Source organism: Nylanderia fulva, unplaced genomic scaffold, assembly GCF_048542155.1.
Source record: "Nylanderia fulva isolate GAGA-0341 unplaced genomic scaffold, ASM4854215v1 Scaffold359, whole genome shotgun sequence".
Classification (NCBI taxonomy): Eukaryota; Metazoa; Arthropoda; class Insecta; order Hymenoptera; family Formicidae; genus Nylanderia; species Nylanderia fulva.
The window spans coordinates 20,969-93,057 of NW_028190432.1; the positions used below are offsets into that span (position 1 = coordinate 20,969).

At 35.6% G+C, this 72,089-nt stretch overlaps 1 protein-coding gene, 2 long non-coding RNA genes and 1 pseudogene across 7 annotated transcripts; 3 read left to right on the forward strand and 1 right to left on the reverse strand.

The window, feature by feature from the left end:
* Positions 1-26,614: 26,614 nt before the first annotated feature.
* On the forward strand, positions 26,615-27,826 carry LOC146722171 (uncharacterized). 2 transcript variants are annotated; one of them, XR_014925293.1, is made up of 4 exons: positions 27,001-27,019; positions 27,104-27,303; positions 27,456-27,572; positions 27,650-27,826. It is a non-coding gene; the product is annotated as an uncharacterized LOC146722171 (long non-coding RNA). The 2 variants fall into 2 exon arrangements; XR_014925292.1 differs by having other exon boundaries at positions 26,615-27,303.
* Positions 27,827-31,854: 4,028 nt separating this feature from the next.
* On the forward strand, positions 31,855-35,922 carry LOC114943186 (uncharacterized). Of its 3 annotated transcripts, none has more exons than XR_014925290.1 (4): positions 31,855-32,223; positions 32,794-32,900; positions 34,048-35,067; positions 35,870-35,922. It is a non-coding gene; the product is annotated as an uncharacterized LOC114943186 (long non-coding RNA). The 3 variants fall into 3 exon arrangements; XR_014925291.1 differs by lacking the exon at positions 35,870-35,922 and having other exon boundaries at positions 31,856-32,223; positions 34,048-34,277; positions 34,647-35,217; XR_003821968.2 differs by lacking the exon at positions 35,870-35,922 and having other exon boundaries at positions 31,865-32,223; positions 34,048-35,217.
* A 20-nt stretch (positions 35,923-35,942) lies between these two features.
* On the forward strand, positions 35,943-38,073 carry LOC114943184 (uncharacterized; annotated as a pseudogene). The gene is made up of 5 exons (XR_014925289.1): positions 35,943-36,131; positions 36,204-37,277; positions 37,368-37,428; positions 37,533-37,841; positions 37,965-38,073. The product of XR_014925289.1 is annotated as an uncharacterized LOC114943184 (transcript).
* Positions 38,074-40,779: 2,706 nt separating this feature from the next.
* Positions 40,780-42,206, reverse strand: LOC146722172 (acyl-CoA Delta-9 desaturase-like). Its single transcript, XM_085485274.1, has 4 exons — positions 42,198-42,206; positions 41,540-41,745; positions 41,246-41,428; positions 40,780-41,050 (listed from the first exon to the last, which is right to left on the reverse strand). The coding sequence occupies exons 1-4, from the start codon at positions 42,204-42,206 to the stop codon at positions 40,813-40,815; spliced, it is 636 nt and encodes a 211-aa protein (XP_085341400.1). The 3' UTR covers positions 40,780-40,812.
* Between the last annotated feature and the right edge of the window lie 29,883 nt (positions 42,207-72,089).

Below are 72,089 nucleotides of genomic sequence, written 5' to 3' on the forward strand. Positions count from 1 at the left end.
ACACCTTTTCCTATTTACTATTAGAAAATTCCTGTCAAAGGTAATTGTTAAATAGATTTGAGATGCACGTTTTAGTAAAGTGAACAGGGGATTGCCCCTTTTTGGACCAGAATTCCCCAAGGGGAACCGTATTTTTTTTTAAACCCTTCCCTGCACTTTTTTCTTGTCTTTAATCCAAAGAATTACTTTTTCCAACCCCAAGGGGGAAGGGTTTGAATAATTATAAGAAATTATTTCTCGATTTAAGACATTTAAACTTTGATGCGAAAGTACAAGATTAATTTCTTATGATTTAAAACACGACCAAAAACCCTTTCATATTGAAAATTTAAATCATTTTGATTGTATATCCCACCCCCCCCGTTAATACAATTTAAAATAATATCCCGTCAAAGGGACATTTGCAAGTCATCCTGAGGTGCACGTTTTGTAAAGGGAAGTGCATTTGCTATAAGACAAGGACCCGGGAAACCCCGGGCCCAGCCCGGGGAACACCTATCCTCATCGTTTTTGCTTTTTTTACCTTGCATTTTCCCCAAAAGTGCGAATCTTTACCCCAAAACCCACTGGCAGTGACTTGACGAATCTTTAGAATTATTTATTTCTAAAAACCCGAAAAAACTTCGACATATGGGTTTAAATTAGAAAATTGAATTTAAACTTAAATTTAAATCCTCACCCCCTCCCCGATCACTATCTCTCTTCTTTAAAGCAAAATATTTTAAAAAAATTTTTTAGTGTTTAAAACGTTTAACCCCAAAGTTTTAAAAATAAATATTAATATTTTTTACTTTTCCATTTTAAAGAAAAATAGAAATCCTCCTTCACTAGAGATACTTTTTCCAAAATAAAGATAAAAAGAAAACCACTTTTCCACTTAGGTACTTTTCAAAATGATGTAAAATGAAATTTACTTTACCCCCTTAGAGAACTTTTTTATCCGATAAAATAAAACTTTTATTTCCCCCTTGATAGTATCAATACTCTTTAAACCCCTTTTTTTCTTTACCCCCCATTTTTACCAATTTTTTTTCAGTATCTTAATTTAATATAATTTTATACAAGTTTAACTAAAAAGGGGAAAGGGCAGTCTCACATGATTAACCTTTATCTCCGTTCCCCATATTTAAAAAGTAGATCACGATTTAAAAGTAGTATACTGATTTTCTTTTGACTATTTTAAATTTTCTCATTCTATAAAAAGACTTTCATATAAATTTTTAACGTTAGATGGGGCCCCCCCTCGAAAGGAAAATCAAATGACCGGACGAGAAGTTCCATGATACGCGAACGTAGAAAAAGAAGAGTCCCAAAATTCATGTCCAAATCTTCCTAACGAGTAATCGTTTGACCCCCTCTTTTGACGTCTATTCACCTATAAAAACCTTTCCCCCCACATTGATTTTTCTCACCCGCAATTCCGGGTCCCCTCGCATTCAAACCAAAAGTTAGAATAACTCAAATAAAATTTCTTCCCGACCCTGAATATTATATCCCCGATCAAAGCCAAACGAATTTTTCGAGAATACGCTTTTTACAATTTAACACGAAAAAACTTAATATTCTTTACGAGGACACCGCAAAACCCACTCCCACGACCGTAAAATTGTCCTTTAAAAAGCCAGGACACTTTTGCTTTTTTATACTACCTTAATAGTCAATTTTGAAAAGGAACTAGTAATTGTAAACTCATCTAACCCCCACGAAACACGTCGGGCAAAAAACTTAATCGACGTAAAGGTTTATAAGAATAAATGAATTATATTTTTTAAAAATCTTTTTTATCGACCCCAACCCTCAGTTTCCTTTTCCCCTCCCATACCTCATCGAATCTCAACTTCGGCCCCTGGGTAAGCCGCCTAGTAGGTTTCCCCTAAAACAAATAGAGGCGCTTCTTAAGTCCCCCGAGGTGACGCAGAGAAGCCGATTTTGAAAAAAGGAAATTTTCCGCCGGTGAATTTTTTGGGAGTAACCTCATTTGAAATTAGGCAAATTTTAAAACTTGATTGGGTTTGGGAAATTTTAGGAGTCGGGAAAAACAGAACCCGTTTTTCGGGAAAACCTAACCAAACACAACGGATAGTACGTGTTTGGTAAAAGGACTGCGGGTAATCGAGATTTGAAAACAATTTGTGAACGGCGAATTTGTGATAGACGAATCCGTATACCTTTAGCAGCTTGCGAAGGCGAATATCTGATGTGTGGGGGCTTGTAGTTTTATGGATAAATGGGGCGATGCCCAAAAATTGAAACCCAAAAAAGAAAAAACTGTTTTTTCAACCGGTTCTTTTGTGCTAATTTTTAACTATCGATAGGGGCAATCCGCGGTTTATGGTCGTTGGGATTTTGGCGTTGGGGAAAGGGTGGGATCTCTTTATTCGTGGGGGCCTACAAATGTGTGAAAATTTTCCTTTTCTTGGGTTCCCTTTTAGTAAAAAAACAGTCTCCTATTTTAAACTTCGAAATTACACTTGATCGTAATAGATTTGCTTCTTTTTTTGGGGCTCTAAATAGATTTTGTCGCGTTTCTTCCGGATTCATATAATTTGTTGAATAAGTGTTTTTATTTTTGATAGTAGGTTCTAGGGGTTTCTTCGATAGGTTGATACGCGAGGGCTTTGGCTATCGTGAATATTATTTCTTGGGCGAAATTTTGTTCCTTCGTGACGCTTGTATTATAAAACACATGGCGAGTTTAAATGTTTTTGCCAATTTCTTCTTTACGATTTGTGTCTTTAAGATTCTACTATACTATGTGACCGTTCATAGATCCATTTTTTGAGGAGGGGTAAGCAGGGTTTTTTAAAATGTTAATTTTTATTTTTTATTTGGGGCGTTTTAAAAGTTATAAAAAATTTGGGTACCCTTGATGGGAAAGGAAGTTTTGGGATTCCAAAATGAAAATAATTCTTTGTAAAGCGCCCGGCTATCGTTATGGGTGGCTTCTTTTAATGTCTGCAAAGATCTTTGTTAATAATCTTGCAGGGTTTAAAAAATATTTTATTTCCTTACGGATAGGAAATGGGTCCATATTCTAGTAAAACTTTGTCAAAAGCTGTACCGGGGGTATCCGTAATTCTTTGGTTGCTTGGTTTGACGCGCGTTAATTTTTTTAAAAACGGGCACTCGCGGCATTTTCTAAAAATTTTAAATATCTTGTTTCATTGTACCCCAAAAAGAAATAGGTCAAAGTTTTTAAAATTTTTCGTAACTCCTTTAGGGCCACCCATGCTGATGCAGGGTTTTTTCTGAAATTAATTTTAGCGTTCGTAGGGTAGGGTGATCGACAAAATTTTACAATTTTATTTATACGGGTATCGTGGAAAATTTTTTTAAATTTGGGTTAACAACGTATACCAGGAAATCAAAAAATTTTTTGCGTTTTGCTGATGCAAAAGGAGGTTAGTTGTAATTCGTTAACGCTCAAAAAAAAGAGCGATCATTTTTAAACAGTTTGGGGTTCAACGACATCGATTGTTTGTTCTTTGGGGATTGAATAAATTTTTTAATTTTTATTTTTTTTTTCTTTCATTAACTCTTTAAAAATTGAGATTTTCGTATGTGAAAAAAGATTTGAAATGGAATAAGTTGGGCTCCCTTGCGAAAGGGACCTCAACTTAAAAAATTCGATTTTTTTGGGGGTTAAAAAGTTATCTCTTATTTCGCGTATTTTTACTTTACTGGGAAATTTGGGGAGAGGGTTTAAAATTTGGGGTAGGGTTTCTGAAATTACTGGTCACGTAATCGTATTCAAATTTAAATTTTTGAAAATTTTTTCATAGTCGTGTTTTCGTTATTAGGAATTAAATTTTCGTCATCTAAATCAAATCTTTTTCGGTTATTTTAACAGTAATTAGGATTATCAATTGTTACTGCGGAAAGGGGTTAAAAGCTTGTTTCAATGATCTGACGGAAGGTCCTGGTCTTTTAAAATATGGTTCGTCGGAGACCATCATTTCTGAAGCGAATAGGAAACTAATCAGGGGGTGGTTTTCGCGTTAAAGCACGGCATTATTATTTAGTTATCCTTTTTTGATTTAATTTGAATTTGTATTCTGCTAGTTTGGGTTTTTCCACTTCCAGAGCCTGGGGGTTGCACTTTTAGGGAAGTACCAAAATTAAAAGGTTTTGATCCGTTATTTAAAAAAATTTTCCCGTATAATAAGGTCAAAAATGGCAAAATACAATAATGAGGCGGGCTTTTCTTTTTAAATGTTGAAAAATTTTTTGTTCCGCAGTTTTAAAAAATTTCAGAAGTATATAACGGAAGATTTTTTCCTACCGGTCCCTGATTTAAAATTTCCCCTTCGATACCCTGATGCGTCGGTATTAGATAAAGGTCTATAAATCAGAATTGGAGAAGGGGTTTTAAACATAACGAGTGTTTCAAAATTTAAAAAGTTTCTACTTGTTTTAATTGCCAATTGAATATCTATCCTTTTTCAAAAAATCGTTAAGGTTTCGCGATTTTAAAAAATTTTGTAAAAAATCTTCGGTAATACCCGGGCTAAACCGGAAATTTTTTTTACGTTTTTGGGATTTTTGGATTGGAAAGTCATTTTGTTTTTTTTTGCCCGGGTTGGTTGACTCCTTTCGCGCCATTATATGGCCAAAATAACTACTTCGTGCCTTGAATTCGAACTTGTCTGGTTTTTGTAACGCGTCCTAATCGGGGCATTAATCTTTCGCATTTGATTTCGTGTTCTCTTAATGATCGGCGAAAATGACAATGTCGTCCATATAGACAAATATTCGTTTCCTTGTAGCCCCGATAGACATTACCCAAAAGTTTTTTGAAAAGTGCAGGGCTTTTTTTAAAAACCGAATGGCATCGCTTGAATTGGTAATCCCCTATGGCGGGGAAAATGTTTTTTTTTGAGCGTCTTTAAAAGTGAAAAATGAATTTGATAAAATCCGGAAGCTAAATAAAATTAAAAAAAGTTTTTGGGCTGATCCAACTGGTAAAGAATTCTGTTATGTTGGAAAAGAGGAAAACGTCTCCTATTTTTTTTTCGTTTAACCCTAATATCATAACCATACGCCCAACGTTTTTTTCCCTTGGGAATTTTTGGTTTTTTTTCGGTACTACCAATTGGTGAGATACGGCGATGAGAAACTCGCAAAATAATTTTTTAAAAATTCGCCGACTTTTTTATCGTTTTCTTCTTTAGACGGGAAAAACCTGTATTTTTTTTATTGTGTATAGGAATTTCGTTAATATTTGGAATGTAGTGTTGCGCGTTTATAGTTCCTAAAGGTTCGTTGGGAAAAGGGAAATCTTCAGAAGCTTGTAAAATTGACCTGACAGTCAACTTCTTCAGGTTTTAAATGTTCGAGTCCAAATTTTTTTTCACGGCGGTGGTCGATAAGAATTAGTAAATTGTCGTTGGTCGAAAAAGCCCTAGGGTTCTCGCCAACGAGGGAATTAAAAAATTTCACTCCCTTCCCGGGGGGTCCCCCCGACTCTGGTAAAATATTTTCCTTCATTGCAAGACTTTAAATCCCCTAAGGTTTTCAATGTATCTAGTAGATTTGTCTCCCACTCTTCTCTTTTTGGAACAAAACTAAATGCCTAAGGTTCCGGTGATTAGTAAAATCTCCCATCTTCGTCTTTTCGTTTAGGTAATGTACGCCGTGCCCTAAGGTCTTCGTACAATATAGGGATTTGTCTCCCATTCTTTTCAAAAGGGTACCGAATCCCAAAGGGTTTTCGGTCCTTAATGTATTCCCCCCCCCTTTCTCGTTTTCAAAAGTACTTCGAGCCAAGGTCTTGGTACTCCTTAAATAATTCGCGAGATTAAAAACCAAAAATTTCTATGGACGGAAAATGTAAATTTTTAAATCCTCCTTGGGGGTATTAAATCCCCGGTAAGTATTCTTCCTTTGAATAGTAATGAGTACGCACCCGAAGAACACCTTGGGGGGCGGGGGTTGAAAGGGGTGTACCCATATGTATTTCTGGATTAAAAATATAAATCAAAAAGGAGTAACTGCCTTTTCCCTTTGAATGAAATTTTCCATTTCATAGGTGATGAAGGAAGATAATAGTGTCGTGATAGGAAATCTATCCTTAAAATTAGGAAAATGCTTTTTTCTTTCAAAAAGTTTTTCCTAGGACCCGTGTTGGGGAAATGAAAATGGAGTTGATTTACATGGCGGGGTGGGTTTGTCTAACAAGGGATGTTATAAAACCCAAAAAGTTCTTTTTGTTCAGAGGAAAAGCCTCAAATGGTTTAAAAATTTTTTCTTTATCAAATTTGACGGGGGGGTATAAAAATTGTTGTTTGATAAGGTTTATCCCAGAGCCTGAATCAATCAAAAATTGCTTTCAGGTGAATGTGGGGATAAGTTTGATAAGGTAGTCATTTATTTATCTCGTTTCTACATGCAAATTCGAGTGATGTTCTGAATTGATTACTTTGAAAGGGCTTGTTTGGGGTTTGGTTTTGCGTCCTTTTGGGGGCTTCGTTCCGGCGGACGTCGGATTTTCCGGAACGCTTTTGGGGATTTCCGAATTAGCAAAAAAAGTACTGTTAGCCTGTTTTGTTCGAGTGATCTTTTGAAAGGGGTTCCCGCATTCGCCTAAAGTGCCCGGGAACTTTTGCGAAACAAGATTTAGTGGCGGATAATTTGGCCCGGGTTCCGGTATAAAAGGGGTTAATGAAAGGAGCTTTTGGAAAATATTATTTTTGCGCGAATTTTAATATTGGAGGGTTATTCACCATTGTTCACGGTTTTGTCTTGCCTCGTGTTTACATCGCACGGGAAAATGAAGCGCGATTAAAACATACTTTTTTTTCAAAATTTTGGGCTTCTAGGGTCTTGGATAATTGAATAGCTGGACAATCTTTGTTCAAAGTATTGGTCGTTCAAATTTTCAGCGGATTAAAAAAATCGGAAGGTAATCCTTATAAAACTGTTATACCTTTTTTTTTTTCATTTATCTCTAATTTGGGCGTCGAGATTTCCACAAACATCGGTTCTCCACTAAAATTGCCGTTTTTAATTCTGACTCGCGCGATTAATAAAAAATGTTCTCGTTCGTTTCAAAAAGTTTGCTAACTCCCTCGGTATTGATCGAGGGGTTTGTTTGGTCCAAAATAAGTTTTAAACGCGTGTTAATCTCGTAGCTATTAAATTAAACTCCCTCGATCGCGGCGTACCATGCCCTTTAAATTTTTAGTTTATTTGAACTAAAGTTTTCTGATATCCGGGAATTATTGAAGTCTCTTTTCGAAAATTTTCGTGAAAGGAGGACAGACTTTTATGTCCATAAATTTTAGGATTGTGTCTATACTCTTTCCAAGAATAGAAAATTTAGTTGTAAAGGAGGGGGGGGTTTTTTGTTTTTTCTATTTTATCATAATGTTCCTGCATATTGTTGAATTTTCGCCCTTTTATCTCTATAACGGTTACTTGTTCTGAAATTTTTCCCAAAAGGGTTTAAATTTGGGGTTAGCTATTGTTCTAAAATTTCCCGGTTACCGACCGCCCCTCCATTTTTCTTCTTGTTCAAATTTCTTAAAATGAAGAATATTAAAGTTTTGTTCGTGATTAAATTGTAAAGTGGAATCGTACTCTGGCGATGTAATTGGTTGGTTTTGATCCAGGATATAATATTCAGGATCGGGTAAGAATTGATGATTAGGGTTCGTTATTAACGTATTTGATTCTAACGGTGAAGGCTCCGGAAATTGCGGATGAGAATAATCAATGTAAGGGGGGATATTGTTAATTGGCGAGTAAACGTCTGTAGAAGGGGATCGTACGACTATTCGTGTTGGATAAATTTGGACATTAAGATTTAAGGGTCTTCTTGTTCTACGTTCGCGTAGTCTATGGAGACGTTGCTCGTCACGATCAATTTGATTCTTCCTTCGGAAGGGAGAGACCATCTAATGGTTAAATAAATTTATATGAATAATGTTTTATAGAACTAAGATAAATAATCAAAGGTAATTGAGTGTGACTCACGTTTAAGTCGTGATTTACGCGTAAAGAGTTAGAGACGAGATGAAAGGTTAATCTGTGCGAGAATGCCCTTCACCTGTTAATTAAGCGTTGTGTCAATTATAACTGTAATTAAACGATACTGAAAGAGAATTGGTAATAATGTGGAATAGGAAAGGAATCTTAATACGTGTATTAATGTCTATATCAAGAATATTAATACTTGTACTTTCAAGCATCAAAGATTTAAGTTTTAAATATTGAAGTAATAATTCTTAGTAATTATCAAGACCTCTGTCATTCGGTTTAGTAAAGTATTCGCAACTATTGGAAAATGCAAGGTAATAAAAGCGTAAAAGAGATAGAGAGATAGGTGTTCATCCGGCTAGGCCGGGTTCTCTGGTCCTTGTCTTAATAGGCTAATGCGACGTTCACTTTACTAAACGTGCACCTCAGAGATGACTTGCGAATGTACCTTCTGACAGGATATAGTTTCTAATGTGTACAGAAGAATTAGCGGCATTCAATTCGCTAATATGTGGTAGGATACAGGGTTACATACATATATAAGTAAGCAGTAATACAATAAAATACATAAGTATATTTATTATAATAGATCAAATAAGTATGCGAAATTGATTAAATAGTATTGAATAGTATTGGATAAAATATTGAATAGATCGACGATTGTAACGCAGACGTGTGCAGATGCAAATCGTAGATTGAAATAACATCGGAAACGCAGAGTAATATATGGCTTATGTCTATGTTCAAAATTCAGAGTTCGAAATGTAATGTAAGATTGAGTTAATATTGGATAATTAAATATAATGATTAAATATAATGAGTGCCCGTCGCGCTTTACTATTTAGGGATATGTGAACTGGCTTAAATACTCACAAGGTTAGACAATGTCTAATGTGCCTTGCTATGGTACACTTTGCTACTGTGTTCTTCCCTCTGAGTCTGAAGATCTGAGGAGCCTCGGTACCTCGGTCCAAAATGGCGGCTATGTCTCACCAAAGTGGCGGCTATGTCTCGTTGTCTTCAGGACCTCCGTAGTAATAGCTGGTTGATTGCTGGATTAGAACTGATTGACTGGAACAACTTTCGGCGGATCACTGCCGTTCCGTGCCGGGTGCAGGGTTTATATACCGTAAAATGTGGCTCGCTCCTCCCATCGGGCGATGCGGCTTAGCCAATGGCAAGAGAGGTATGCCGGGGAAGTACCGGACACAATCTGTTCCTGGTAGAGATTGCGACGGTTAAGTCCCGGAGAGATGGCTTCTTAGTAGCGATAGCGGCGTTCCTTTGATGACTCATCGCCGGGCGCTCCGACTTTCCTTATCCTATTCTCGGTAGCGATAGCGGTATGCCTTTGTTGGCTATGCGCTCCGACTTATCTTATCTTCTTCTTGGTAGCGATAGCGGTGCTTCTTTGGTGACTCACCGCTACGCGGCTTGCAACGGGCCTTGCAGGTTGCAACGTGTTTCAGCGTTGCATCATGCTTTGCGTCATGCTTCAGGAATGTAACGGTTCTCAACCGTCTTTCTAGAAACTTCTAGAATCTTTTAGATGCTTCTTGAGAGTAAAGCCGAGTTCACATAATAAAGCGGGCTTCATACCTAATTACTACTTTACGAACGATAGATATCTATATATTTTAGGTATTATTCTTTAGAATATGTCGACTCCTTTTGCGATTTAAATTCTTATGCATTACTTTGTAAATTTTGTTATAGATTAAAATAATCTTATTTGCTTTAATTTATATTCATATTTGCATGTAAATGGTAGATAAGCTTAATTGTAACTTCTATTGTTATTTTATAGTTAGAGTTTAATAATCATGATAGACAGGTAAAATTTATCAATTTACATTTACATTTCGTGGTTATATGTAAATTGATAGGTAACTTGCATCAGGAACGAATTTCTAATAGTAGGTATACTATGGGGGTTCTAACTCAGGGGCAATGAGGGGGGGGGTGAGGGGCGGGCCGAAATCATGTTTTTAACTTATGAGCGATTATATGCGAAACTAAATATTTGTTAATACCGGTCTTTCATGTAGGTTAGCGATTGTCATGACTAATATGTTAAAGAATTAATTTTTGAAAAAGATTGAAATTTTGAAATTTGTCTGGACGTTACACTGGATAGGATTGCGGAGAAAACGGAGGAATACCAACAAGCTCCTATAGCGGACCTCGAGGCAATGGTCTCGGAAAAAACAATGGGAATATATAAGGTGGCGGTGAAATCGGGAAACCTAAAGGGCACGGTTGCCAGGCATGCCAAAGAATCGGCAGCAGACTTGTGCGCAGCGGCGATCGTGCTGGCGCTTAAGGCGCAGAACCCCAGAGCTGAATCAATTGATAGTCAGCTCCAGGAGCTCCGAAAGCAAATACGCGCCCTAAGGGTGGAAAATGAGCATCTGAGGAAGACGGTCCAAAAATTACAGATGCCCAAGAGCAAGGCCACAGCTGCCTGGTACAACGCAAACCAAGAGGAGGAAACGAAAGACACAAAAACGCTCCGGAGAAGTTAAAGGACTACCAGGAAGGAGAAATGGACCGCCGAAAACCCACTTTCACTTGAGAGTGGGGAAGCCTCAGGGGCCACATACGAAGTGGCCCCGGAAACTCCGCTTCCACGGACAAGTGGGGGATTCTCGCCGACCCAAAGGGAGGAAATAATGGAAAAGATGGAAGTGGTGGAGGAAACACCCATCTTCAGGAAAGAGGATTTCCCACCTCTAGGATCAAATAAGAGCAGAAGGAGGTGGGAGGCGCCAAAGGAGGTGAAATTGCCGGAGAAACAGAGCAAAATACCGATTGCTCACAGACCTCAGGCAAAGGAGGACAGCGACAACGAGGAAAGAAGGAGACAAGAAAATCTCATAGCCCTCATAGAGGGAGTAATAACTAGAGAAATGGACAAGCGCCTGGGGAACACAGTCCCCATCTATGCGCAGAAGAAAGAGGAGGAAAGAAAAAAAAGAATGGAACAGGAGAGGGCCAGGCGACAAACCCTGAAAGAGGGGAAAGTGGCAGCCAAGACACCATCCCCTGCAGAAAACACGAAAGGGGCGAAAGAGTCAAAACAAAAGGCCAAACCCATCATCAAGTCTGTAACGACCCTCAACCCCCCGGCCAGGCTGGCCAAGGTAAGGAATGGAACGGCACTGGTTGTCCCTAAAAACAACAAGGGACAATAACAGAAAGCACCCAGACAGGATACCGAAGCACCTCGAGAAGACCAGAAATGGACAGAGGTAGTGAAGAAAAAGGGAAAGGGAAAGAAAAGTCAAAACCCCAATCCTAACGAGAAGGAAACACCGCTCAAGCCGCCGCCAACACCAACACCCAGGCAGCAACTCCCCCGAAAAAGGAGAGAGCCCAAAACGGCGGCGATCACAGTAACGTGCCCTCCCGGTCAGTACGAAAGCGTAATGCGGGAGGCGCGTCAAAAGATAGACCTCGAGGATATTGGCATCAAAGAGGGTGTCAATATCAAAAGGGCAATCACAGGAGCCCTTATGTATAAGGTGCCGGGGGCAAGAAGCCAGGAACTAGCCGACAGTCTGGCAAGGAGACTGAAGGCAGCCCTAGCGGGCAGAGAGGGGGTCAGGGTACAGCGCCCTACTAAGTCGGCGGAAATCCGAATAAAAGGATTAGATGACTCGGTGACCCCCGCTGACGTGAAGAACGCAATAGCCAATGAAGGAGGCTGCGAATGGGAGGAGGTGAATGTGGGCAACATTAAGAAGACCCCCAACGGTATGGGAATAGTCTGGGTTCGTTGCCCAATCCCAGCGGCTAACACCTTGGCCAAAAAAGGCCAAATAAAGATAGGCTGGGCACGAACCCGTATAGAGTTGTTGAAGGCGCGCCCCCTCCAATGCTACAAATGCTTGGAGGGGGGACACGTTAGGGCCTGATGCCCTAATAAGATAGACCGCAGCGATACTTGTTATCGCTGTGGTCAGGCGGGGCACATGGCCCAAAATTGTGACGCACCGGCGCACTGCGCAGTCTGCAGTAGCAAAAACCTCCCTGCCAATCACCGGACGGGAGGTAAGGCATGCGCGCCGGTGCAAAAGGGCAAAAAAGGAATTCCCCTCAGCAGGCTGACAAGGTCAGGAGAGGAGAAAACCTAAGGGGCTCAGAGGAGCCCCCCAAAGAACAGAGGGTTCTTAGAAGCACCAGAAGGACAAGGACGGACACTAATGCAATGGAGATAGCTTCAGAGCATGAGGAAGAAAAAGTGGTTCGGGATGGCTTGGACTAAAATAATCCAGGCCAACCTGAACCACGCGAAGGACGCCCAGGATCTCTTCGTCCACACTATGGCGGAGAGATCCTGTGGCCTAGGAATTGTCGCGGAGCCCTACAAGGTGCCAAATAGGCCCAATTGGGTACAAAGCACCGAGGGCACCGCGGCAATAGTGAGAAGAAATATGCCCGACTCCCCTCCCCTAAACCTCATCAAGGCGGGGAGGGGATTCGTGGCGGCTTCCTGGAGGCATTGTTGTGATAGGAGTCTATCTCCCGCCGAGCCTAAAAAATAATGAATTCGGCGGGAGACTGGATATCCTAGAACGAGAGATCGCCAGACACCACCCCAAACCGGTAATGGTCGTCGTTATGTAATGGTAGTCCGGTAACCGGTAATGGTAGTCGTTTATAGAGATTTGATTTGAAATTCATACTAGCCCGTACAATGAAAAATAATTGCTCGTAATTCCAGAGTACCAATTTGTTAATGACTCAGAAAAATAACATGGCGGCCTGCTCTCAAAAAACTTTCGATGGGTAGAATAAATAATTGAAATAAGAGTTGTGAAAATTGTATAAATTAAAAACCTCCAATTTTTCTTTAGTAAAATTTCGAATGATAATTATGATAAAAAATGTTATTTTTCTGAGTCATTAACAAATTGGTACTCTGGAATTACGAGCAATTATTTTTCATTGTACGGGCTAGTATGAATTTCAAATCAAATCTCTATAAACGACTATTATATTTTGTGCACTAAGAATAACATATCGCACTTATTTTCTAGAATCAAATTGTAATCAGTTTTACTTATATGTATGTATATTCAATGTGAACTTGCACCTTGAATAAAATATCACAGTTACTTTTCATGGTAATATATTATTACTAAATTTAGATAATATACACTTTACGTATGTTCACTTTGAACTGGCACCTTGAATAACATATCAGTTACTTTTCGTGATAATTTATTATTAGATCGTTTAAATTTTGAAAGGTTTAAATTTTTGAGTACCTTCTTTTGAACATGGCCTGACCTTTTCATTTTTATGATTTTTTTAGGATATCACTTACTTTTTAAATGTACAGATATATAGAGCAGCTTTCTAGTAATTCAAGTATCACAAATATATGTATTTTTGATTCTTATCACATAACTTTGTATAAGTAACAATTTATGCAATACAGTTCAAAATAATTGAAATATATGGTATATATGTACATATATAAAATATATAATTATATTATAGTATACATATATATTTTATTTAATCATATATGTAAATGTTTGTATAATTGTAATAACGATACATTGCACATTTATTTCAATTGCAACAGAATGAATTTATATTCTTGTATGAATATTGAAAATAAAGAATGGGCCCCTCCATCGCCCATTCTTGTGAGAACGCAACCATATATTTTTCTTCGTCTCTCCGATTTTAACACGACATACATATTTCTGTCGGATAATTTTTTTCTTGATGATACTTTTTGAAATGTCATGAAGCCTAGGTCAAATTAGAAACTTATTGCACTCGTTTTAATGCAGCGCTTACAGCAGCTTTTATAAAGCGCCAGAGCAGCCGATATTTTATTTTGGCGCTTACGGCAACTTTTATACAGCGCTAGAACAGTTGATGTTTTAATGTAGCGTTTACGGCAGCCTTTATACAGCGCCATTATTTAATCTGTTCTAAGAACAATATGTATGCCCCTTGTGCTCCTTTGGGCCATTTTTTCTTGAACACTTCCATATCATTAGAGTAATACCATTCCGATTTTGTGTCAGCTCTCAACATACACGTGTAGTGACCACGATTCATTTCTTCACCTTCGTGAAATATAGCGCTTATTAGCTTGTACTTTTTTTATTAATCGTGATATTACTCGTCGGCACGGCGGTAATCCGATTGTTGATAATTTTTTTAGAAGCACCGTTTACAAAAGTATATAAATTGAGCTGTATTACTACGACGGATAAAGTTGATTCGATTACGGTTTTCTTTTTCAACACGGTGCCCTTACATTCGTTACAATTGCCGTTTATCGTTTCCCATTTAGAAAATTCTACATTAATCAAACTTTGTAGAGTGACACTTTTTTCCTTTTTAATGTCGAATGTATAGGTAATATTAACAAACTACTGCTTTCCAGCTTAGTTACATTGTAATTACATTTGACATTCGAGCAACATGTTACGTTTTAATACATCATTGATGTCGGAATACGTCGACATTAGAGCCGTAAAAAATTCCGAAACATCTTGTTGTGTTCGTTCTTCGAAGCGTTTTCCGACAGATCTTCTAACCGCTTGAATGTTGCAATATTTACGTTCACCATACGCGCAGATAGCATCAATCAATGCATTCGATGCTTTACTTTCCAGTATTTGTTGCCTAATACGTACGCAATGAAACGCACATTGTAATATTACATTAGCGTAACACGAAACAGCATCGTTATTACAAAGGCCATATATTTTCCATGTAACTATACTTTCTGGTTCCTCACAATCATAATTCTGCATATCATCAATGATATTAGGGATATTCCATCGACGATCGTACATTTTCACAACCTTTTTCTCGGACGGATTGATTTGTGGCAGTTCAGATTTGAATATAGATCTCAGTCGATTATATTCTACAATGGCTCTCGAGTTTGCTTTAACTGATGCTGGATTGAAATTTATCAAATGTAGGCCTTCCAATTTACTTTCTCGTGACAAACCTACATAGGCTTGACCATCACTGAATACAGTCGTTACTAAATCCATCATTGCATTGTTACATGTAATTCCTTCGATTATAAATAATTCGACATTCTTTAATTTGTCTCTCAAAGTTTTCAAGACCATGTCTGACAATTGCGTATATTTTGGTGTAGATTCATGACTAACCGGTAGTTGAAACATTCTATGGATTGTCAAGCCATCGATATTGAATGCTGCGATACCCGTGGGAGCAGATATGGCAGTCGTTTTTTCCAAATTTATTCTGATCCAATGTTTAATCGTTTTCAATTAGAAAACTTTTCCCTGCACCACCCTCGCCACTTACGTACAGTCGCAGAATCTGATTTTTATCTTGTAAAACTTTGCATACTCCATCAAAGACTCTTTTCTGGTCTTTGTTCAATTGCGACATCATTTGCGATAAATCAATCGGGTCGTCAATCTTACCAAAATCTTCCAGATCTTTCATCACGTCGTCAGCTTCTATCGGATTACAATCCAGTTCATCGTCATCGGATTTGTCTCTGTCTGCTGTTTTCAGATCATTTTCGCGCTTCTCGATTAATTCAGCAACGTTCTCAAAAGCTTTCTGTATTTCTTCGAGCCTTTCGTGATATTTCATTGCCTTCGTTAAAACAGACTCTGAATTCTTAAAGGCATCCGTGTAAGTCTCGAATGTACCTTTGAGTTCACTCAAATCTCTCCATGGTTTGAACAGAAGAAGCAGCGAGTAAAAGTATTTTTCGGGCTCAGTTTTTATATTAAATCGATAATGGTTAATTAAATAACCCTTTTTTCGTTTTTTTAAAAATAAACCCGATGCCAGTTTGTAACACTTGACTTCGTCATTATTTGACATCTGTTTCGTAATTTCCCAGAATCTGGCAAAATCGTACAAATTCAATGATTCTAATTCCTGAGGTCTATTTGGATAGTAATCATCGATGAGTGACGAACAGTAAACATTCGTAGAATTTTCATCGAGAGCTTAAATTTCATTAAATGTTTTAACTTTTCTATTTCTCACCTCATTAACATCGATCCATTTGACCATGGTATCATTATCCGTACCGTACAAGGGATTCCCTAATAGTGTATCCGCAGCTTCTAAAGCACCGCATTCTCTGTTATTTAATGAATGCATTGCAAAATTCCACAGTTTCGATGCCAAGGACTTATTCGAATCTATCACTTCAAAGTCTGTATTGCATTTTTCCGACTTTGTCGTGTATTTTGTTAAATATGAGTTTAAAAACTCTGATTTTTCTCTAATAAATTGTATGTCCATATTTCCCTCCCAGGCTAATTTATAGCCGGATTATAATCATTTATAAACCTTTCCGACTCCTTGCGAGGAAGATCGTACAATCTGCTCTTACTGCGTAAATTTTTTCTACCGACTATCAAAGTGATAACGTCTCTTAAAACGAAATTCTCAGTAACTGGCCGAGGAAAATCGAACCGACACTTTCTGTATATATTAGTTTCCGTTTTTTACATTTATTTTATTTACATACTTTTAGATATTTATTTTTACATACTTTTAGAATTTATATTTACATTCTTTTAGAAAGCATATTTTCTCTCTCTCAAATCACTCGCATACAATTATGAACAAGCAATTTGAAAGAGAGAGAGAGAGAAAGAGAGAGAGAGAGAGTGTCAGAAGCACGGTCGTATACACACCGTGGTCAGAAGACAGGACAGCATGAGAGAGACGAAGATAATATGACTGTCTGTCCTTGTCTAACTGCACGATTGCAGCTCCATCTATCGCGACATCGCGCAACTAATTTTCTGCTCTGTATTATTCCCAAATGTCATTTCGCACATACACATGTGAATGAAATATTCCAACACCAAGATCTTTTTTATTAGACTTCTAAACTTATTTCTGCAAGCTTACTAATATTCCTTTATGCAATCTTTCGGACGAAGCGGTCTTATTTTGTACGTATAAATTGTAAAACTTTTATACAAGCAAATATTGTTATGACGTGACGCGAGAAGCTAGAAAAAAAACTCGTATTTAAAAATTTTTTGTCTTTTTATCACAAATTGAGACAGCTGCGTACTTTATTATTGTATTAACTTTAATCGTGGAAAAGCATTTGTTATTCTATTAACGCAATAAAAACTTCTTGGTGTTGGAAAAATATAAGTTCGGCTGGTAAAAGTAGACCTCCGGCATCCCCTTAATAATGCACTGATCCTGAGAATGGTCTCATTGAGGGAAACACCGTGAAAACAAAATGTGCGAACAAACACACTCGATGCGCATCAATCAAGATGGCCACCAATCCTTTCTCTCGACTCGACATGACTCGACTCGACAAAGGAGAGCCCTCGAGCGCGAGAAGAAGCGCTAACAGCGCTACTCGTTGAGAGATTCAGGAAACAAAAGTAGAGGTGCTCATGCGCTCTGTAAAGCTGCCGGTTCTAATTTGCAACGACTGGCATTATTTCTTAACAGGCTTTGTTTGCCTTTTGATGCGCTTTTTTATAAGTGTCTTCAAAATAATAATTATTTAAATTAGTATTAATTAAAATTAAAGTAACAACTAAATATATAAATATATAAGTCAATTAAAATTTGATTAAAGAAGTGAAAAATAAATACGTAGTTGTATTTTTAATTAAAAAGTAAATTATCTTAATAAATAATATAGATATGACTATTACTTATGTAATATAATTGCTATACATATATAAATATATACAATAGATTTATAAAATATATATTTGTTACACAAATACACAATATAGTGTGCGTGCGTGCGTGCGTGCGTGTGAGACAATTTATATGTATACTTTACCATAAGTATCTAAACTACTCGCTCTATAAAGCATCCAATCTGTCGTAGGAAGATGTTTCTTCTTTATTAGATCTATTATGACATGTTGTACAGTGCCTTCAGGTGGCCAATAACATTGTGAATTTTTATACCATGTATTCGGAACAGCTTCTACTGTTTCTTCATCATCAAATTTTACAACGAGCCAGGTCATCTTGTCATTATATTGTTGTTGAATATTTTGTAACAAAAGAAACATAAATTTACAGAAGATAAAATATCAAGTTTATAAGATTCAGCTAATCTCATACTTTGAATTATTTGTAATACAAAAAACAATTTTTATGATTAATAATATTTATATATTATATGAAGAAAAGAATATTATAAATTTTGACAATAAAAATTATACATTTTTTAATAAATTCAATTAACAGTAATTTACATATGTAACAATGGAAATGAAACAAGCTTGTTTTTGTAAGGTAACACTACTAATTTTCTTTTGACGAAGTCAATATTTCATACTTCAAGTGAGTTATTTTCTTTCTTTATATATTGAACATTAAATAAAGATGATAAATACGGTTTTGAGTAAAAATTATCATGCTTATTATACAGGATAAGTCATTTTAGTCTATGGACCCGAATATATTCCAAATTACGGTATCTACAAAAAAATGGTTTAGATAAAAGTTGACCAGGACAGAGGGGGTCATTCAATTGTACCATTGGTTTTGACCTTGAAGTCAATTTTGAAGGTTATTTCAAGGTCACGATGGTTTTTTTAAATGGGATACCCTATTTTTGACTGCGGATTTCAAAAAAGCGGAAAATTTTACATCAAATTTGTCTTATAAAAAAATTGTTTTTGCGACCTTGGAAAGATCAAAAATAAAGGTGAAATGCATGAAAAACGATCTGGTGTACTTTTTCTGAAATGACGTGGTTTTCTGGGTAACACAAATGTGCTTAATGCTTAAACAAAGTCAATGAATTGTAAAAGTGTAAATCACTTTGACTAGCTTGACCTTGAGGTCAATTTTCAAGGTTGTTTAAGGCTCATAACGCATTTTTTTATTAGTAAACCCTATTTTTGATCGCAGAACCCGTTTCTTAACAATGGACTCTTAAACAATGGCACTTTTTACATGAGCATAGAGATGTTTTAGTTTTTTGACCTGACCTTTTGAAGGTCATATTAAGGTCAAAAACACTTTCATCTTACTTTTAGCGTTACCCGGAAACATCGACGTGGACGTAGTAAGTTCTGTTTCCTTTAGGGTGCTTGATTATCGTGAATCCCCTTGCCTCTCACGTCGGGGTGCTTGATTATCGTGAGTCCCTTTGCCTCTCACGTCGGGGTGCTTGATTATCGTGGGTCCCCTTGCCTCTCACGTCGGGGTGCTTGATTATCGTGAGTCCCCTTGCCTCTCACGTCGGGGTGCTTGGTTATCGTGAGTCCCCTTGCCTCTCACTGACACTGTAATTTAAATGAATTACCCACGGAGTAATTGTTCAAAATTACCTCTGTTGGCTTCGAGGCATAACTGCAATCTGTTTTGAAAACTATCCACAGTTCTAAGCAGGGTAGCTCTAGGAATGGCTGCACAAGCTCTACGAATGCGGTCCATAAAATCATCTCTTGTGGTTGGTCGTTCAGCAAAAACAACATTTTTCAAGTATCCCCATAAAAAGAAATCAGGCGACGTCAGATCTGGTGAGCAAGGAGGCCATTCAACTGGACCCCTTCGTCCAATCCATCTGTCATTGTAACTGGCATTTAAAAAGGCACGTACAATGAGTGCATAATGCGGTGCAGCACCATCTTGTTGAAGTCACATTCTTGCTCTTGTTGCTAAGTCAACATCTTCTAATAAGCCTGGTAAGTGATCTCTTAGCAACGATAAGTAACTGTGTCTATCAACGTTCTCTTTAAAAAATAAGGTCCAATCAAATAACCATTTACAATGCCGCACCACACCATAATTACTAACATGCCATTACATTATATGTAATATAACATGCCTTGTAATGCATCAGTTACATTGTTAAGTAGGAAATTATAACATCAATGTTATTTTATTGTTACTTAGTGTTGATTAGTGAGTAATACCTCTTACTATATTAATTATTTTACTTTTTTCAATTACTCATGTCATTGTAAAATTGTGTGCAATAACCTTTATATGCACTCAGTGCGCACTAGTGCATACAACTGAATTCGCTATTACATACTTAAAGGCACGATATTGTATTATGTATGTATATTATATGTATGTTATGTATAGGTATGTATTCTGCATCATAAGATAAAAATCTTATAATATTTTGTTATTAAATCAATTAATCAAATGTACATTAATTTGGACTCTGTATTTAAATTCGGACTTAAGACGATCTTATGTTTAAGATCGTCTTTAGGCCCATAGCACACGGTTTCCATAAAACATAGCCATAATACATAACATAAGCTCAAGAACCAATTAGATAGTCGTTTTAGATTTAATATGTTAATAAAACGGAAAAAAATTTATTCAGGCCTAACGTAAACATAAGATTCTTTAATGTTATTTATAGATTGAATTGCAACGATTGTGACGCCACATATGTCGGACAGACAAAAAGACAGTTAGGAACGAGACTTAAAGAACATAAAAATAATATTAAATTAGACTCTGCTAAACATTCGGTTGTCACATTCTAAACGAACAACATACATTTGACTGGGACAACACTAAAATTATGGATCATGAAAAGAATTACCATAAAAGGCTAATATCTGAAATGATCCACATTAAAGAACAGAAAAATGGAATTAATTTAAATAAAGACACCGAATTGTTAGACAGTAGTTATTTCGACATACTCAAAAAACTTTGCTGAATCATAGTTTAGAAAAAACATTGGCAATAAATAAATACATCACGCTCTCTACTTTGACATTTGTTATTCAGACTTCGCAACACACACTTGAAATATCGGGAAGAAGGACTTGTTAAAACGATAATGTAAGTTGAAAGATTTTTTAATTTTCTCTGACATTGATTTAATTCGCGTAATATTTCCGCAGCATGATTAAATGTCGTATAACTTGGCATCTCAGACCAATCGTCTTGCACATCTATTGGTCAACAGCGAAGAATCGTTTTAATTTTATATTTTAACATTTAACTAACTTTGTATTTTTAACATTTAACTTTGTATTTTAATATTTAACTTTTATGTATTGAAAAAGACTGTAGTGCAGTCGAAACGTTTACGATTTATATTGTTTCTGTAACGGAATGATAATTTAATTATTTAACTATTAATAAATTTTTACATCTTATTTATTTGCTCGTTCAGTTGGCCTACTATATTTGGTTTGTTTAATTTTGTTAATTTATACGAGCTTTTCATTAATTAATTTGAATACATTCATTTACAAAATCTTTAAAAAAATCATTAGCAGATTTTGGTTTTTCCGAACCATGAAATAAAGCAACTAAAAATATGTGGTTTATAAGAACTTTTATTGATTTGATTGAGCATAAAATAGGCCAAAACAAACTATTCGAACTTTTGCTTAACAGTAAACCATCAGTATTGACAGCTAATAAAAACTCTTCACCTCGTTCTAAGTTGATTTTATGATTTATACAAAATAAATTTATCGTTTTTTCTATACCAAAATAAAAATATGTCTCGGAACCTAAAGGTGTTACAATTATTTTACTAGGTGTTTTTAGTACTGTTCTTGCATCTTTTGAAATATTGCTACATCCCGGTATTTCTCGTATTATAGGAAGTAAATTTCCTAACGCCGATAACGTTATATTATCTTTTACAGCCCATACAGCTAATTTTGAGGTTAACGATATATTATTTTCATTATTATTGCACTCAATATTATTCGGTAATTTTTCGACATCATTATTAAGGGGATGCCGGAGCGTTGGCCGAGCTCCGACGGGTTAGCGCCCTCATTTGAGAGGAACTAAAATTGTCGGTAATTATCGACAATTTTAGTTCCGCTATTATCGACAGTAATATATATATATGTCAAAAAGCCATTTTAGTGTGTCCAACATATTGAAATCAGACAACATAATATATTTTTACTGTCAAATTATCTCGCACACGCATCTAAGCGTGTCAATGACAATAAAACATACATATATAAATGTGTCTCTTTATGACATAGTTGAACACAATTTTAATATTGCTCTTTTATATATTTTGATGATATATGCATATTTTCATGTATTTTTCAAAGGAAATATACAATCTACCATATATATATATATATATACAAGGTGGTTCAAAAGTCCGGCAACGGTCAATTATGTTCAAGAAATAGTGGTCTTATAAATAAAATATAAAAATTGCAGGGTTCAACCCGGGAAAAATTTTTTATACATAATTATATCTAAATAATTATATAATTATACATAACTATATGTAAAATATGTTCATTTTATATATAATTAAATTTATTTATATATAAATTATGAAGTTCATGTATAATCTCATGTCAAGTTATATATGAAACATTATATATATTAAATGATAATCCTTAAGAGTCGCCAGTAATAAATAATGAAAATCTCTCCTCTAATTTTAAAGTCGACCAGACTGGCAATAATTTATTTAAAAAATTATTAGTTAAATTACAACGTTTCGGCTGTCATTGCAGCCCTTTTCAAGTAATCTATGAACAATTATATACATATAAATATACTCTTAATGCGCTTAATCATACAAATAATTATAAATTTACAAAAATATATATGTTTACATACCAGATTAATACAATAAATCAAATTTACAGCAAACCCCCGACAAAATTAACCATTGTTTTGATGAACAATGTATAACTGACAGATGCGTTATAAAATTAGTGTGATTACAAGCCTCGTGGACAGGGCTATTTTACTCGCGGACCCTATGTTTCACGAAAAAAACATCATCTTAGTCAAACGAATTCTTCGTAACAACTGTTACCCGTCAACAGTCATAAACAAAATTATTAACAGGAGACTTAGGGCGATTAAATTTGGCGGTAATTTTGGTGCGTCTAATCGAGATAAATTTGATACACGAAATGCTATAGTGTTGCCGTATATTAGAGATTTGAGCAAAAATATTACTCGTTGCATAAACAAAAATGGAATCGGTGTATTATATACCGTTCCTAAAAAATTAGACACATTGATAAAAAGAGGAAAAGATAGTATTGACAACTTAAAAAGAACCGATGTCGTTTATAAGATCGAATGTGCGAATTGTGACTCTACATATATTGGACAAACAAAGCGACATTTAGAAACACGTATTAAGGAACATAAAAATAACATCAAAAAAGACACGACATCACACTCAGTTGTTAGTTTGCATCGGACTTGCAACGATCATGAGTTCCGCTGGGATTCTCCTGTGATTCTGCATCAAGAAAAACAAACAAGAAAAAGAGAAATAGCAGAAATGTTCTATATAAAATACCAAAGAAAGAGCATTAATTTACAAAAAGATACGGAGAATTTCAGTGGGATTTATGATCGCGTTCTTGAAGCTATTTAATATATTATATTGTCATATGTTACATATTTATTTATTTATTTATTTATTTATTTGACTTTGTATTGACGTTTTAAAAATTGCGAAAGACACAGTACTCTGGTTTTCTATTATTTTCTCAACGCGTTAGTGACTAAGTTTCCTGCTAACAGTCAACATCTATTTTTCTTCGTGCTCACTTCTGTCAGTTATACATTGTTCATCAAAACAATGGTTAATTTTGTCGGGGGTTTGCTGTAAATTTGATTTATTGTATTAATCTGGTATGTAAACATATATATTTTTGTAAATTTATAATTATTTGTATGATTAAGCGCATTAAGAGTATATTTATATGTATATAATTGTTCATAGATTACTTGAAAAGGGCTGCAATGACAGCCGAAACGTTGTAATTTAACTAATAATTTTTTAAATAAATTATTGCCAGTCTGGTCGACTTTAAAATTGGAGGAGAGATTTTCAAAAAAAAATATGTTTTTTTTTTAAACAGTCTAATATATATATATATATATATGTATTATGTATGTATGTATATACAGGGTGTCCTGCAACTGATGTCTACAGTGAAACTTTGTATTCTTGAGATCATTCTAAAAATAAAGATGATTTTTTGAAATTTTCAATATTTTCTCCATCTATAAATTTTTTAATAATAAATTTTTTAATAATAAAGAAACTTTTGAAATATGTTTATTCATGAAAAAAAAAAAATGTTTTTTTTAAACAGTCTAATATATATATATATATATATATATTATAAAATCAATATAAAATAATAATAATATACAATAAATATAATAAAAAATTTACAATGATATTTTATAATGTCCCCATGGCAATGTTTCGGTGGTTTCAGATACGATATACCGCTTGTCATCGTGTGAACTTAGAACAATTTTTGTCTCGCAAATGATGTATATATATATATATGTAGCGACTTATAAATAAATTCACCAGATCTTTGAAAAAGTAATGTTTATTCATTGAAAGTATAAAGCGAAAGAACAAAAAGAATTAATATGTAACAAATAAATGAATGAATGTGTTGTTATGGAAATATTGATTTTTTTTCTTAAAAACATTATGTATATTAATGAATTGAAGTTATTACAAATGTATAAAGATGTAAAAAGTGTAAAAGTGCAGTGAAAAGTGTAAGGTGTAATAAAAGTGTAGAGTGTAAATGAAAGGTGTGGATGATGAATGCTACAGTACTCCCCCCCAAGTGACGATATTCGTTGCGAAATGGACTTTCTTCTTCTTTGGTGGGTAGGTGCGTAAAGCTTTTCCAACAGTAGAAGAAGAAGAAGGATTTGAAGTAGCAGAAACAGGAGCTGAAGTAGCAGGAACAGGAGCTGAAGTAGCAGGAACAGGAGTTGAAATAGCAGGAACAAAAGTTGAAATAGCAGGAACAGGAGCTGAAGATCTGGTAGAAAGTTCAGTAGAATCTGAAGTTCTAGGAATGAAGGCTGGCTTGAGACGTTCTGTCGAAATATTGACAACTCTTCCTGAAACATTAACTGCAAATAAATGATCAGAGATACGTTTCTCAATAGGAAAGGAAAAGGGCCAGAATAAGGAGGTTGTAGTGACTTCCTAACAGTATCTTCTCGAATCCAAACATGAGTACAATCAAAAAGATTCTTGTGAACAAAAGGTGATCTTTTGCAATGATGACTTGTAGGAGATGATCTGATATTCCTCATATGAATCCTGTGTTTTTCAAGAAAGATTTCGGGATCTGCAGGAAAATCTTCTTCAATGAAAAATTCTCCAGGAATACGAAGAGTGGATCCATAAAGAAGTTCTGCAGGTGAAGCTTTTAAATCTTCTTTGAAACACAAACGTAATCCCAAAAGAACTGAAGGTAAAGATTCTACCCAGTTGGTTGTTTCGTGGCACATAATCGCTGCTTTCAAAGTCCTATGCCATCTTTCCAGAATTCCATTTGAAGCAGGATGATAAGCAGAAGTTCTAATCCTTTGGCATCCAATTAGGTTTGTTAAAGCTTTGAATAAAGCTGCTTCAAACTGAGGACCTTGATCTGTTCTGTTGTAATGCTGATAGGAGAACCAAAACGTGCTACCCAATGTGAATAAAATGTTGTAGAAATAGTTTCAGCAGAAATCTCAGAAATAGGAACAGCTTCAGGCCATCTGGAAAAACGATCAATCATAGTAAGACAATAACGGTAATTTTGACAAATAGGAAGTGGTCCAACAATGTCTAAATGCACATGCTGAAAGCGTTGATCAGGAATTGCAATCTTAATTGGAGAATTCTTGGTGTGTCTTGAAATCTTCGCACGTTGACATGGAAGACAAGTTCGAGTCCATTCCTTCACATCTTTCTTCAAAGAAGGCCAAATGAATTTCAGTAGTAATTGTTTAGATGTCAATCTGCCGCTGGGGTGAGCGAGTCCATGAACAACATCAAAAATTCTCTTGCGTAAGAGTTTAGGAACATATGGACGAATTAATTCCGAAGAGCAATCACAATAAATAGGTATGGTTGATCCTGAAAGAATAAGTTTCTTCTACAGAAGTGAAGAATTTGAAGAAAGTAAAACTTGAAGTTTTTCATCTTTTTTCTGATAATTAGCAAGTTCTTCTAAAGAAACTATAATAGGCATTGAAATAGATTCAATTCTTGACAGCATCAGCAACTGAATTCATTTTTCCAGAAATATAGGTAATATTTGTAGAGAATTGAGCAATAAAGTCCAATTGTCTGATCTGTCTTGGTGACGCTTTATCCAATTTCTGACGGAAAGCAAAAATCAAAGGTTTATGATCAGTTCTGATAATCAATTGTCTTCCTTCAACAAAATGCCTGAAATGTTTAATAGCCAAATAAATGCTAAGAAGTTCTCTATCATAAGTGCTATAATTTCTTTGAGCTTTGTCTAGTTTCTTTGAGAAAAATGCTATTGGTTTGATATCGTCGTCAATAGACTGTTCAAGTGATGCACCAACAGCAAAGTCAGAAGCATCACAAGTTAAAATAAGAGGAGCATGAGGAGCAGGATGAGAAAGGGTAGTAACTTGTAAAAGTTCTTCTTTACATGACTCGAAAGCTAATTCCGCTTCTTTAGTCCAAGTAATAATTCTTCTATCCCTCTTGCGACTGTCCTTTAAATATTCTGTTAACAGAGCTTGATGATTTGCAGCATCCTTGAGACAGCGACGATAATAATTGATAATTCCTAAGAATCTGCGTAATTCATGAAGTGTCTTAGGTTTAGGATAATCAATAATTGATTTCACTTTTTCGGATGTAGGTTTAACTCCTTGGTTAGAAACTAAGTAACCAAGAAAAGAAATCTCGCTTTGACCGAAAAGACATTTAGCGACATTGATTGTCATTCCAGCTTGTTGAAGACGATCAAAAATAATGCGTAAGTGAGCAATATGTTCTTTCTCATCTTTAGAAGCAATAAGAATGTCATCAAGATAACAAAAGGCAAAACTCAAATCATTAAGTAAAGAGTTCATGAGCCGTTGAAAAGTTTGGGCTGCGTTTCGTAAACCGAAGGCATTACGACAAATTCAAAAAGCCCAAATGGAGTAGTGACAGCTGTTTTGTGAATATCTTCTTTAGCGACGGGTACTTGATAGTACGCTTTAACTAAGTCGATTTTAGAAAAGATATTCTTACCAAAAAGTGAAAAAGAAAAATCTTGAATATGAGGTAAGGGATAACGATCCGGGATAGTCACTGAATTGAGTGCACGATAATCACCACACAGTCTCCAAGAATTTTGTTCCTTTTTAGGTACCATATGTAGAGGGGCTGCCCAGGAGCTGCTTGAAGGTCTGCAAATTCCTTGCTCCATCATAGACTTGAATTCTTCCTTGGCACATTTAAGTTTCTCAGGAGTAAGTCTTCTGGGAGTCGAAAATTTAGGAGAACCTTCCGTAACGATATGATGTTCAACACCATGTGTTTTTACCGAGGAAATTGGAGAAAAACGGGTGAGTCCTGGAAATTCGGTTAAAAATTTGTGGTACACAGAATCAGGAGATGTGGTAATAAAAATTGACAAATGTGCAACTTCTTGAATTTTTCCAGTATTTATAAGACCGGTAACATTATCAATCAATTTCTTGTTTTTAATGTCAATTAGGAGATTAAAATGACAAAGGAAATCGGCGCCTAAAATAGGACGTTGAATATCCGCGACACAAAATTTCCATTTGAATTCTCTCCTTAAACCGAGGTTCAAAATTAAAGTTTTAGAACCGTAAGTATTAATTTGAGTACCATTTGCGGCAAAAAGTTTTAAATTAGTATGCCACGGCTTCAATAAAACCTTTTTAGGTAACAACGATATATCAGCGCCCGTATCGACAAGAAAATTCAAATTTGAATGTCTGTCGAAAATAATGAGGCGATTGTTAGAAACACCGTCGTAAGCAGCCTCAGTCTTAAGCGGCGTTTTTAGTTTTCCTGTGAAGCCAAGAATGTTTTGGACATAGAACAAGATAAAGTACATCGTTTAGCCTTATCACCAAACTTCTTATGGTAAAAACACAAATTGATGTATCTTTAATATCTTTATTTGATTTGTCTTTGTTACGCGATAACGATCTAAATCTTCTATTCTCTCTAGACCGGCTTTTGGAACGATCTCGACGACGAGAAACTTCAAGAGCTTCGATTCTTCGTAGCAAATCCGCGAAATCCGAAGATTTATTACTTGTATTATTGGAAACTTCCGCGACTTGCAAACCGCCGTCCCGATCAGCAATTTTATCGGCTGATTCCGCAAGTTTAACAAGAGGAACATCCTCTCCTACGGCTAAAGTCGTTTGAATTCTATGTGGTAAGCGTTGAAGCCAAATCATTTGCAAAACACTATCTGCTAAAGATCCTCCAGACAAATGACGAATTTCTCGAAGTAATTCCGAAGGCTTTTTATCATTAAGTTCAATTCCAGCTAATATTTGTCTCAAACGTTTTTCCTCTGAATCCGTAAAGCGATTTATTAATATTTTCTTTAAATAATTATATTTATCTGTTTCAGGTGGATTTTCAATGACTTCAGATATGTTTACTAAGGCTTGTTCATCAAGATGACGAATGACAGAACTATATTTAATATCATCTGATCGAATTCGATAAACCGTAAACTCACTTTCAATAGAAGCAAACCAGAGTTTAGGTTGTTTATGCCAGAAAGTCGGTAGTTTTAATAAACGAAACTCATTTGAGTGAATTTGTAACATAGGATCACTCACCTGATGTCCAGTTTGAGAAGGTAAAATATTAATATTTTCTGATCCAACCTGATTTGATCCGCTCGCCAAATCCATATCAATCTGTGTATCCGAACAGGGTCTAACTGGTGATCTATCGATTGGCATTTTCTTCTTGTTCCAGGAATCCGATAAAATGATTTGAGAATTTCCGTGAAGGACTAATCCGCCTCTGATGTTTCAAAGATCCGGAGAATGAATCTCTTAAAATCAGAATATCCAGCAATTCTTCCAAGCGATGATAATATTTCGCAGACTTCAAATACGACGATCACTTGGCACTTATTCCGCATAAGCTTTTAAAATGCGTCGGCTTTAATATCACGTCGGGGTCACCAAAAATGTAGCGACTTATAAATAAATTCACCAGATCTTTGAAAAAGTAATGTTTATTCATTGAAAGTATAAAGCGAAAGAACAAAAAGAATTAATATGTAACAAATAAATGAATGAATGTGTTGTTATGGAAATATTGATTTTTCTTAAAAACATTATGTATATTAATGAATTGAAGTTATTACAAATGTATAAAGATGTAAAAAGTGTAAAAGTGCAGTGAAAAGTGTAAGGTGTAATAAAAGTGTAGAGTGTAAATGAAAGGTGTGGATGATGAATGCTACATATATATACCTATCGATTTATTTAGCTATCTGTCTGTCTATCTATCGAACTATCGATCTACCTATCGATCAACCTATCTATCTATCTATCTATCGATCTATCTGTCTCTCTGTGTTCCTGTTTCTGTCTCTCTGTCTCTTCTCTCTTTTCTACATTGCATTCTTTCATACATGCACACGTATATATAATTTTTTTAAAATAATCTGCATTACATAAATAAAAATAATTAAATTTATAATCTAAAAATATATAAAAATCTTTTATGAATATAATTGATTATAAAGTTTAAGTGGATAATTTTTTGTAATATATAAATGATTTATATAATTTAGTCTTATCTAACTACTGCTCTGTTTTGATAATAATAGTATTATTATATTCAATCTTCAAAATACTTTATATAAATCATTTATTTATTACAAAGGATTATTTTATAATCAATTATAATTATTATAGATAAGCTTATTATACACATACACACACACGCACACACACACTTACATATAACTTGTTAGCTAGAATGTGGACAAAAAAAATTTTTGCCACACTCATATATGTATATATATATATATATATATATATATATATATATATATATATGTATGTATGTAGATTAGGGTGTAAAAATTTTTTTGTCCACATTTTAGCTAACAAGTTATATGTGTGTGTGTGTGTGTGCGTGTGCGTGTGCGTGCGCGCGCGCGTGTGTGTGTGTGTGTAAAAACAGGCCTATCTTTTATAATTGATTATAAAGTAAATAATTGAATAAAAATAATTAAATTTATAATCTAAAAATATATAAAAATTGTTTATAAATATAAAGTTTTAGTGTATAATTTTTTGTAATAAATAAATGATTTATATAAAATTTTATTTTTAAAGATTGAAGAGTATTTTTGAGATTGAATAGATAATAACACTATTATCAAAACATTATTATCAAAACAGAGCAGTAGTTAGATGAGAATAAATTATATAAATCATTTATTTATTACAAAAAATTATACACTAAAACTTTATATTCATAAAAAAATTTTATATATTTTTAGATTATAAATTTAATTATTTTTATTTTGGTAATGTAGATTATTTTAAAACAATTATTATATACGTGTGCATGTATGAAAGAATGCAATGTAGAAGAGAGAAAATAGACAGAGAGATAGAAACAGATAGATCGATAGATAGATAAATAAATAGATAGACAGATAGACAGACATATAGATAGATAGATAAATAGATAAATCAATAGATAGTTCGATAGATAGACAGACAGATTGTTAAATAAATCGATATATAAGTGTATATATATTCATATACAGGGTGTCCCAAAAAGGACGGAACACTGAAAAATCTCGAAAAGTATACGTTTTACAGAAAAAAGTTTCAGACAAAAGTTGTAAAAAATCTATTAATTGATCTTATCAGTTTGACCTTGGATTGCGTTACCAAGGTTAGAATAAGATCACCTTGAATTTCTTAGATGGAATCCTATATTTTTTATTACATATTCTCGTAGCTTATTTAGAGAGCTTTCCAAAACACTAATAAAATTATTGTATAACGCCGTCTAAGGTCAAATTGATAAGATTAGTAAATAGATTTTTTTCCTACAATTTTTGTCTGAAACTTTTTTTTGTAAAACGTATACTGTTCACAAACGCGCTGCGTGAGAGAGGATCGCGCGGCACAACAGGATAAGTCACCTTTTGAATAAAAGAATTTAATTCTCAAACACACTTAATTAATTACATAATATTTGTCTCGCAAATGATGTATACCTTATGCAGCTTTGGATCTTATGCAAGATTGTTGACGCGTCATTTTAATCTCTTCATTCAAGCACTGCGTATAATCGTCAAACGTTATCGTTCTCGCGATAACGTTACTCTTGACATTTTTGACTTTTTTTGTATCTTTCTTACCATCCACTCGCAAAGCGTACATTTTTGTTCTAAACCCTACAAATTCAGTCATTATCGAGCCGTTGTTTTCATCTTTCATTAGACCTGGTACTTTTTTATTCACTAGCGGTATACCGTACGCATTGTCCGCAGCGTAATCGCTCGTATCAAATTTGCATACATCGCGCTTCATATTCTCATACACGTCTTCGCATTGAATGTGATATATAAGACTATCTGTGTCGGTGTACATTATCCGGCATTTGTCAGGATACAGCGGTGACATGTATTCGTGATGAAACTCGTATAAACACGTTTTAGAAATGTCGAGTATGCACATGCCTACACATAGATTGGTTTATAAAATTTTACTTCAAATTTACGTAATTTTACGGCAATTAAATTATTTGAAAAGATGCTTCTACTATAAAAATTTGGTTTTGCAATCATTGCCTCTACACCGTATCTCCCTTCCCAATATGTTATAAGTTTTACATCAATTCGATTACGCACATTTTCCATCATCTTACCAAATACAGCATTATTTATCAGTTTATATAAATTTTTTGATACTCTAAATCTACTTCAAGGATACACTGTAAAAAAATTCAGTAAATTTACACAAATAATAGATGTAAAAATTACATGACTAGTCTGGTAAATATAAAAAATCATGTAATTTTACAGAAATTATGTAATTCCACAAAAATTATGTATATTTGTCTTTTATTGTGTAAATATATCTTGTTTTACATGGAAACTTACGAAATAATGTAATATTTTAAATATTTTATGTAATTATCGAAATTTTTGTAATATTATGAAATACAACCGTAATATTCTAAATCGTGTGGTATATCCGTATGCCATGCGCGCTATATTACGCGATCATAGGTGGAAGTGGGGAGCGCTGTTGTCGCATTTCCCGCTTTTTGGCAATCACGTCGCGACATGTTACTGTTCTTATTAACTGATCAACAGTGATGCGTATATCAAGTACGTCTTACGAGTGTATATTACGAGTGCGTATTAGAGTGTCTCTCCGCACAAGAAAAGGAAGAGATCCATTTTTGTCTACTTGCCTTCTACGTTTCAACTTTCTACAAGAAAGGTAACTATAATATTTTATTAATTTTCTTCGAAACACGTACAATAGGTTAATCAGCAAAGGGAAAAATAGTAGGTCTTTTGTACATAGACTTTAATAGTGAAATTATTTAATATATTTATATTTATATTAAATTTAAGTCTTTTATGTATATACTCGCGATTCCTTGTTTGATATTCATTCATTTCGCGCACAAATATTGTGAAAAAATGTTTCATATGGCATGTGAAAAAATGTTTTATATGGCATGTGCTAAATTCTTACACAGTATATATACATGGCTATAGAAACAAAAAATGTAATCTAAAAATATTACATACTAGTATAATTTTTATCTAGTCGCAATCGCGTTAATTCCATCGCATTGTTTAGATCAGCTATTTTTTGTACAATTAACGTAACCTAAAATCATAGTGTTTTGTTTATTAATAGTTCGACCTGACTTGTCGATAAAAAATTGTTTCTGTACACGTTTCGGCCTTAGGGTACGGGCCCTTCTCAAGTGTTATTAGGTATATCCTAAAATATTATATGTATATAATTAATGATATATATTTATGATGTTATATATAGGTGCGCATGTGAACGTGATACGTTGCAATATCATTTCTACAAGACTGAAGGAAAAAAATAATCTCTATTATATTATTATTGTTCAAAAGTTTCAATTTAAAAAAAAGGTAAGCTCGATAGTTTATTTATTTAATTATTTTGAGATCTATATTGCAAAAGTTGCAAAAAATTCATCGATTTTTTTTTATTGAATTTTGACACTAAATATGACAAATATTATTATAATACACACACACAATATCAACTCATATATAAAACATTTTATGTGCATATGCTTTTATATTTTTATATTCAATGTTTTGTAATTAGTTAAATTCAATATAATTGTAAATGTATTATTTTTTCGTAACTAAAACATATTACTAAATCATTAATAATTTATACAAAAAAATTGAATAATTTTTAGATATCTTGAATATAATTCAATACAAAATAATGACTATATAAGAGAGAATATAAAAACACAACACATATAATTATTTTCTGAGTTAATGAACATATACTATATATAAAATATTTATATTTGATAGTTTTATTTTCGTTTTTAATAATTCTATGTATTAAATGTTACAGTGTTATTACTTTTGGAATATATCTAAAATTTCCTTCATAAATCCAATTTTTTCCTTCCTTTGATATACAATTTTTTGATTAATAATGTTCAAATGTTTAATGTGCAACTGTGTATTTTCATCTATACTTTTGTACAATAAGCACCAAATTTTTCATAAAGACATGCCGTATTTAAAAATAATTTGTCTGTTCAAAAATTGTAGGCAACAATTTAATAAATATCTCAATTTTAAGAAACATATTTTTAGACAGCATTCAACAGATAAAAAACAAACATGCATAACTTATTGTTGTAAAGAAAGAAATTGCAATGCTCATTTTAACGATAGATTAAATTTTAATAAACATTTATATAAACATATAAGACAAAGTAAAATTGGGATTTATTGCGGATATCCAGCTTGTTCTACTAATAAAATTTTCAAAACAGTCAGCACTTATACAGTACACATATGTAGACATCATCCAAGTGATAATTTTGATAAGCAATTTGTTACTAATAAAGAATTGATAAATTTTGATACCAATAATTTTGATACCAGTAATTTTGATACCAGTAATAATGACAATCTTTTTTTGCAAAAGGAAAGTTTAAATCAATTTTTGTGTGATGTGAACAATAATGAAAAAGCTATAGCACAATTATATTTAAATTTGACTACAAAATATTTCCTAATAAAGGTAACATCACGGTTGCGATGAACAGAGATATGTACATGGACAAAATGTGTGATTTGCTGGCTGACCGGGATACTTATACTGTTGTTAAAAAAGATCCGACTAGGAACCTAATTAATCAATTACACGGAATTTTAATGAGATGGAAAATGAAGAATTACATTTCTTCAACAACATATAAATCCCTGAACTGCACGGACGGGGTTCTACCGAGAGCGTATGGTCTGCCGAAGGTGCATAAACCGAATTGCCCTTTACGTGTCATCGTGTCATCTAGGAATACACCTCTTTATTACTTGGCAAAATTTTTACATAAGATAATATATAAGGCAATTCCGAAACCTGATTCGGCTATTTCTGATAGTTTCCAATTAGTGAACAAATTAAATGGTTTATGTGTGGATAGTGATGTGAAGCTAGTTTCACTAGATGTTGCATCATTGTTCACCAATGTACCATTGGATATCGCTATTGATAGTTTAATTAACAGATGGGGGTATATTGAAAAAGAGTGTATTATTCCACGAGATGAATTTTTATTGGCAATTCGTTTTATTATGAATTCGACTTATTTTATGTTTAATAATGTATGTTATCAACAGACTTTTGGCACGCCTATGGGTTCCCCCCTCTCACCAATCATTGCGAATATCACGTTGCAAGATTTGGAGAGTAGAGCGATTGCTGCGATTCCAATGTCATTTCCATTTTATTTTAGATATGTTGACGATATCGCGTTGGCGGCCCCACCCTCCATGCTTAAAATTGTTTTAAACACTTTCAATTCTTTCCATCCTAGATTGCAGTTCACCATGGAGGAGGGGGTTGACAACCGATTGAATTTTTTAGACGTCACCATTATTATAAATAATGGGAGCATTGAGTTTGATTTGTTTCATAAGCCGACGTATTCAGGCAGATATTTAAATTTTGAATCGCAGCATCCTCTCTGTCATAAAAAAGGCACCATTATCAGCCTCATTGATAGAGTTTTTTGGCTATCTCATCCGAAATTCCATAAAGGTAACTTTGAGTCTATGATTGGAGTTCTTTTGTCTAATAATTATCCTCTCAATTTGATATTTCAAACATTACAAGCGCGGTTAAAAAAGTTGTTCTTCCGCTACAATAATAAGTTGCATAACAATAGAGCAAATATATGCAATGACAAGATCCTTACGCAGAAAAAAGTTTCGTACTTTAATATTCCGTATATTAATAATGTATCGAAGAGAATTGAGGACATTACACGTGATTTGGATGTCATTCCATCCTATACAGCAATTAACAGTCTCCGTAAATTTATTAAAGTACACAAGGATAAGTTACCAAGGGAACTCCATAACAATGTAGTTTATAAAATTGATTGTATGGATTGTGATGCGTCGTACGTAGGGCAGACGGGTAGATTGTTGAAAACTAGGATGAAAGAACATCGCAACAACATAAAAAGAAACGCGTCACAATTATCAGTCATATCGGAACATAGATTATTGAACCATGAATTTAATTGGGAGGATGTAAAAGTTTTAGACGAGGAGCCTTTTTTAGGTAAACGTTTGATATCCGAAATGATCCACATAAAACGGCAGAGGAATAGTTTAAATTTACATAGCGACACTGATAAATTAAACGAGAATTTTGATCTGTTAATAGAAAAATTTACCAAAATCTAGCTTTGTGATTATACATAGCCGGTTTTTTTATTAGACCTTTGACATGAGTGCTGATAAGTTTTAGTTGTTTTTATTTTTATTTTCATATTTTATTTTTATATTTTTATATTTGTTTTTTGCGTATATATGTATCGACTGGGTCGAGGTAGAATACCGCACAGTCGTTAGAGTGATGTGTCACGTGTAGCATCGTCTTCTCTCTGTTTTTACTGTTGGGGTGAGTGTACTTCCCGGTTTTTAATTTTTAATTTTTGTGGATTTTTCTACGTTTAATCTATACTATGTTGATTAGTGTTGGTAAGGGAGTCACTGCTCTGCTTCCTTCCTGACGATGGTCACCGTTAGGGAGACGCTCCGACGGCCGGACGGTTTAAATAGGGAGGAGAATGATATTTAATTTATTTGCGGATTGTATGTATATGAGTTTTATAATTTTCTGTTTGTACCGATTATCTTTTATTTTTGTTTCTTTGTATTTTGCAGCTACTGAAGAAGACCCGAAGTGGGTCGAAACGTTTAGAATTTAATAAATGAGTTTGATTTGAGATCTCATTTTAATTTATTAATTTTGTGCATGTCGTCCGCACAGGCTCCGATTGCCGTTGAGATTTTATTTTTATTGTAACACAATAATTCGAGCCGAGATTAACTGTTTTTATATTAAAATATTTCCTAACAGAATTTGCTCTACAAGCTGTAATAGATGGTATGTCATCTATATTTACACTTATTCAAGAACACTTTATTACAACTTTAAATGAAAGCGATCTTAAAGACGATATAAAAGAAAAAATTAAAGATATTTTTCAACGTAGTTATTCTTTCTTTTTAAATGTTCATAATCCTATAAATGGTTGTCTTCGAAATACACATTCGAGGAAAACATATTTTAAACAAAATTTTCAATGTCGATAAATATCCACAAATTTTCAAAGATATGGATGAGGATGGCAGATGTTTTGGAGACGGATCTCATTCAATATATTTAAAACTTCGAGACCGAAATTCTTATTTAAATAGACCACATATGAAAAGATGTCTAAGTCAAAGTTTAAATATACCTCTAAGAAAACAAAAAAAAGTATTATCTGCTAAAGCTGGATGTAATAATTGGCAGCCAGAAAAATATATTGACACAGAAACAGAAGAGACAATAGAGGACAAGGCTAAATTTCTACGTCAAATAGTTCACGATGATTCATCAAGCGATCCTAAGATTCAACATAAAATTAATTTGTATCTTGAAACTACATATCCGGCGCAAAGATTGTTTCTTAATGATGTCTATAAAACACCTACTATTGAAGATGTTAAAACTACATGGCCAATTCTTTTAAAAAAAAATATATGTTTTGGCATTACGAGCAATTAATGGGACATTCAGTAGATCTTCTAAAGCAAGAAATCTTAAAAAAACAAGACAAAATACTTATTTATGGACAGCATAAAAAATATAAAGATATCATTAATTCAAATAATCCTACAGAGTTAAAATTGATAAAAATTATTATGAAACATTTTAAAGAAGATTTTCAAGAATTATTTAAAACATATCCTGTAAATATTTTTTAAATATGTTTTGTGTTTAATTTTTTTATGAATGTGTCAAATTTACATTTTATTAACTAAAGTTAATTTATTAAACAGGAAGCAACACCCTTGGAAAATATAGAACCACCAGTTGTAGCACCATGTATTATAATCATAGGTAATTTCGCTATATAATTGTATTAATTATATTTTGACTTTATAGTATAGTAAATTAATATATATTTGTGACTGCTCTAATTATCATATATTTAATTATTACAGATGATCCAGCATGTCGAATGTTTTATTTATATATAGAAAAATTATTGATTGAAAGGACATATTGCTTTTATGAAGCCTTAAAAATGTTGATGTCTGTATATTACATTTTCAATATGGAATATCCCAAAAATAGTACATGTACCTTAGAATTTTTACAAAAATATTTTTTAAATATTCATCCAGCTTGTGGTTCAAAATCTCATAAGGTGTCAACAAAATACAAAGTATTGTCACTTTTTAATAAATTGAGAAACATATCAGATCAAGAAAATATTGCTACAGATAACATGTAACAAACATAAAATAAAAGTAAGCATTATTCATATTAAAAAATTATGATATACGTTATTTATATTAAATATGTAATACACTTTATATCTTTATACATTTTAATACTTGTTTTATAATCTGTACTATTTTTATTTGTTTCAGATTTCTACAAAAGTAGAAATATAATCTATTACCACTATATTCTATATTCTATGTGAAAGTCTATAAAAAGCTTCATATGAAGATCAAAATAAAAACCACTTGAAAACACGCTACATATATTATTTTGCAATGAGAATCTCTTGGTGATTATACTAATAATTCGATGACTTCGAAACAACAATGATTTTGGTTATAAAGTATATAACAATATCTATATTACAATATTTTTTACTGGTGTAAAATTATAATGTAAGTTTATTTTTTTTATATTTTTAAATATAATTTATTAATATATTTTTGTTTTGTAATCTCAAATATAAAGAATTTATTTTCGTTAGTTATTCTTAAATATATAATTAATATATTTATTTTTATATTACTAAATACATATAATTAATGGGTTTATTTTTTATGCTAAATATAAAGTTTTTAAATTGTCTTTATTTTGGTATTACTAAAAGAAATTCTTTATATGGTTACCATATATACGTTTATTTTTGCAAATGTAATATGAATTATTTGAATAAGTATCAACAAAAAGTTATTATTATTAATATTACATTAGATAATTATTATATTATATATTACAGTTTAATGAAATATGTATCTTTTATTTTTTGCTATTAACATTGTCAATAAAAATGATTGAAGGTTTTTGAAACAGGGTATTTCTTTAATCACGCGGCATATTGAGAATTATATATATATGTATATATATATATATATATATATTACTAACTGGTATAATCTTCCTGAATAATTGTAGTAAAAATTATATTTTAAAGTGTAATATCACAAACATGCAGAATTATATTACAAAAAGGTGTGGTAAACATAATCTCTGCAATGTGAATTTCATATTTCTATTTGTAACAATACAAACGCGTGAACTATTATTAAGTTCACATTTTGTGCATTTACACTCTGTTGTGTAAATTTAATATTTGAATGTTTAATAATACAATTGTAAAAAATATTTTTACATTACCGTTTTATAATTTTACATATATATTGTGAATTTACTTCTGCAATCAGCTCAATTACAAAGGAAGAAATTAATTTTACTTCTACATTGCAAATTTACAAACGCGTGGAAATTTACAACTATTATAGTGGGTCCTATTATTACCCACTATAATAGTTGTAATTTTACACAAAATTTTTTTACAGTGTATAGCCTTTAGATGAATCGAGCGCAATAGATGATACATCAAAATTAGATACATCATCGACTCATCGAGAATCGGCATAAGGCAATGGTTGACACATTGCCCATCCGTACAAATTATTTACGTCAAAATACATGAAATACGATGATGGTTTCAATGGATCATACGATTGCATATACTTGTTATTAGCATGTGCATATCTGCTTGAACATTGACTTATGTAGACCACCGCGTATACTCCGTTCGATAAACATGACCATGCCAATGTCTGTTAATAATTCAAACGTAATATTTGTATGTTTTAACATGGCATCCCATGTATATTCCGGAAGGGTATAATAATACGCGGGGTCGAGTCCATAACTTTTAATACAACTATCCCGAAAATTTTCAAAAATATCTGCTAATAACAAGACATCGATTTTCAAATATAGATCGCTATATTCGTCTAGCGTTCCAAGGGAAAATCGTTTTCAGACGTTCTCGGCGTGCGCGTAATCGCTCTCGATACTGTGTCACCGATCAAGGAACTGTAGAATGAGTCACGCGGTGGTAAACGTGTATCTTGCAATTTAACTACACAATCTATATATTCATACGGAAAGACGCCCGTCCGAGTTAATAAATTGAATTTTTCAGCTATCAATGCGAGTTTTAATTGGCTTCTGCTTTTCTGCTAAGGTGTGAATCCGGCCTTAGAATCGGTTAATCTTTAAAAATTTATTGATTCTCAATTAGTTTCATTGAAGAGAACAGTTGGTTATAGTTTAATATTTTTCTAGGCACGAAAATGTTTTGCCTTGCTTGTCACATCATGGCTTATCTGCGGGTCTGCGATCTGCAGATAATTTAATATTTTAATATTTTAAATATCGTTTTACGTTCTCCGAAAGAAAGAATCGTAAAGTAAGCAGGGCCTAATACTAGAGTAAATCTCATTTAGAGAACTGTCAACTAGCTTATCTTTAAGGCACCGCGAGTTATAGTTTAGAATTTATAGATTAGTCTGTTTGGCTCTCGCGGTTTGTACATCTTTTATTTTGACGATTTAGCTCTCTCGGATTATGTTTACTTTGCCTGTCAGATCGTATGCTTACGTGAGTTTTCTATGCGTCTGCTATATTTTAGATATCGCATTGCGTTCTCCGAAAGAAAGGATCGTGGAGACTGCAGGACGTAACAATATTTAATAATTATTTGCGCGATAATTACGGCGTTAGTTCCTTTGTCTTTCTTTTTTATTTTTATATTTAAATTTATGCAACCTGTATCTACTTATTTAATTTAATTATTTAAAACAAATATTTTGTATTGTTCTTGAATCTTTTGTATCATTATATTATTATCATATTATGTATTTAAGTTCATATCAATATTATGAAACGTATTCTTCCAAGGCAAACGATACTCTATTGTTCCTATACATAAAATCAAAACATTATTTCACTTGTGTAAGAAGCAAATAAAGCAAACTTTAAGGCATAATAACTTTTAGTCATTCAAGCAATATTCAACAGAAATCGTTATCTCACATTTCGCATCTCACTCAAAATGTTTTACATAAAATTAATTGCATCTTTTTCAAGCATTAAAGAAAGTTATTTTATTATCAATATTATTATAACTTACAACTGAATCACATTAAGAATTACATGTAACACATACATTTTTTATTTATTTTAATTTATTTCGCTGTTTCGAAGAGCACGTTTTTTCACAATTTTGGCAGATGCAGTTTTTAAATCATAAGCTAAACCTAGATAAGCAAAAAAATCAATAAAAGCTGTAGCAATATTGAGCTTATAATTTCCAAGTTCCGCCGCTTTGTAATCCCAAGGGAAAACGTGATGATAATTGTGCCAGCCTTCGCCACACGATATAAAAGAGACAACTGCATTTTCGGTGGGGCTAATTGATCTGTGATAAAATAAACATTTCTAAATAGTACCACGATATAATACAATAAACAATTTATTAATTTTGAATGATAGTATGTATATGTTTTTATTAATTTTAAATAATAGTATGTATATGTTTACATATAATAAGTTGTACAGCATATAAGTACAATATATATAAATATAATATGTACACACAAAAGTATGTACGTACTTATCATATGGTTTCACACCCCACATGTGAGCTGCGGAATTTATTGATAATATTGTGTGTAAATTTATGACACATCTAGTCATGTTAAGATGCCACGCACACCACAGATTCTCACTCCATACCCACCAAGGTATTAATGTCGGTATGATAAAGCAGCAAAATAACATCAAATATCGGTACCATCTAAAAAAAGTATAAATAAAAGAAACAAAACCATTAAAGTTAAATAAACAATATATACATATATTTTTTAAATTAAATTTGCTCCTGCAGAATAAACTATGTCCATCGTACTTTCTCTGAAAGACCACAAGGCAATCTTGTTTAAGATCACTCAAGTCGATCATAGCACCCTTGCTGATGACGTCTGGATGTTTATGAACCAAAATCCAACCAATATGCGAAAAAAAGAATCCTTTACGTGCATTATATGGATCTGCATCAGTGTCAGTAAATTTATGGTGTACTCTGTGATCCCTAACCCATCCGTAAATGTGACCCTAAAATACAACTTATTAAAAATCAAATGATGATGTACGGAGGTTATAAAGAGGAGTACGGACTCGGCATCTTTACACGTATAAAATCTGCAGCAATAAAGTCGGGAAAAATAAGGGTCGACTATTTCATCACATGCGGCGCTTTGTTGCATTGCTTGGAATTTATTTACCAATTTTATATATTAAGAGATACGGTAGTGTCTCGCGCCCTGTTACCGGAATAGCCGATACACCGTGTATCTTTACGCGAAGCGGAGAGTTGAGTCTACTATAAATTTTGAATGCTCAATAACGGCTGAAGCAATCGAGTTTATACTAAACTTAATCGATAGATTGGGTTTGAATTATATAATAAAAGTGTTTTTATTTCTGCTCTACGTACTTTGTAAGCGAAAATATTTATATGCAAAGTCTAAGTATGAAAAATTTCTTTTAAGAAACGTCTCTGTCACCGTCGTCATCATTCACGCAACAGCCAATCGCATGCGTTAAACTCTGTAGTTTGAGCGTTCGACACAAGATTGCGCTGAAGGCGCTTCGTATGTACTGATACACGTTGACGTGCGGGGTTATATATTTGATTTGATTTCTTGACATGTACATACACACATAACAGGTATGTGTGTTTTGATATTTATTTATAATATACTATATTTTTTTATATAAGAATATCTATTTTCTTGTTACGCAATCATCCTATTATTTTTTTCATAAGATTAACAATTATATTCTTATGAAAAAATAATAGAATGATTGCGTAACAAGAAAATAGATTATATTATTATGAAAAAAATATATTACATACAAAAAAGTATATTACATATTATATAGTATTGAATACAACATGTATTTAAGTAAGTATATAAATGCATATTTATATTTTGATATTTGCAACTACTTTCTTGTTATCATTTTAAATTATTTCTTTTATAATAATAACTTTCTTGCTACACTTTCTTTTTTTATAAGTACATAATTATTGATGTAAAATAAGGAAACAATCTTTACCAATAATAATGATTTATATATTTATGAAAGATGTAGTACAATGGTAACGTTGCAGAAAATTATTATGAAAGAAATAGTATAAAATGATAACGTAACATAATAAAAGTAACAAATATCAAAAAGTTTATCAACACAAATATCAAATATTATTATATAAATATATATTGTATTTATGAAAGAATATGTTTGTAATATACTAAATATGTGATATGCAATACTGTATAATACATATATGTGATTATATTATGAAAATATTTTTTCATATAATAATATCTATTTTCTTGTCACGCCATTATCCTATTATTTTTTCTAAAATATTATAAAATTAACAATTATATTCTTATGAAAAAATAATAGGATAATTGCGTAACAAGAAAATAGATTATAATAGTCTGTTATATATGTATATATATATATATATATATATAGTAAGAAATAACCCGCTGTGGAGACACCTTTAGGTGTCAGGGCGTTTGAGGTGGTGCTTATGTAGAGTGTTGGCGAGCGAGCGCCACCGGAAGTTGACAGGACATAGAGAGACGAGCGCGGGCTGAGACAGTCAGTCTCTCTAGAGCCTTCCTTGTAATACTTACTTACTTAAGAATATACTAAGTTTACCACTAAGGTGATTACTGATTAATCCCTGCCTCATTATTTTGACCTATGTTCTTCCATGATTAGGAATCAAACGACCCTCTTACAGCCTCAGAAGTGGGATAAAATCTATCCTCTCATTCCCGGCTCTCGACGTCCGCAGTATCGCAATTATCAACGCGGAAGTACGTCGATCGTTTATGCAATTATACCGAGCTTTGTCTTTTTGCGGATACACGTGGCTCGCGGTCAGTATCGCAGACGAGGTGAATAATGAATAATCGGTTCAAGCAGTTAAGAGACTAACAAGGGAAGTTCGGCAAGTGTAAAATTCAAAAAAATCTGAAACTTTGTATAAGTTTAGAGTAGATGAACCTAATCACAAAACAATTTTTTTTAGCTGCTAATATTCGGTTTTAGGGGTGCAGCATCCCCTTAAATAAAATCGGTGTTTACGTTTTCAAGCGAATATCGCCGAAATAATGAGAAATATAAAAAAATGTTTTCAGCAAAAGTTTTATGGTTTCGAAAGCTCTTTATAATGGCATGATCATATTTTGCAAAAATGTTTAATTTTTCAAAATACCCCCACCACGTATCTTTTTTTTTCATATTTAAATTTTTCTTGCAACTAAAATTAAAGTTTATTTCACGCCAAATTCAACCATATATAATAAAGTTGCGATCCGTAAACGTGTTTTTGAGAAATAAACTGAAAACATCCTTACAGGGTATGCTGTCAATTTTATCGGCCCGCTAATTTTGGCTATGACTTCTCTTTCTCCCCTTCTCTCTGTAATTTTTCGCAATACAAGATAACGATGAAACAGATGTTCGTAATAAATCTAATCACGTAACTGATTTTTGTATATTACACATTTTATAAATAATATAGTAGTTTTTACAAAAATAAGATATTATTTATTCTATATAATTGTTACAATAATGGTATTGTTCAAAGAAGTGTTCAAAACAGAAGTATTTTTTGCACCATGCACAACGTATAAAAGCCATTTTATCACAAATGCTACATTTCGGTATATGTTTTTCTTCTTTAAAATAACAGTAATTGATTGGATTTTCAAACTTTTCAGGCCGTGTTGATAAATAGCCACTTTTATACCAACTATATTCAAATAAATTTCGAAATCTTGGAGAAGAAAGTTGATTGTGTGCCAAAGACTGTAATTTTATAATGTTATTGCGTAAATGTAAATTTATATCGTAATTATTTAAAATAACATTATCAGAGAAGCTTCGAATAAAATTTTTCCAAATTCTAAAGCCAAAAACATCTAAAGGTTGTATAGAACTTGTACCAAAAGACAAACAAGTAAATATTTTAACAATACCAAAAAAAACAACTGCTTTTATACAACCTTTAGATGTTTGAATTAAAATTGACAGCATACCCTGTAAGGATGTTTTCAGTTTATTTCTCAAAAACACGTTTACGGATCGCAACTTTATTATATATGGTTGAATTTGGCGTGAAATAAACTTTAATTTTAATTTTAGTTGCAAGAAAAATTTAAATATTAAAAAAAAAAGATACGTGGTGGGGGTATTTTGAAAAATTAAACATTTTTGCAAAATATGATCATGCCATTATAAAGAGCTTTCGAAACCATAAAACTTTTGCTGGAAACATTTTTTTATATTTCTCATTATTTCGGCGATATTCGCTTGAAAACGTAAACACCGATTTTATTTAAGGGGATGCTGCACCCCTAAAACCGAATATCAGCAGCTAAAAAAAATTGTTTCGTGATTAGGTTCATCTACTCTAAACTTATACAAAGTTTCAGATTTTTTTGAATTTTACACTTGCCGAACTTCCCTTGTAAGTCTAAGACTTGTGAAGAAACAAGGAAGTGCTTTGTTCGGTCGCCATATCGAGTATCGAATCCGTGCGGTTTCTGGACAAAATCACGCGACTCTCGTCGCCATATTAGCGCCCGAGTGACTCGTTGAAGCGATCATTCTCGCTCTCTCAGAAGAGATATAGTCCTTTCTATCGCGGAAAAGTGCGTGTTGACATTAAATTTTTTTATTACTACAAAAGTTGTTCTTGGCGTGCCGTTATCGTGTATATACTACGTGGCATTACGCTAGACAATTTTTACGCGTTGGATGTTTTCTAGCCTATTCATCGTACTTTGTGCGTGTCGGCATCATTTGAGCGTTGTTTTCGAAGAATATGAGAGTAAACATTAATTTTTTTTCTTTTCTCGAAATTTTGTTCTTGGCGTGCCGTTATCGGGTATATACTACGTGGCATTACGCTAGACAATTTTACGCGTTGGATGTTTTCTCGCCAATTTATCGTACCTTGTGCGTGTCGGCACTGAATTGGCATCCATTAAGCGTCGTTCCAGAAGAAAAAATAATAAATACTTATTAAAACAAATCGTGCATTGCAAAAACTTCTTACCAAGTAACAGGTGTTGATGTTGATATTTTCCTTTTATGTTCGAACGTAACAATAACATAATTAGATAATCAGATAAGAAATATACGTCGGCTCTCAATATTATTAATAATAATAATACATGAATTTTAAATCGGCCAATAGAGCTCAAGCGCAAAAAATTAATTCTTCGGAACTGTATCTCTTAGTTTGAGATTACTAAGTTCCATATATAAATTAATTTCGAACTTACATATAAAGAAAAATAAGCGAGAAAAATATAGGTCCAAAAAATCGCTGAAGCGAGAATCGAACCCGCGTCTTTCACTTTCCGGGCGACTGCTCTTACCAACTAAGCTATTCAGACCCTTTCAATCCTATATTTTTCATTTGCCTTTTAGTAGATGTTATTAAATAACGCCATGATTAGGCCCAGGTGTAAATAAAATCAGATAAGAAATATATGTCGGCTCTCAATATTATTAATAATAATAATACATGAATTTTAAATCGGCCAATAGAGCTCAAGCGCAAAAAATTAATTCTTCGAAACTGTATCTCTTGGTTTGAGATTACTAAGTTCCATATATAAATTAATCTTGAACTTACATATGGAGAAAAATAGGCGAGAAAAATATAGGTCCGAAAAGTTGCTGAAACGGGAATCGAACCCACGTCTTTAATTTTCCGGGCGACTGCTCTTACCAACTTTTCTCGCCTATTTTTCTCCATATGTAAGTTCGAGATTAATTTATATATGAAACTTAGTAATCTCAAACCAAGAGATACAGTTCCGAAGAATTAATTTTTCGCGCTTGGGCTCTATTAGACGATTTAAAATTCATGTATTATTATAATTAGACAATGTTGAGAAAACAGCTTAACGGTTATACGCAACAAGCGCTAGAAGAAGAAGTCGCCAAATGCGATCTCCCAGTACCAAATACTCGAGAAAAATGTATCGATGCCATCATGGCATATTTCGAGCATTCTAATGCAAAAAGAAGAGCAGGATCAGATCGAGTGCTAAACACGTTTAAAGAAGCAGGCACAGCAAGAGCAGCCTCGCCTTCATCGGAAGCTTCTGGACAACAAATCACTCACAGTGCAGTATCAAATGAAGCATCCTTACCGCTATATTGCTCATTACTGGTGGAACAAATTAAACAGCAACAAGCACAAATCAACAATCAAGAGACAATGAAGCAGTTATTAGAAGCATTATCTCTCGGAAACGGGAATCAGCGTGCCTGTGTCAATCCAGCTTCTATGTCTCAGGGGGAGAGGCTAGAAGACAATTTCAGTACACCAAATGTACAGCAGCAACCTACCCTGGCTACTACTTCACCGACCCAAGCCGTTCAACTTTTGTCGTCGCAGATTCCGGATTTTAGTGGATCTGAGGACGAGAATGTAGAACTGTGGATACAGAAAATAAAAGGTCTTGCAAATCTATGGGATCTCATCAAACATAACATTCCTCGCAGCAACAAATAAGCTCAAAAACTGGCTCGCCGTTGATATGACACAAATACCGGCTCAGCTATAGAATTATGGACTGGTTTTAAAGAAGCTATCATTAAGATGTTTAAAAAAAAAAATCCTTTTTTACGTGGCTTTGCAAAAAATAGAGATTCGCGTGTGGAATTTTACTAAGGAATCATTTCAAGAATACGCAATAGACAAGATTGCATTGATGCAGAGCATGAATTTACCAGAACAGGACGCTATTCATTTACTAATTAACGGAATAGGAAGCTTAGCCCTGAAAAGCGTCGCCGCGCCCATTCGAGCGAAATCGATAGCTTAATTTTTGGAAGACATGCGCAACATAACTTCTTCGTGTGGAAACGCACCAAGAATCAAGCAAGAGAAAAAAGAGAATAAATCAACAAGAAACAAATCTGAAGATAAGAAAACGCAACCATCAAAAATAGCTAACGAAGTCTTCTGCGTTTACTGCAAAACTAAGGGTCATCTCCGGTCTGATTGCACCAAGTTAAAGAAGAAAGAATAACGAAAGCAGCCTTTGATCTCATCATCGTCAGCAGCCGTAACAGAAATCAAAGACGAATCGTCAGATGAAACAACAGTAGCAGTAGTGAGTGAGAAGGACAAAAATCCATCAAAACGGGTAAAATTGTTCAATCGCTTTCCAAAATTGGCGATATTGCTTGTAAGATGAATGCACTTTTGGATACCGGTAGTCCTATATCATTGATTTGCCGTTCTGCATACGAAAAATTTGAAAAACCTTACAATTAATTCGGAAATTAGCTCATTTTTAGCGGTAAACGGTACCCCGTTAGATTTAATCGGATCGGTAGAAACAAAAATAAAATTAGAAGAATTTTCAAATATCCCGACAAACATTAAATTATATGTTTTAAACAGGTGACTTGTTCTCTACGAATTTTGTAATAGGACGCGATTTTCTCATTGATAATAAAATCGAACTTATAAACAAACCGTCCTTAAACGAAACAAAAGATAAACTACAACTTCTCCGAGAAGTAGCATCGATTGATAATATAGAGGCCCATCTGATAATTTAGAAGATATCCTCGTTAATATGGAAATCGATTTTGATGACTCAATTAAAAAACAACTAGTTTCTACTATTAAAAACATAGAAAATACACAAATTGATAGAATCCACGACGATTACTTCGTTAAAGTTTCACTTAAAAACGATTCCATTTACAATTATAGATCCAGACGTTTTGCAAATTTTGAAAGACAGCAAATCCGAAAATTAACTGACGATCTTTTAGCTAGAGGAATAATTAAAGAAAGTAAATCGCCTTACTGTGCTCGAATCGTCTTAGTTAAAAAGAAAAACAGGTTATTTCGTCTTTGCATAGATCTTTGTCCCCTGAATGAACGAGTAGTGAGACAAAATTCTTGTTTTTCATATATTAAAAACTGTTTATCCAGCCTCGGGGGAAAAAAGATTTTTACGTTATACTTGACTTCAAAGACGGGTTCCACAATATTAAATTACATCTGGAATCTACTCAATATTTCGCATTCGAGACACCAGACGGGAATTTTGAATACAATCGATTACCCTTCGGATTCTACGATGCTCCGGCTGAATTTCAACGGAGACTCGTGTACATTTTAAGACCGCTAATTAGAGAGGATAATTCCTTAGTTTCCAAATTTTCTTATCTTAATCTGACGCAATAACATCGCGTTTGGCTCTTTAGTCGAGATAAATACGATGATTAAAAATTGGAGAGCCGACTTAAAAATATTCTTAGTATTAGAGAGGATAAGGTTATAATTTATATGGACGACATATTAATCCCTTCGATTACAATTATAGAAAATATCAACAGCCTTAAAAGAGTCCTCGTAATTCTAAAACAGTACAATTTTTAACTTAATTATCAAAAATGTTATTTTTTTAAAAATACTATTGACTATTTAGAATACGTTATTTCACCGGAAGGAATAACACTTAGTTCTCGTCATACTGACGCAGTTAAAAATTTCCCACAACCCAAAAAAACGGTAGAACTTCAAAGATTTTTGAGGCTAACTATTTCAGGAAATTTATTCCGAACTACACATCAATAGTTAAACCTTTGAATAATCTTTTAAAGAAATCGACTATTTTTTCATTCGACAAAAATTGTCAATTAGCATTTAACACTCTCAAACAGATATTAATAGCCCAACCAGTACTAAAACTCTATAATCCACACCTTCCAATCGAACTACACACAGACGCTAGTGCAATAGCGTTAACTGCAATTCTGTTGCAAAAACAGGAGACTAATCAGTGGGCTCCCGTAGCATATTATAGTCAAGCAACAAACAAAGCGGAAATAAACTATCACAGTTACGAACTTGAAATTGCTGGCTGTGATAAAATTGAGGAATGGGCCGGGAGCTTATTAGACTCAAGCCTCTCGGGAAAAAGTACCATCGGGGCCATCCAACCCTGTTTAGCGGATTAGCTAAACAGGGCTCATGAAGGTGTTACAGAATGACTTAAGTGCTCACTGGGCATGGTTGCTTTGGTAAGTACCTCAGTCGTATTGGGAAGGAACGCATGATACGTTACTAGCATTTCGGCCACGAGCGGGATACCGCCCAGCACATCCTGCAGGACTGTGTTGCCTGGGCGGGGGAGAGAGTGATGCTCGTGGCCGCGATAGGACAGGATCTGTCATCGCCGGCCATAGTAAAGGCGGCAGTGGCAGAAAAAGAAAAATGGAGAGCCTTCTCTTCCTGCGAGAACATAATGCGGCAGGAGGAGAAGGAAAGAGAGCGCGAGCGAGATAGAGGTAGAAGAAGAGAGTGGGGGGAAGAAACAGAGAGCGACGTGGAGGAAGGAGAGGACGGGGACATGCCTCCTCTCACTCTCTATCGTGGGAGGGAGGGTGTATTCCTCTAACGCCTGCGTCTGATTTAGACTCAGGATGAGGTCTTGGGGGGAAGGCCGGGGACAACTAAGTCCTGGAGCTCCCTCTCGAAGATCTCTTATTAAACGGGGGTCGGGTCGGGTAGCCTGCGCTTTGCGCGCGCTGCGCGGCCAGGCCCCCAAATGGGCAACCTCCTTGATTGCGGTCAAATCCCAACTCCTACGAGAGCGGAGAGAGCCGTAACCGTGGAGGGGGGAGTGTGCTTCGGGGGCTGGACTTGTCCAGCCAACGGAGCTCGCAGCCTCTCCTCTCGGACATAAATGCAGCATGGGCGCCCTCTTACCGGGAGCCGAAAGGCATTGGAGTAAGGGCGTCCATGTTGTAGAGGGGGACTCTCCTTCTGAGAAAGTCTCTCTGGTGAGGACCTCCGAGTTGAATGTCAAATTCCCTTTAGGAGGGGATCCTATAAAAATGTAACTCGGCGCGTTGATAAGTTTCAAAATTACAATGCACTTTAAAGAAAACATTAATTAATTTAACTACAAAATATATTTAATTGCAATAAGTTTGTAACAGCCGCTTATCACGAGCGTCGGACTGCTCAGTCGGAATCAGGGCTCGTGAAAGGGTCGACAGGACTCCGTGGATTTTAATACTGATAAAACCGTTTATTCGTGTAAACAATCACACTGCAGTAATATACAAAATAGAATCCGAGCGCGAGTATACTTCAAAATATACTTAGAGCGCGAGTAACATAATAAATAGAATCAGAGCGTAGGCTGCATACGACATAAAATTACAGCGCAAAGATTATAACACGCAATATGCGCAAGGCGCGAATAACATACAATCAAAACTGAATAGAATCAGCGAACCGCATAGGGCGCATACGACATAAAATCAAAGCGCGAATATTCTATAATACAAAATATACTCAGAACGCGAATAATCATACAATGTAAACTGGGTTCGGATGCACCAGCACGTGGTATCGTAGGATAGATCGGATGCGATCCCGGTGTGTAGGCGCATTTTTCCCGACGGACAGAATCTGCTGTTGACAGGTGTCAAGGCGGGTCGCAATCGCGGAGGTGGGGAAACCGAGACTGATGGCCGCGGGGCTACTTTTGGAGTTAACGCCGAACGCATGGGTATAAGAAGTCGGGGGGTGTAACGGCTACGCGTAAGGGGCGCGTTGAACGGCGAAATGGGGTACGGCGCGTACCCCTACGCGGGACGGTCGGTCGGGTAGATGCGAGAGTGGGCGGCGCGTCGCGGAAATCGCGAGAAGATTCTTTTGCGGGAGAATTTTGTTTATTCTCCAGCGTAAATGCAGTCTCGGCGTGCCACCGCCGAACTGCAGGTAGTAGGATGCACCGGCTGTCACGTTGGCGCGACACAAGCGGCGGGTCTCCACTTGAGAGCGGCCGGAGAGTCAGGAGAGGCTTATTTGAAGAAAAAGAGTGTCGATTGGCCCCGAGACAAACTCGGGAGAGGCAGAGTACGCTTCTACCCCAGGTGCCGACGGCAGGATGGCTCTCAGGGTGTTCGGTGGTCTCCCGGGTACTGAGATTTCTCAACAGAGGCAGAGTACGCTTCTACCTCAACTCGGGGCACCGGTCCCGGAGATCCGGATAGTTTCGGAATCGGAGACGGAGTTCTTTTCCTAGGAATTGTAGGCGATTATATATGTTTCGTATTATTTTGGACACGTGTCCTAACCGTGATGCGTGAGATCACTTTGCGCATGATCATCGAATGATTCCGTTTCGCGACAGCATGTATATTATTCGAGAGAGTCGTATTAGAAACATCGACCGAGACACATGTATTATTATTTCTGAGTTGACCTACCTGCCTCGGGTTAATATCGAGTATAGTAAGTGCTTATAGAAACTGTATCCATATATCAAATACATCCTGACGAACTCTTTATAATATTTTATTTTTAATTATTCATGTTCTGAAAACCCCCACAAAATTCAGAAGTGGGATACAACAGTGAATCTATAATTTCGATCGATAAATCTTCTCGGCTTGCAGGTAGAGAAACTCCGGTCCGCGCTTTATTGAGAATTTTGACGCGTGTAATTGCAATACTTGTTGACGACGGTGAGCGGACTGATTTTCTCGTGTGTCGGTCTTATTTGGGAACTTCGCGGCTCTCTCGTGAAGAAAAATCGTTGCGATTGTTGCGAGTTAAATTATTCAAAATTGTTAGCGGTCGCCGAATTGATTTCGTCTTGAGCTTTGTGCTCTTCGTGATTGTGATATTGAGACAAAATATTTTTTTGTACTTTTCGGGAAATTGTGACCTTCTAACGAGTAATACTAAATATTTTTTTCGCTATTGCCTGCGAACAAGTGGTGACTTTGTGTCCTACGTGGCTATTGTTTTGTGCTGACGTCATTGTTTCGTCCCTATGGAACGGATACCTGAGGACGTCTTGAACGATCAAACCATCGTGACTTTGAAGGAGATCGCGAGACGGATTGGATTGTCCACGAGCGGGAAGAAGGTCGAATTGGTGTCACGAATACTGTCCGTCGGTGAGGACGGATGGAGGAGTGCGTTTGAGAGTGTCACGAGAAGCAATACGACGCAGAATCAATCGTCTCTGGATTTGGGTGCAAGTGCCTCGACACCACGATCGCGACCAGGTGGTGCGATGGCATTGCATGTCGGGGAAGTTGCGGCCCCGGATGATTTTTCATTGCCGCCGGAATTGATGGCAAGAGAGATAGAAGTCCTGCGACGTGAGAAGGCTCTTCTGGAACGGGAATTGAATCTTGTCCGACGGGAGGCAAGTGTATCGCCTAGCGTTCAGGGCAGTGCTGGCGATCACGTCGATTCGAGACTTAATATTCGAACAATAAGTGATTTATTAAGTGAAGTCGGTGGCGAAGGTGATAATTTCGATACATGGAAAAGACAGGTCGAACTTTTACGCGCGACATATCGACTTGACGAGAATTCAACCAAGATATTGATTAGCTTGCGTCTGAAGGACAAAGCATTGAGTTGGTTTTACTCAAAGCCGGAACATTTGCAATCGAGTGCAGTTGAGTTGCTTGCCGAGATGTCTCGTATTTTTGATAATCGCCCTAGCAGATTGACATTGAGAAGAGATTTTGAAAAACGGAAGTGGCGAAGTAGTGAGACGTTTTCGGAATATTATTACGAGAAAATGGTTCTCGCGAATAAGGCATCTGTTGAGGAGGAAGAGTTGATCGATTGTTTAATTGATGGAGTGCCGGATAATCGAATGCGGAGCCAGGCGCGGATGCTGCGTTTCACGTCAGCGACGGATTTATTGGACGCCTTCAAAAAGCTGTCGTTGGACAGCGAGCTGCGTAGCGGTGCAGAACGAGTTTTTAAGAGACAACGACCCGTGATGTCATCAAAATCGCCGCGTGGGGAAGGAACTCCTACGACGCGGAGTGGGTCCATCCGCTGTTATAATTGCGGAGCGGTTGGACATCTCGCTAAGGAATGCCGACGGGAGCGGAAGCGTGAGAAGGGTTCGTGCTTCCGATGCGGCAGCGCGGAGCATCGCATCAAAGGACTGCCCCAAGTCGAAGCCAGGGGTAGAAAACACAACGAGCGTAGTCCAGGCGGTATCACCGAGCGCCCCGTATTTAGTATCTTTCGATTACGAGATCACAGATGGGTCGAATAATAGGTGTAAATATTCTCTCGTGGCGATGATCGATTCGGGATCTCCGATAAGTTTAATAAGAAGTAATTTTGTTCCAGAGCATGTTCGAGTTGCAATAACTGAAAATCAATCTTTTTACGGTATTAATGGAACTAAGTTGGAGATTCTCGGGAATTTCGAAAAGAATGTCGAAATTAATAATATCGAATTAAAAATTAAATTTTTCGTGGTACCGGATCATACGATAACTTGTGCTGCTTTACTCGGTAGAGATTTTACGTCATCACCGTTGATAAGAATATCGTTGGGAGAGAAATTTGGTATTTCAAGAGTAGACCCGAAAATTATTGATAATACTGATTTTTCGAAACAGATTTTCCATATCTCGTATGTCGATCGTCCGTCGTCTGTCGCCGAGGCATTGAATATTGATCCGCACCTTGATTTTAATACGATTAAGCATGTCAAGCAATTGTACAAAAGCGAATATGTTACAGATAAAGAAATTGTGAGTCCTCCGAAGGAAATCGAAATGGAAATTAATTTGACACACGATAGACCTATTAGTTTTAGACCGAGGAGACTCTCATTTGCCGATAAGGAAAAGCTGAGACAAATATTGGATGGATTGTTGCAGGAGCGGATAATAAGACCGAGTAATTCACCTTACGCTTTCCCAATTGTACTTGTAAGTAAAAAGGATGGCGATTCGCGGTTATGTGATGATTATCGCGAATTAAATAAAATAACTATAAGAGATAATTTTCCGACTCCTCTAATTGACGATCATTTGGATTGTTTGCGAGGAAAATCTTATTTCTCGAGTCTTGATTTGCGTAATGGATTTCATCATGTAAAAATTGCCGACGGGTCCGTAAGATATACTTTTTTTGTGACACCTTTAGGTCAGTTTGAATTTTTGAAGATGCCCTTTGGATTAACAAATGCTCCACGGGTTTTTCAGCGGTACGTGAGCGAGATTTTTCGTGATTTGACCCGCACAAATAAAATATTAATATATCTCGACGACATATTAATTGCAACCGAAAGTATTGGTGAGCATTTGGAAATTCTTAGTGACGTTTTCAATCTAGCTCGGCGATATGGGTTGCAATTTCGTTTGGATAAATGTTCGTTTTTGTATCGCGAAATTGTTTATCTTGGATATTTGATTGATGAGAGTGGCATTTGACCTAGTGTCGCGAATGTGGAATCTGTCGTAAATTTTCCAATACCGCGTAATACAAAGGAAGCTCACAGATTTGTGTGCCTTGCTAGTTACTTTCGACGATTTATTAAAAATTTTTCAATTATTGCAAAGCCACTTTACGATTTGGTGAAGAAAAACGCAATCTTTCGATTCGGTCCGGAAGAAAATCGCGTGTTCGAGTTATTAAAAAAAATGTTGTCATCGCAACCGGTTCTTTCTATTTATTCGCCGAAATTAATGACGGAATTACATTGTGACGCCAGTGCGAGCGGATTCGGCGCAATTTTGTTACAAAAACAGAACGATGGCACTATGCGACCTGTGTCATATTTTAGCCGTAGAACTACCGCGGTGGAAGCGCGATACCACAACTTCGAGCTGGAATGTTTGGCGGCTGTATACGCTATTAAAAGGTATCATATTTATTTATCAGGAATTCCGTTTACCATTGTTACGGATTGTGACAGTTTTCGCCTTACATTGAGTAAGCAAACCGTTAACCCGCGTATTTCGAGATGGGCAATGTTGCTACAAGATTACGATTATAAAATCGAACATCGTCCGGGCAAGCGAATGTCTCACGTCGACGCATTAAGTCGTTGTAATAGTATATTAATTCTAGAACCAAATACTTTCGAACAGACGTTGTCGATTCGACAAGATAAAGATAGAGAAATTCGTGCAATCCGAGAGAAGCTAGAGAATACCGAGGATAAATTTTATGAATTGAGAGATGGCTTAGTCTACCGTAAATCTAAGAATAATAAATTATTGTTTTACGTTCCCTTATGTATGGAGTCTAACGTAATTCGCACGTGTCATGACGATTTAGGCCATCTTGGAATCGATAAAGTCATTGACAATATAACTAAAGTTTATTGGTTTCCAAATTTGAAGGAGAAAGTACGCGATTATATAAGTAATTGTCTAAAGTGTATCGAGTTTTCTCCAACATCTGGTAAAGTGGAAGGATATTTGCATAGTATCCCTAAAGGAAAATTGCCGTTCCAAACAATACATGTAGATCATTACGGTCCGTTAGAAAAAACGGGAAAAGGATGTCGATATATTTTATCCGTGATAGATGGTTTTACCAAATTTATAAAATTGTATCCGTGTAAAACTACGAAGACCGAAGAAGTGATACGACATTTGAAAGATTATTTTCGTGCGTATAGTAAACCCAGGCGCTTAATAAGCGATCGAGGAACATGTTTCACCTCGCAATTGTTTGCGAAATGTATGGCGGAAGAGTCTATCCGTCACATATTGATTGCCGTTGGTACTCCTCGCGCTAACGGACAAATCGAGCGTTTTAATCGGGTTCTTACACCAATACTAGCGAAATTATGCGATACGCCGGAAAGATGGGATAGAGTTTTAGTGGATACCGAATTTTCCCTAAATAACACCCGTTGTCGAGGTATAGACAATACACCCAGCCAATTATTATTCGGGATTGATCAGCTGGGAGTCATAAAGGACGAAATTCGTGTTCTTCTCGACTCATATTCCGATAACGACAGGGATTTGATAGCGATTAGAGATCGAGCGGCAAATATTATTGAAAATAATCAGCGTACAAATGAAAGTTATTATAACAATAGACGAAAGCGAGCGACTACCTATAAGAAAGGTGATTATGTTATGATTTATAACACTGATGTGACTTCGGGCGTATATAAGAAATTAATTCCGAAATACAAAGGTCCGTATATTGTGAAAGCTGTTCTTGATCATGACCGGTATATTGTCTCGGATATCGAGGGTTTCCAAATAACACAGATGCCATATACAGGAACAGTTAGTGCGGATCATATGAAAATGTATGTTGACGAGTAGACCTTGAGCTACAATATTATATGTATTCTTCGTGTTTATTTTGACATATTTCGATAATGTACTTTTGTATTGTATTGATAAGAGTTTTAGTGATCGGTTATCGAGATTATTATTATTTATATATATGGCCGGGACGGCCATAATGTCAGGCTGGCCGAACTGTAGGCGATTATATATGTTTCGTATTATTTTGGACACGTGTCCTAACCGTGATGCGTGAGATCACTTTGCGCATGATCATCGAATGATTCCGTTTCGCGACAGCATGTATATTATTCGAGAGAGTCGTATTAGAAACATCGACCGAGACACATGTATTATTATTTCTGAGTTGACCTACCTGCCTCGGGTTAATATCGAGTATAGTAAGTGCTTATAGAAACTGTATCCATATATCAAATACATCCTGACGAACTCTTTATAATATTTTATTTTTAATTATTCATGTTCTGAAAACCCCCACAGAATCAAACTATCTTTTATACGCGCGTGATAACGGTACATCGACGCGGCAGCGGCGTTCGGCTGGTTTTGGCGGCCGTCGGGCGCGCTCGGCTTTGTGCCGTTTCGCGCGATAATGTGATAATTGTCACGCCGTTTTATCGGCTTTGTGAAAAGTAATTATGGGACACGAAACGCCTGCAGCATTGCCCGGCTGATGTTCGCCGGGCGCGGCCTTCCGACCGTTCGTCGGGACGATGGGACCCTTGTTACAAGTTTTAAAGTAATAATTTAAGAGATAACACCACTGTAACGGCCTAAAAAAGGCGTTTTTTTGACCATTTTTTTTAATGGAAAAAAGAAATAGACTAATTATATTTGGGGAAATTAATAAGCGTGTATTTAAGTATACAATAAAAAATTTTCAGTGAAAAATTTTACAAAATAGCGGCACTAAAGCCATTCTCCCGAGGCATGTTGAATTTTAGACGCTCTGCGGCACGCAGTGTAGTTGACGTAAATTTGAATTTGGAACAAAAAAAATCATTTAATTTACATGATTTTAGCTAGAAAAATACGTAGGGGAATTTAGAAATATTGTTTTTTAGCTTCAGTTTCAGTAGCTAACAGAATGTTAACATGACAGGTGAAAATTTCACGTTTCCGTTTCGGATTAATGTAATTGCGGAATAAGAATAACACTTAAAAAGGGCCGCCACAATGTTGGTCGAAACGTAGTGTTCATTTACTTTTAATAAAAAAATTAGCTTGTTTTTGGTCAAAGTAATTTGTCTCAGTATTATTTTTAAATTGCCACTGGCGATCAACATTTATTTATGAATATTGTATTTTGTGTGATTGGCGAATATTTGAATAATTTTGTTCAATTTTCGACCAAAAACGGAACAGTTATTTGTTAATAAATAATTTTTAAATCAACTTATCGAAAATTCCCTACATATTTCTCTTCAAAATGTTTTTTTGAAGATATGGTGAAAAATTCGAATGAAAAGTATGAAAATTGTTTGAGTTATGCTGCGTGCCAATTTCAAAAATTGTATTTCGAGAAAAACGCGTTGATAGTTTTAAAATATTATAGACATGAAAAAATGAAGAATTCTACTTTTAAAAAGTTTTTACCATTAATCTGCAATCCCAGGACCATAAAGCTACCCTTCTACGTTGGAATATTCCTCCTCAATCTCTTTCCTCGACAACAACAAATAAGTCATTAGGCAATATCTTCTCAATAGGTATCCAACCGACGCAGGTAGTCGTTTCGAAGTAGTCCGGCGCGCTCAGTAAAAAGCTCGCAATTTCAAGGAAAAATTTTTTTAAGTATTAAACTTTTTTCCCCATATTCTCCAAGATTCAAAGGATTTTTTAAGCAAAAAAAATTATCGATTATTTGAAAATTTTACAGTGGTGTTACTCCTTAATTTTAATATTATTAGGATATTATTTAACTGTGTTGTTTAAAATTATAAAAGCCTTGCGAGAATGCTAAAGCAAGGTCACAAATATATGCGCCGCCGAGTTGTTATTCCGCATATTTTCGATTCCGAGCGCGAGAAGTTGACAAAAACGCGCCTTTGTCTCGAGCCTTCGAGCCTCGCTAGCGAATCATGTTTTGGCACGCGCGTGCCACGCGTCCAAGCGAAGGATCGATCGGCTGCCGTTGCCGTCGATCCTGCGTATTTTGAAGAGAGGTCGGCCCGAAGAGCTCGGTGGAGTTTTTCGCGAGCAAAGCCTAGATAGCGAATCAAGTTTACTTTCACTTTAATTATTTTGAATAAAGTCACCCATTTAACAAACCACGAGTAATTTATCCAGATCACATCCTTCCTAATCCGTACAAACAGTCGAACCAGTAATCAAATAAATGTTTTCCGTTCTGTGAGAAAAAAAATTAATTGAAGGTTTTTGCACAGAATTGAATGGTCCTTTGAGCCGGATACTAGCAACTAACTGAAAGACAGCGCAATGTATGGATTGATTTTTTTGTGTGACTCTCAAGAAGTGTGAAAGAAAAGGTCGTTATCAAATTCGTTGTCGCGTTCGCTCTAATCGCTCTCTAAAGTAGAATCGGGCAGACCCCGTTTCGCGTAGTGCGAGAAAAGTCTATCAACACGCGAAACGTGAAAGTGAGCTTCGCGTCGTAAAAGCAAGTGCAGTCAATCATTCGCTGTGCTGTGCGACAAGAAACGATAGTGCAATTTTGTATAACGCTGTTCTTCGCGAGTCGACAAGCGGTCGGCCGCGAATTCATTGCCGTCGGCTCCACTGTCGCGCGCCCAGGAGCGTTACTACAGTGTGATTCAAAACTGTTACTCGTCTATGACGAGATCGTTCGCGAGTTCATTGCTGTCGATGCTACCATTACGCGTCTCGGCTAGTGTTGTGCAGTCTAAAGGAGAAATTCTCTTTCTCTTCGCGGTCGACGAGGACGTCTGCGCTCAAGCTGCCGTCGGAACTGCTCAAACTCCTCGGCTTACTGTGATCTCCAAAGACTGTTTCTTCGCGTGTTGCGACAAAAGGTCGCTCGCGAAATCTATACCGCCGGCTCGGTAATCCCGCGTCTCGGCATAATTAGTGCAGTCCATAACGAGACATTATATTTTCGCGTTTCGACACACGGTTGTGCGCGAATAAGTTCCCGTCGGTTTGGTAATCCCGCGCCTCGGTATACTTAGTGCGGTTTCTGAGGACAAATATATGTCTCTCGCGTTTTGATACGACATCGTTCGCGAATAAAACACCGTCGGCGTAATTGCTCGCACAATGCGTTGAATAAGTTTTCGTCGCGAACTCAAGTTCCGACGGCGCAGCTATACGCGCCTAGGAAAAACCGTGACGCTCATTCTGTGCTGTGACATTTTTTTTTGTCTACAATTTTAACACGCGGTTATAATGGCCGAGTTAAAGGTTTTACTCGCCGAGTAGAGCGAGACAATCGACACGTTGCAAAGAGTCATCGTGAATTTTAAGAAGTTAGCAAAGGCTAATATCACATTGCCCAAGACGCAAGGGCGTCTCACAAATCTGAAATCACTTTGGGTTTCCTGCCGTGGACTTTATGCCAGGATACAGCTCGTGGCTACCCCGGAGGATCGAAAAACTCTGCCGTACTTCCTCAATTCAATCAAACCCGTTGCTCCAACAAAACGTACTATCCTTTCGTTCGTAGCGAAATTGTATGACCCGCTCGGTTGGGCCGCTCCCGTCGTAATTACCGCAAAGATTCTTTTGCAAGAGCTGTGGCTTTCGCGATGCAATTGGGATACGCGCATTCCATTCCCGACGAGTTAGAACAACGATGGCATGACTTTGTCTCAGATTTTAATACAATAAATTAGAGAAAATTAGAATTACTGCGATGGACGGGTCAAAATCCAGACAATATAGCGATTGAAATCCACGAATTTGCCGACGCGTCAAATCGAGCGTATGCCGCGGTAGTATATATTCGCGTCTTTCATTCATTGTCGGATTTTACAATTAGTTTGATCGTTGCAAAAACAAAGGTCGCTCCAGTAAAAATCGTGAGCATTCCGCGACTCGAGTTAACCGCCGCCGTGCTGTTAAGTCGCCTAATAAAGTAAACGATTAATTTGTTAAACTTAATAAAAACTCCAATCTATTGCTGGACGGATTCAACAATCGCGCTGGCATGGCTACGCCAGCATCCCTCTAAGTGGACCACGTACGTGGCCAATAGGATATCGGAGGTACAAAATAATTTGCCTTCTGCAAGGCAAGATGGTATCACGTGCCGTCGAGAGACAATCCCGCGGATTGTGCGTCTCGAGGCTTATCCGCGTCCAAATTAATATCACATCTTCTGTGGTGGACCGAACTACCCTGGCTTCGAGAGCCTTCCACGTCCTGGCCGATCCATGAAGTTACTGCTCCACTCTCCATGAATGCAGTATAAAGGATATCTAGCGAGCAACGAAAACCCACCGTCCTTCACGTTGAAGGGTCAGACGAGTGGGATTTGCTCTATAAATTCTCGAGTTGGACAAAGCTGATAAGAGTAACTGCTTACGTGTGTAGATTTCTCGCGTTAATTGATAAGAAAAGGAAAGTTAATTTCAAATCAACCTCGTCGCTGAGTGTCAACAAGCTTAATAAAGCGGAATTATTTTGGCTGTCGTACGTACAAAAGAAGGCTTTTGAATCCGAAATCAAAGCACTAAAGAAAAGCAACGCAGTTTCGAAGAAAAGTTCACTTAGAACTTTAACTCCATTTTTTGTTGGCGAAGATGCAGTACTTCGCTTTGGCGGGCGGTTGAAAAATGCTGCTCTCACATACGAAGAGCAACATCCTATTTTAGTACCGCGAGGACAAGTCTCGTACCTTTTAATCGCTCAGGCTCACAAACACACTCTCCACGGTGGAGTTCAATTAGTGTTGCGTACATTCCGACAAAGATATTGGTTGCTAGGAGGTCGAAATTTAGTGAAAAATCATATAATGCAATGCGTGTATACGTTATTCAGCTAGAGTATCGAGTCAGCTGATGGGGGATTTGCCTTCTCCTCGCATGCAACCGTCGTCACCGTTTACGCATACGGGTGTGGACTACGTTGGTCCTTTTTTTATTACGCCTTTCGTTGGAAGAGGACAAAAGACACGAAAAGGTTATTACGTGGTTCTATTCGTTTGTCTCGTTATCAAGGCGATCCACGTGGAGCTAGTGGAGGATTGCTTCAGTGCTGGATTTCTTGCGCTTGCGTCCTTTCGGCGATTCACGAGCCGACGAGGCTTACCGTGTAAGTTATACTCTAACGGAACTAACTTTCACGGCGCTAAAAAGGAATTAAACAGCGAATTTGAGGCGCTCATGAAAGATTCGTCTCTACACGACGTTCTTGCTAACGATAAAATTGAGTGGCATTTTATCCCGTCCGCAGCTCCTCATTTCGGAGGACTTTGGGAGGCGGGCGTGAAAAACCTCAAATCGCATCTAAAGCGGATAGCCGGTTCGCGTACCCTGTCGCAGGCTGAATTCGCTACGCTCCTATGCCAGATAGAGGCATGTTTGAACTCCCGACCGATTGCGGCTCTTAGCGACCCGACCCGAGCGATCTGTCCGCGTTCACCTCCGAGTCATTTTTTAATAGGCCGACCGATCGTTGCGGCTCTTAGCGACGACCCGAGCGATCTGTCCGCGTTCACTCCGGGTCCATTTTTTAATAGGCCGACCGATCGTTGCGAGGCGATACCGGAGGAATCAGTACTCGCGATAAATACGAATCGACTTTCGAGATGGCAGTTTCGTTCATTCGATGGTGGAACAACTCTGGCGTGCTTGGTCGCAAGACTACTTACATTCGCTGCAACAGCGATATAAGTGGTCAGAAAGATCGCCTTGTTTTCGCGTTGGCGAGCTCACGTTGTTAAAAAATCCTTTGCTCCCTCCGAGCAATGGGAACTCGCGCGAGTACTCGGGTTCCATCCCGGATCCGACGGACTCGTTCGAGTAGTTACCGTGAGAATCGCGTTGTTCAATATTGAAACGACCAATCACGCTACTGTGTAGACTGTCAGTTCAGTGCGATAATTAAGAAAACATTGTCATATAAAGGACTTTGTGACTTGTGATGTATTCAGTGCTATATTTATATTGTTCCGTAAGTTGTCCTTATAACGCAGAAATATTTTGAGTTTTCACGTCGTGTTATAAAGTTCGCTCTATAGCTCCTTACGCTTATCTGTTCCTATATAGTCAGCCCCCCCGATCTGTCTTCTGTAATTTAATTGCACGAGCCTTCCGCCCCGCTCCCCGTTCAAAAATATTGTCGATTTGTTAGCTTCACGTGTAAGGCGGCGCGAATGTTGAACAATATTAAAAGCCGTCGCCCGAGCAATGCTTACCAAGCCAATAAGGTAACCAAACCTATATCGACCGACGGAGTCCGTTATTCCTGCGTACTTTCAACTTCCTTGAGCAAGAGAAGTTCGAACCAAAAACGCGCCTTGTTCTCGAGCTTCCCTCGAGCACACCCTACGCTTTATGCCGCATAAGTCTTCGGCCGAGCGTGCACGCGTCCAAAGCGAAGGATCGATCGGTCCTGCTCGTAGACTCGATCCTGGTACCTTTTGAAGATTTCTGAGGTAGGCTTTACCAGACACCGACGGATCGGTTGGAGACACGATCCATCCTCATAGATGAGCGGTGGAGTTCCCCAAGATTTAGTCGACGATTCGCAAACGCCCTTATTGAACAAATCAAGTTTACCTCACTTTAATATTTTTGATAGATAAGTCACCATAAAAAACCTACGAGTTAATTTTTCCCTGATCCACATCCTCCTAATTGGACAACACGTCACGAACCAGTTAATCACATTTAAATGTTTTCCCAGTTCTGTGAGAAAAAAAATTAATCGAAGGTTCTGCCACAGAATTGAATTGTAGTCGAAATAATAAAGAGAGCGATGATCGAGCGAGAAAAGGAATGTGATAAGTCGAAGAGGAAATAAGTGCTGAACAAATCGCCGTTTTCGCCGAGACGTGAGGATATACACTGAGAGCCTGCGAGAAATAGGGGAAGAACAAAGTTACTAAGTAAGGACAACGAAAGGGGAGTATTCCTCGAGTCACAATGCCCGACGTAATACTTGACTAAAAAATCTTAAAGTACTGAAATTATATCTGATGGACTCATTAACCCACTCCTCGATTGCTTGTATTGACCTCCTTTTTACGTCATTCACTTTATTCACTTATATCTTACAATAGCGCCCAAGTTTTTAAATACTTAAAAACCGTCTTTTATTTTATAAGTTCACTCATACGACTATATAGATTTGCTAATTGACACTTTTACATGGTCACAAGTCGTCGTCTTATACTTGGAGCCAAGTTTTTCTCTTTTTAATATTATTACCTTTCTGTAGTTACGCACGATCTCATGGGTTTGTCCCAATGGTCTCAATTTTCATAGGATTCTACATGGGTTTGCAAAATAAGCATTTAAGGATTTACATGTGGTTTGAATGCATATATTTTCATGAGGATTCTTAAATGGCCCCCTTTCTTGCACCTGCTGTAAATTTCACATACTGGTAAAGTCTTCCCATAATAAGCGCCTTTTTATTTTTTGTACAGATTTAATGTTTTAGAGTTTTTTCCCCCCCTTTTTCCTGTTCGAATTTCAGCACCGAGACCGAGTTCGTTACTTTTCATACCAACACTTCCTAGATGTTATTGCACGCTTTAAAACGACCACCCCACAAAATGTAAAACTGAATCAATAGCCCATAACAAGTGTTTGTACCGTCCTTTAATAACCTGAAATATGAACAGAACAACAAAAGTTAAATTAAAAACTTCATGATACCGAAATAGATGGCAAAATTCATAAGAATAAGTTTATCGGCCACTTTGCCGTTATAAGACCGATTTGAGAACATACTCATGATACGCCAGCAGTGGATTCCCTATATTTGAAAAACATACCAACTAGGCGCCCAAGACTCGTTCAATTTCTCATTGTAACATCAAGACTTAAACATAAATAAGCACGCAAAGTCGAAATGTTGGCCACAAATAGTTTCGATGCAATCTAACCATCATCGATGGTGTGGATGCAATGACTTTTTCGTGATATGATACCCACAAAAACATACTCTTAAAATGAGAAAGGGAATGAACATTTTCTTGGAATCCAATTTAACTTTTGGAGTAATTTTAGACAAATTTATCAAATATCTAATCCCCCTATATTTAATAGTATATATACTAGGTGGATCATTCTTATAAAGGGATGTAATTCAAAATAAACGTTGCTAATTAATTTCTTCGTTACCTATATTAGTTCTATTATGTGTGTTGTGTTCTTGTAGTTATGAAATATATTATGGCCAATAAATAGGTTAATATAAACCGTACACACTACGTAAACAGAGGAAAGTCCAAGTTTTCAATGGATAAAAAAATGGTTTAATACCTATTCCCACCCAAAGGGCAAGTAACATAAATACTATTCTGACCCACATATATACACATTTGCCCCACAAGAAGTGCCATCCAAATCTCATGTGGTTTTTTCCACCAGTAATCATCAGTCTACAATCTTTCAAATTTCATTATTTTTAAAATTTTTCTAAAGGTAATTGGATGGTTAAATTGTAAAAAAATACATATTTACAAGTGTAAAAAATAACAGTACTACATACTTATTATGCCTCTATAAATAGTTACCAAACGCGAGTATTAGGCACTCCCTATCACTAAGAACCCATAGACACATGCCAAACATATGATTTTGTAATCCCATATTGTCCCAATTCCTCTTCTTACAACAAATGACAAAAATTTGACCAGAGATTGGCAAGGCTCTATATGCTATTACAAAACCCACCCTCCGGTTCAATTTTACTTGTTAAAATTTTGCCTAAAAAACTGTTTTCAATAATGTAGTTTCTACATTAAATTAATGCTCAAATAATATTGAGCCACCCCCCATTTTTCTTCCGTCAATTTGCATGTAACTTTGCCTGTCTAATAATATCTTCATTATAACTATGATTCAACCGAATACAACACATTTCAATCAAACCAGAACCGACGATCATGTCAAGTGCCACATCTGATAATCAGGCATTCGCCCCTATCGCTGGACACTATAAATTACCCTATAATTCTTTGTTCACATAATTTTACTGCCAGTTAATCTAATAATCTGCAGCCGTTCATTATTTCATTGATCTTTTTCAAGATTATGCAAGGCCCTATTTAAGATTATCAACCCACACCCGACGTACTACAGTCATTTTCGCTACCGTCGCCCAAATCGAAGATTCTCGGGGGGTGATCACCTTTGAGAATGAAAATGTACTAAATTTTTCTTTTTCCTAGAGAATAATATCATCCTAAATAACCTACAAAAAAGGATATAAATAATCAAATGTTTGAAACAATTAACTGTTAACTCGTCGGTGGATTTGCCTACTTTACGCCGTTGCACTCCCAATTTTAAAAAATTTGTGAACACTTTTATCCTCGCAATATCTGTCTACCGTCCAAGTATGGAAAAATTTATACTCTTTTTGTTATTATGCCAACATTGTAGTAAAATTCATAACAAATTATATGATCGGGTACAAAATTCGACCATACATTTTTCCTTCCGGAAACCTGAAATTTGTTAAAAATACTGCGCGAGCCTACAAACACCCACACTTACCTCCCTTACTAACGCAAACCGCTCAACTGGAAGCAAGAAGTATCATAATGTGTTAGGCCAATTTAGTTTGAGTTTATAATTTCTATAATAAATTTTACGTTTTCCTTATAAAAGAAAAATTCATTTGTCATAGGGTTGCAAATCATCCTCTTTGCATATATCTTTCACGACAGTTAGGCAGGTATAAACAACAAAATAATGTCTGTTACCTTTAAATTTGTTATACTATAACATTTATTTCAGGAAAGGAAAATCAAATCGGTGTAGGACTATCTGTGATGGTTCCCTTGTTAGTCCTCTAATCATGGGTTTTTAAAAATTTGTCCTCGACCTATGGAATTAATCCCTCTTCGCTTAAATCGAACATAAAATAACACATCAATCAAAAAAAAACTACCGAGGCACCATGCTTTTTGATAAATTTCCCCTTAAAACAATACGTTTTAACAAATGTTCAAGACAGTCTGGACACCTGCCGCTTAAAAATAAAACCAACCACCCCCATTCAAATTGAAAAAAAGTTTTTATGTGTTTTAAATTCCTCTTTATTTATAAATAAACTTCAAACTTTTTTTAGAATCGTTAGGTTGATCAACATTTTTACCACCGCAGACAACCTACGACTTGGCCAAAATTAGAAACTTTCTATGTCCTCACTTGCAACGACCTACACGTTGTTGTGTAAAAATTAATTACAAGTTTTGACACGTCTTTGGTGTTAAGATTGCAAGCTTTGCTAGACCAAACAAAACATGTTTTTTTAACAAATTCTTTTGAACACATCTGTTGCAAACAAAAGTCTCGATTGTCGATTGCTGTTTCAGCCCCGCTGGGGATATTTAAGTGGACCTTATTTCTTCAACGAGTCAATTGTAGTCCTACACTCTTCATCACCCTTCACTAGTGCGAGGACAAAGCATCCCTTTATGATTACTTTACCGCACTAAGTGCGGTAATACTGAGACTTTTTCGCACTAGTGCGTAACAAACCTTGTTCTTGTTTTACACATTTATCGACCTTGACAGCCCATACCAAACGTGAACCGTTAACAAAATTCTCCTGCCCGAGACAACAACGTCAATATCGTTATTCAACCCTTCATTATTCAAGAAGGATAAAACACGATAAAAGAAACGACGGGTGTTCCACCCAAGACTAGCTACGCTCTTTAGAACTATAGAAGCAGCTGACTGAATAGGGACACCCAATGACTCTTATTACCGAAAAATGGAGATAAATCAGACATTTCATGATTACCTCCATCATCTGTCCCAAATGCTTAACATTTACCCTTCCTGGAGATAAACGGATCGGCAGGCGACTCCAGACAAATTCGAATTTGATGTTGGACCGGCTAATGCGTTGCACAACGCGAAACCTCCGGTCTTCGTGTTGCCCACGCGAGAAACCAATTCTCGGGTTTTATGTATGCGTGTAGTCCATAAGCCTTCGGTATGCGGGCAACTTCCATGCGCAAGTAATTCGCTTTTGTGTCCTGCACCCCTCGACATATCAGCCATACTATTCTGATTGAGTTCTTTTTTAATTACCTCGAGTCCTACGCTAATTAAATAAAAACTGAGCAGACTTAATTGTCATACTAACTTTGCTGAAACCTAATCCTTTGTAATCACAATTGCAAATAAAAACAAGGAGTACAGCTGGACCTTCCTGCTCTATCGATGGGAAGTAAGTTGTCAAAATTTTTGCGGAACTAGCCTAGTAGCCTAGTTACAAATGAATGACATAACACAAAAAACATTATATGATTTTTTCCCTTCTTTATTTTGTTTAACCTAAAAAGCAATGTCGACAGCGTACCAACAACAAAATTGTTTGCACGTCTTTTCATACTTCCTGGAGTACCCTGAATATGACAAAAATCCGCCGCGCGGGCCAAGGCATAAAATTTTTTTTCAGGTTGGGCCACTATGTTCTTATGGTTAACAAAGTGTAACACATTGCTTTAACGGGGGATGCCGGAGGTTCTACTTTACATCCCCCCCATTCCTCTGGCCCTTTCCGCCCGACCCATCAATCTATTTTGTTCAACACCCAGAAGGTTTTTATTGCGTTAATAGAATAACACAAATGCTTTTCCCACGATTAAAAGGTAATACAATAATAAAGTGAAGCAGCTTGTTCAATTTTGGATAAAAAGACAAAAACATTTGGACACTACGAGGGTTTTTTCTGGTTCCTCGCCGCAGCACTCGTTCTAAAATATGTGCTGTATAAAAGTTCCACAATTTATACGTACAAATAAGACCGCCTTCGCTCCAAAAGATGACATAAAGGACCTACTTAGGTAAGCTTGCACAGAAATAAGTTAGCATACTAGTTAATAAAAAGATCTTGGTTGTTGCGAATATTCTCATTCACAGTTGTGCGTTCTAGTTATTAAAAAAAGATATTTTATATCCTCATATAATTGAAGCAAGTTGTAACGACAAAAGCTTACAAATTATTGGAGAAAATTGCAGTAATCACTGGCGATGTATTTCTTTTGACGGCACCAAGCTTCGAGTGTACGACAATCTATCTGGCTGTACATACGAAACATTGAAGGCTAAAGAAAAAAATTACATTCATCGCCGTTATCCACAAATAAATAAAAATAATATAATATTTGAAAACGTTCAAACACAACCTGATGGTATATGTTGTGGAATCTTTGCTGCCGCATTTGCTACAACTATAGCTTTAGGAGAAAATCCTTGTAATGAGACATATTCTGCTGATGTTAAACGTATGAGACAACATTTCTTAAAAATAATAGCAGAAAATAAACTGTCACCTTTTCCTAACTAATACAATTTTATCATTATACTAGAAATGTGTAATTCTAATAAATATTGTTGCAAAAAAGTGTCTAATACAAATGTCTCATTTGCAAAAATCGGAGAGACGAAAAAAATACATATATTATGGTTGCGTTCTCACGGGAATGGGCGATGGAGGGGCCCATTTCATTCTATATATGCATAAAAATGTTTTGTATATTATATAATATTCTGTTATATTATATAAAAATATACAGCTAGTTATTTGAATATATTTGCTATTTTCTCAATTATTGATAAGAGAAGAAAAGCGAATTGTGCGTACTGCATACATTGTAATTTATAGAAAATTACAGGCAATATCAATATACGTACCATACACGTATGCTTATACCATACACGTATGTGTATACATGTATGTGTATATGTATTTGTATATGTATATGTATGCATTTATGCATGCATTTATGCATGCATTTATATATGTAAGAAATATATACATATATATACATGTATATAGATGCATATATCCATGCATAAACATATATATAATATGTACATGGTGATTAAAAAATCTGGCAATGGCCAATTATCTCCGAAAATAGTGGTCTTATGAAAAAAATACTAAAGGTGTTGACTTTTACCTAGGTGTCAAATTTTGAGATCATTTATAGGTCAACTTTTTAAAATCCTTTATTTTTTATTAGATATTCTTGTAGCTTATCTCGACAGCTTTCCAAAGCATTATAATAAAACATTTTTTTATGAAGTACTTTTTGAATTATAAAGATTTGAAGCAATTGTTTGACATAAAATTATATCTTTGTAAAATATTCAGTTTTACGTTATCATACTTTTTATTTTTATGCACATAATAATGAGACCAATTTGGTGTAAAGAAAATGCACCCAGCAAACACAAAATATAACTGCTATGTTACATGTATATAATACTATATAACGTGCATGTTACATGTAACATATACGGTAATTTCTTACTCATAGATGTAACATTTGTAATATGACATGTTATTTATATATTGTAATTACATCTCAGATAGCATCGATATTGTAGGATGCCGAAAGATAATCTTTCGCGAAGTCACTATCCTGTCTAGGATATAATTACAATAAATAATAGAATTTATAAGTGGGAAATTACAACTAACGTGTATGTTACATGTTACATGCACGTTAATTACGTGTTATATAGCAATTATAATGTTGTTAGCTGGGCAGTTGCTTCTTGAAAATTACATACGTCTTTTGTAACTGTGTTTTCTTTGCACCTATTGATTGGTCTCATTATTCCGTGCATAAAAAGTATAAATGTATAACGAAAATTGAATGTTTTACAAGATATTGTCAATTTTATAAAAGAATTGTTCACTTCAAACATTTGTAGGCTTCCGGTTCCGGTAAGAAAGTGAGTGACAGGTGTGTGAAAGCGTGGCAGGTATTTGTGAGGAAAAAGTGAGAAAAGGGGCGAGGTGAATAGGAGATAAGAGGTGAGAGGGTGTAGAAAAAAGAGGAGGAGAGATTGAAAGGATAGGAGAAGATAAAGGGGTAAGGAGTTAGAAAATAGAAAGTAGGAAAAGGTGAGACACGTGGACACGTAGACACGTGGAAGAAAGAGAGTAGGTGTAGGGAGTAAGTGTAATAGAGGATAAAGATAGGGAATTCACTAGGGAATTCACTAGGGAATTCACTAGCGAGTTGGAGCGAGTTGGAGCATAGAGTAAGTGAATCAAAGAAAGAAAGCGATAAGAGAAAAATGATTAATGAAGAGAATATTAGAGATAGGAGGATAGAGACCAATAGAGATAGGATGTTAGAGGAAGGGGGAAAAAGAGAGATGAAGAAGAAATAAAAAAGAAGGCAGGGAGGCCGAGAAGAGTAGATGAGTTAGGGAAGGAGAGGAGGAGCAGTATGGGATGTATAGATGATTTTTTGAAAAGGAAAAGAGAAGAAGGGGGAGAGGAGGATAAGGAGGAAGAGGAAAGAAGTCTAAGAAGGAGCAAAAAGACAGAAAGGCTGAATAGAGAGGTAGGGGGGATAGAAAAGGAGGAGTTAAGGAGGATGATGGAGGAGATAGGGGAGAAGATAACAGAGAAGTTAGGCGAGGAAATGAGAAAGTTGAAGATAGAAATTTGGAAAAAGGAGGGGGAATGGAGAGAAGAAAGAAAAGAATTGAGAAAAGAGATAGAGAGCCTGGAGAAGAGAGTGATAGATTTGGAAGCAAGAGTAGAGGAAAGAGGAAGAAAGGAGGAAAGAGAAAGAGAGGGGGGCGAAAGAGGGAGTAAGGGGATAAACGAGACAATAATAGGAAAAGTGAAAGACATAGGAAAGAAATTAGAATGGAAGGAAAGAGAAGAGAGAAGAAATAACATAGTAATAAAAAGAATGGAGGAAGGGAAGGAAGGTGTAAAGGAAAGAGTAGAGAAATTAATGAAAGAGATAGGAGCAAAAGCAGAGATAGAATGGATAAGGATGTTGAAAGGAAAGGAGGGAAAGGAAGGTGAAATGGTGGTAGTAAAACTAGGAAGTAGAGAACAAAAAAGACAGGTAATGGAGAGGAAGAGGATATTAAGAGGAAAGAGGATGAGAATAGAAGATGACTTAACATGGGAAGAGAGAAAGATAAAATGGAGACTAATGGAGATCGCGGAGATAGAAAGGAGGAAAGGAAACAATGTATTAACGAGCTATGGAAGGATAAAAATCAATGATGTATGGTGGAGATGGGAAGAAGAGGAAGGTGTGCTTAAAAACTGGAAAGGAGAAATTAGAGAAGGTATAGAGAAAATGAGGGGGGAAGAAG

What these genes read in the sequence shown, in the direction of transcription:
- LOC146722172 (XM_085485274.1), bottom strand. An exon ending in CTTGTGGTCTTTCAGAGAAA is followed by an intron (nt 41,429 to 41,539) that starts GTACGATGGACA and finishes TACTTTTTTTAG; the next exon opens with ATGGTACCGATATTTGATGT. An exon ending in GGTGTGAAACCATATGATAA is followed by an intron (nt 41,051 to 41,245) that starts GTACGTACATAC and finishes ATTTTATCACAG; the next exon opens with ATCAATTAGCCCCACCGAAA.